General features: G+C 34.4%; 8 protein-coding genes, 2 long non-coding RNA genes and 1 other non-coding gene across 17 annotated transcripts in view; 8 read left to right on the top strand and 3 right to left on the bottom strand.

Moving 5' to 3' along the window:
* The window catches only part of LOC108473338 (mediator of RNA polymerase II transcription subunit 12), a 12,607-nt gene extending 4,771 nt beyond the window's left edge, over window positions 1–7,836 (top strand). For both annotated transcript variants that reach the window (XM_053022082.1, XM_053022081.1), the window contains exons 11-14: window positions 1–2,038; window positions 2,512–5,112; window positions 5,935–6,226; window positions 7,020–7,836. The exon at window positions 1–2,038 is cut by the window's left edge and continues 337 nt beyond it. In XM_053022082.1, the coding sequence (XP_052878042.1) occupies window positions 1–2,038; window positions 2,512–5,112; window positions 5,935–6,226; window positions 7,020–7,469 (5,381 nt within the window). In that variant the 3' untranslated portion in view covers window positions 7,470–7,836. The remainder of the gene's footprint in view (window positions 2,039–2,511; window positions 5,113–5,934; window positions 6,227–7,019) is intronic.
* A 404-nt stretch (window positions 7,837–8,240) lies between these two features.
* On the bottom strand, window positions 8,241–11,497 carry LOC108473339 (rop guanine nucleotide exchange factor 3). Its single transcript, XM_017774832.2, has 8 exons — window positions 11,098–11,497; window positions 10,414–10,769; window positions 10,193–10,309; window positions 9,939–10,093; window positions 9,759–9,833; window positions 9,392–9,682; window positions 8,658–9,002; window positions 8,241–8,560 (listed from the first exon to the last, which is right to left on the bottom strand). Exons 2-8 carry the CDS (start codon window positions 10,742–10,744, stop codon window positions 8,441–8,443), a joined length of 1,434 nt encoding a protein of 477 aa, XP_017630321.1. The 5' UTR covers window positions 10,745–10,769; window positions 11,098–11,497; the 3' UTR covers window positions 8,241–8,440.
* A 1,328-nt stretch (window positions 11,498–12,825) lies between these two features.
* LOC108471035 (transcription factor MYC1) lies at window positions 12,826–16,343 on the bottom strand. The gene is made up of 7 exons (XM_053022079.1): window positions 15,759–16,343; window positions 15,302–15,553; window positions 15,115–15,211; window positions 14,825–14,881; window positions 13,897–14,721; window positions 13,310–13,765; window positions 12,826–13,219 (listed from the first exon to the last, which is right to left on the bottom strand). Exons 1-7 carry the CDS (start codon window positions 15,881–15,883, stop codon window positions 13,151–13,153), a joined length of 1,881 nt encoding a protein of 626 aa, XP_052878039.1. The 5' UTR covers window positions 15,884–16,343; the 3' UTR covers window positions 12,826–13,150.
* A 4,096-nt stretch (window positions 16,344–20,439) lies between these two features.
* Window positions 20,440–24,520, top strand: LOC108470533 (beta-amylase 2, chloroplastic). The gene is made up of 9 exons (XM_017771878.2): window positions 20,440–21,069; window positions 21,161–21,238; window positions 21,338–21,541; window positions 22,000–22,194; window positions 22,516–22,680; window positions 22,790–23,050; window positions 23,180–23,398; window positions 23,702–23,921; window positions 24,119–24,520. The coding sequence occupies exons 1-9, from the start codon at window positions 20,833–20,835 to the stop codon at window positions 24,148–24,150; spliced, it is 1,611 nt and encodes a 536-aa protein (XP_017627367.1). The 5' UTR covers window positions 20,440–20,832; the 3' UTR covers window positions 24,151–24,520.
* A 950-nt stretch (window positions 24,521–25,470) lies between these two features.
* Window positions 25,471–32,483, top strand: LOC108470435 (beta-amylase 7-like). Of its 3 annotated transcripts, none has more exons than XM_017771743.2 (11): window positions 25,471–26,035; window positions 26,551–27,110; window positions 27,361–27,648; window positions 27,872–27,949; window positions 28,181–28,384; window positions 29,217–29,411; window positions 29,689–29,853; window positions 30,465–30,725; window positions 31,387–31,605; window positions 31,732–31,951; window positions 32,102–32,483. In XM_017771743.2, exons 2-11 carry the CDS (start codon window positions 26,694–26,696, stop codon window positions 32,128–32,130), a joined length of 2,076 nt encoding a protein of 691 aa, XP_017627232.1. In that variant the 5' UTR covers window positions 25,471–26,035; window positions 26,551–26,693; the 3' UTR covers window positions 32,131–32,483. The 3 variants fall into 3 exon arrangements, with proteins under 3 accessions (XP_017627232.1, XP_017627234.1, XP_052877779.1); XM_053021819.1 differs by lacking the exon at window positions 25,471–26,035 and adding an exon at window positions 26,311–26,465; XM_017771745.2 differs by lacking the exon at window positions 27,872–27,949 and having other exon boundaries at window positions 25,472–26,035.
* A 4,330-nt stretch (window positions 32,484–36,813) lies between these two features.
* Window positions 36,814–43,714, top strand: LOC108474131 (acyl-CoA hydrolase 2). 3 transcript variants are annotated; one of them, XM_017776051.2, is made up of 18 exons: window positions 36,819–37,090; window positions 37,242–37,334; window positions 37,541–37,608; window positions 37,863–37,944; window positions 38,136–38,182; window positions 38,308–38,433; window positions 38,639–38,716; window positions 39,321–39,408; window positions 40,143–40,255; window positions 40,925–40,987; window positions 41,072–41,127; window positions 41,488–41,592; window positions 41,754–41,810; window positions 42,098–42,199; window positions 42,316–42,364; window positions 42,468–42,536; window positions 42,673–42,798; window positions 43,375–43,714. In XM_017776051.2, exons 1-17 carry the CDS (start codon window positions 37,075–37,077, stop codon window positions 42,748–42,750), a joined length of 1,290 nt encoding a protein of 429 aa, XP_017631540.1. In that variant the 5' UTR covers window positions 36,819–37,074; the 3' UTR covers window positions 42,751–42,798; window positions 43,375–43,714. The 3 variants fall into 3 exon arrangements, with proteins under 3 accessions (XP_052878258.1, XP_017631540.1, XP_017631539.1); XM_053022298.1 differs by lacking the exon at window positions 42,673–42,798 and having other exon boundaries at window positions 36,814–37,090; XM_017776050.2 differs by having other exon boundaries at window positions 36,821–37,090; window positions 42,673–43,714.
* A 1,415-nt stretch (window positions 43,715–45,129) lies between these two features.
* LOC108473694 (uncharacterized) lies at window positions 45,130–45,942 on the bottom strand. The gene is made up of 2 exons (XM_017775402.2): window positions 45,714–45,942; window positions 45,130–45,628 (listed from the first exon to the last, which is right to left on the bottom strand). The coding sequence occupies exons 1-2, from the start codon at window positions 45,940–45,942 to the stop codon at window positions 45,417–45,419; spliced, it is 441 nt and encodes a 146-aa protein (XP_017630891.1). The 3' UTR covers window positions 45,130–45,416.
* Window positions 45,943–46,265: 323 nt separating this feature from the next.
* On the top strand, window positions 46,266–49,328 carry LOC108473695 (uncharacterized). 2 transcript variants are annotated; one of them, XR_008274713.1, is made up of 4 exons: window positions 46,266–46,451; window positions 46,728–46,907; window positions 47,353–47,458; window positions 47,553–49,328. It is a non-coding gene; the product is annotated as an uncharacterized LOC108473695 (long non-coding RNA). The 2 variants fall into 2 exon arrangements; XR_008274712.1 differs by having other exon boundaries at window positions 46,728–47,226.
* Window positions 49,329–49,959: 631 nt separating this feature from the next.
* On the top strand, window positions 49,960–52,200 carry LOC108470877 (uncharacterized). Its single transcript, XM_017772380.2, has 3 exons — window positions 49,960–50,380; window positions 50,964–51,018; window positions 51,542–52,200. Exons 1-3 carry the CDS (start codon window positions 50,147–50,149, stop codon window positions 51,898–51,900), a joined length of 648 nt encoding a protein of 215 aa, XP_017627869.1. The 5' UTR covers window positions 49,960–50,146; the 3' UTR covers window positions 51,901–52,200.
* A 915-nt stretch (window positions 52,201–53,115) lies between these two features.
* On the top strand, window positions 53,116–53,187 carry TRNAC-GCA (transfer RNA cysteine (anticodon GCA)). The gene has a single exon. It is a non-coding gene; the product is annotated as a tRNA-Cys (tRNA).
* A 4,481-nt stretch (window positions 53,188–57,668) lies between these two features.
* LOC128283695 (uncharacterized) lies at window positions 57,669–58,424 on the top strand. Its single transcript, XR_008274100.1, has 2 exons — window positions 57,669–57,888; window positions 58,149–58,424. It is a non-coding gene; the product is annotated as an uncharacterized LOC128283695 (long non-coding RNA).
* The last annotated feature ends 10,146 nt before the right edge of the window (window positions 58,425–68,570 follow it).

The following is a 68,570-nucleotide window of genomic DNA, read 5'->3' as shown; positions in this document are numbered from 1 at the left end:
ATTCAGCAGATGCATATGCTGTCAGAGGTAAAGGGTTTGATTCCCAATACCACTCCTTGTCATTTAATCATGTTGTTTCCACCGTCGAGAAACGTGCTGACAATCTTGCTAAAGGTGCAACTGCTGGATATCCTAGCCAAAGTGTGGCAAAAGCAGTGCAGACCCTAGACAAGGCCCTTTTGCAAGGAGATGTGATAGATGCTTATAAACATATCTTCAATGATCTTTATGATGGAGCAGTTGGTGAGGGTTGGGTAGCAGAAGTCAGTCCATGCTTAAGATCATCACTAAAATGGCTTCAAACTGTGAATTTGTCTTTGATTTGCTCAGTTTTTTTCCTTTGTGAGTGGGCAACTTGTGATTACCGAGACTTCCGGACTGCTCCACCCTCTGACGTGAAGTTCACTGGCAGTAAAGATTTTTCACAAATATATCTTGCAATTCAGCTTTTGAAACTGAAGATGAAAGAGCTGCAGAAAAAACTGAAGAAGGAAAGGGCATCAAGAAAGAATACCAGTCAGCAGAATAGCTATTCCAGCAAGGATTTGTTGGGAGATACACATGAAGCTAAAAGCAATGGAAAATGTTTAAATGGAAGGAGGAGGAAATTTTCAGATATATTTGACAGCCCTGGTCCTCTGCATGATATTATTGTGTGCTGGATCGATCAGCATGAAGGACATAAAGGAGAAGGTAGCAAGCGTCTTCAGCTTTTTATGTTGGAACTCATACGTTCTGGAATTTTTTATCCTCAGGCATATGTGAGGCAGCTAATAGTTAGTGGAATCATTGATACAAATGGACCAATGGCTGACCTGAACAGAAGGAAGAGACATCAACGAATCTTGAAGCAGCTCCCAGGGCAGTTTATGGTTAATGCTTTGGAAGAAGCAAGAATTGCTGAGGGCTCAGAACTGCTTGAGGCTATAAATGTTTACTCAAATGAGCGCCGTCTTGTCCTTCAGGAACTTTTTTTTGATTCATATAATAATACAAACAATTCTCATGCACTAGCCAAGAAGCTAAATTGTCATTCTACCTCAGGAAGAGATGTTGATTCCCAGGTTTCATGTGATAAGAGGAGAACTGTTCAAGCTTCAAAGACTTTCAGGAGAGAAGTGGACCTTGAAGAACTGAAGGCTTCCATCTCAGTTTTGCTGCAATTCCCCAGTTCATCTTTTTGTACTGCAGATAGTGGAGTGGATGAGTCTCAAGGGAGTATCAAAAGATCTATTGGATCAACACACAGCAAGATGGATTCTGTAGAAGGTACTCCTGGGTGTGAAGATTGTAAAAGGGTTAAAAGACAGAAATTAAGTGAGGATAAGAGTTCATGTCTTCAAGTATCTTCACCCATTCCATCAGATGATGAAGATACTTGGTGGGTGAGGAAGGGGCCCAAAAACTTGGAGGGTTCCAAAGTTGATCCCTTGCTTAAGTCAACAAAGCAAGCATCTCGTGGTAGGCAAAAGCCTGTTCGTAAAACTCAGAGTCTTGCACAGTTAGCTGCTGCTAGAATTGAAGATAGCCAGGGAGCATCGACAAGTCATGTTTGTGATAACAAGATAAGTTGTCCACATCATAGAACTGAGGTGGAAAATTTGAAGCCAGTTGATGGGATCAGAACAACCCATCATGCAGATATTATTTCGATTGGGAGGGGTTTAAAGCAGCTTCGCTTTGTAGAGAAGAGGGTTGTCACTATTTGGTTGCTATCTGTAGTTAGGCAGCTTGTTGAAGAGTCAGAGAAATCTGTCCCCAAGGCTAGCCAGTATGGTCGACCCTTTGTTGCAGCTGATGAGAAGAGTCCCTTAAGATGGAAGCTTGGTGAGGATGAGCTATCAGCCATTTTGTATCTATTGGATGTTTCTTGTGATTCAGCTTCAGCTGTCAAATTTCTCCTTTGGTTGTTGCCAAAAGCTATTAGTAATCCCAGTCCTGCCATTCATAGTGGGAGAAACATTCTAATGGTACCCAGGAATGTGGAAAACTATGCTTGTGAAGTGGGGGAAGCATATCTTTTATCATCCCTCCGAAGGTAAAATATCATTTGTTTTGTCTCTTAATTTGATTAAATTGTTCATGACAGACATATCTGGCTGTCAAATTTGTTCTGTAGGTTGGTTCTTTGTTAGTGTCCATCGTGTTGCAGTATGAGTTGAACCCGTTGCCCTTTCTTGATCTTTAACAATGAATTTAGCCTATTTTTCTTCTTTTCTCACCCATTTCTCTAAATCAAACTATTCTGGATTTGTTTGTGAATGTGTATTATCGAGTGCATGAAATAGTTGAACGATGCATTATTTGGGTGTCTGGTTGGAATTGTATGATATCTAGTAAACTGTCCTGAAGATTGGGAAACATATTTTTCTTCCCTGAAAGTTATTCTTATTGCTCAAGATCGGACTATCAAGCCACTAATCCTGTTGTGGAAAAACCTATTGTCATTGTTGTCTATGTTTCATGACCTGCACATGTAGTCTTACATGCTTAACAATGAATTTTGTTCAGGTATGAGAACATACTTATTGCCGCAGATCTTGTGCCTGAAGCTCTGTCTGCTACAATGCGTCGTGTTGCTGCATTTATGGCCACTAACGGAAGAATTACAGGTTCTGGAGCCCTAGTTTTTGCTTGTTATTTGTTGAGGAGGTATGGCAGTATTGCCAGTGTGATTGAATGGGAGAAGAATTTCAAGGGGACCTGTGATAAAAGACTTTTGTCTGAACTTGAATCTGGACGAACAGAGGGAGAGTTTGGATTTCCACATGGAGTTCCTGCCGGGACTGAAGATCCTGATGATTACTGTCGTCAAAGGATAAATGTCGGACGGTTATCTAGAGTTGGTGCAAGCATGAGAGATATGGTTCAGCGTCATATTGATGATGTCTTGCACTATATCTTAGGCAAAGAGAGAAAACATTTTGCAGCCAATGCACCAAAAAGTCCTGCCACTGAAAAAGGGGACGATGATTATCAAGTTGCTCAACAAATTATAATGGGACTAATGGACTGTTTTAGGCAGACTGGTGGTGCTTTTCAAGAAGGGGACCCGGGTTTGGTGTCTTCTGCTGTTTCTGCCATTGTTAGCAATGTTGGACCAACCCTAGCAAAGATACCTGATTTTACTAGCGGCAGCACTTATTCAAATTATCAGCCGCCTATGAATTCCTTGAAGTTTGCTAAGCGCATATTGCACATCCATTTAATATGTCTATGCCTGTTAAAGGAAGCTCTTGGAGAGCGCAAAAGCCAAGCATTTGAGATAGCTCTTGCAACTGAGGCTTTTTCTGCTTTAGCTGTAGCATTTGCTCCTGCAAAGTCCTCTCGGGGTCAGTTGTTGTCTCCTGATTCTCTTGATTCTCATACAAATATATCTAATGACAATTCGCACAGTTCTGCTAAAGCGACTCTTGGGAGAACTACCAAAATGGCAGCTGTTTCTGCCCTTGTCATTGGTGCCATTATTCATGGGGTTATTAGCTTAGAGAGAATGGTGTCTGTCTTAAGATTAAAGGAAGGATTGGATGTTGTTCAATTTGTAAGGAGCACAAAAACCAGCTCTAATGGTAATGCCCGATCTGTTGGGGCTTTTAAGGTGGACAACTCAGTTGAAGTATATGTGCACTTGTTTCGGCTATTTGTTGGGAACTGTAGAACTGTTTGTGATGGACTAGTATTGGAGCTCTTGGGTGAACAATCAGTTTTAGCTCTTTCAAGGATGCAGAGATTGCTCCCAATTAATTTGGTCTTTCCACCAGCTTATGCCATATTTGCATTTATGATATGGAAGCCATTCATCTTGAACAGTAACACTGCAAGAAGTGAAGATATTCATCAATTGTATCAGTCTTTAACAATGGCCATTGGTGATGCCATAAAACACAGACCTTTTCGAGATGTTTGTATGAGGGATACTCGTGGTTTTTATGATATTGTAGCTGCAGATACAACTGATGCTGAGTTTGCTGCCATGCTAGAGTTGAATGGTTTGGACATGCATTTGAAATCCATGGCCTTTGTCCCTCTTCGTGCAAGGCTCTTTCTAAATGCTATAATTGATTGTAAAATGCCTAATTCTGCTTTTACACAGGATGATGGGAATAGGGTTTCTGGACATAGTGAGCCTAAAGCTCTTCGTGCAGAGACATCTAAGCTTTTGGATAAGCTTGTTTGTGCACTGGACACTCTTCAACCTGCTAAGTTTCATTGGCAGTGGGTTGAGTTAAGGCTCCTTTTAAATGAACAAGCACTTATTGATAAGATTGAGAATCATGACATGTCCTTAGTGGATGCTATTCGCTCTTCCTCACCTAGTTCTGAAAGAGCTTCTCCTTCTGAGAGTGAGAAAGTTTTCATCGAAATTATTCTTACCAGATTGTTGGTCAGACCTGATGCTGCTCCCCTTTTCTCAGAGGTGGTTCATCTTTTTGGGAGATCATTAGAGGATTCGATGTTGATGCAGGCTAAATGGTTCTTAGGTGGCCTGGATGTTCTTTTGGGACGGAAAACTGTTAGGCAACGGCTCAGTAATATTGCTGAAAATAAAAACCTTTCTACCAAGTCACAGTTCTGGAAGCCTTGGGGTTGGTCCTATTCTGGTGCTGATCCTGTAACAAACAGTGGAGAGAAGAGAAAGTCTGAAGTCACATCTCTTGAGGAAGGCGAAGTCATTGAGGAGGGCATGGAGTCAAAGGGGTGTGTGAAAGGGTCCACTCAAGTCGATATTGAGGGTTCTGGTATCAATCAGCAGCATGTAACTGAGAAGGCTTTCATTGAATTAGTTATTCCTTGCATAGACCAAAGCTCTGCTGACTCACACAATACCTTTGCAAGTGATTTGATAAAGCAGTTTAACACCATTGAGCAACAGATAAACTCAGTTACTCGTGGTGTAAGCAAGCAGACTGGCACTGCTTCTTCTGGAATTGAAGGTCCTACTAATAAAATTAACAATCGCAAAGGCATAAGAGGTGGTAGCCCTGGATTGGCTAAACGAACACCAGCTCCTGTGGAGTCTGCTCCGCCTCCTTCCCCTGCAGCTTTGCGAGCTTCTATGTCATTGAGGTTGCAGTTTATTGTGAGATTGCTGCCAATCATATGTGCAGATGGGTAAATATATGATATGTTTTTCTGCGTGTTCCATTTTATTCAACTTTAAATAAGGATGATCAGTATCTGTGCCTTACTGCTTTGTGAGACCTTTTCTGATAGACTCAGCAGATTTCTTGTTGCTATGAACTCGTCATAGGTTCTGTCAATTTGTTTTGTTTGTCTAGTAGTACATGCGTCTTTCTTCTGGAAATGAATAGGTACTAGTTTACTTGTTGAATTTTCTTTATGAAATCCCTATGGTTAAATTTGTTGATCTCGTCTCAGTCTCAGCTCAAGCCTTTCTAGTTTCATTTATCTGTTGAAAGTGATCCTGGAAAATTAGCTTTAATTCTCTCTGTGTTGTTGATCCACGATGCTGACTCATTTTTATAGTTTTTGTAATTGCAAGCCTTAGTTTTTCAGGGTATTAAGTTTTTATTTCAATGATTTGTCACTCTTCAAAGGCTGATGTTATTATTCGAATTACTAATTCATAGAATTCTTAGATTGAAAACTTCACTTCTTGGATATGCTTTTTATGTGATTTGAACATCTTTTGCATCATCTTAGTGTGAGCAATTTTTTTATTTATTTTTCTCTTCCCTGTTGGTGTAAATTGAATGTGAGGATTACATTGGTTCTTTTTATGGGAGAGTAGTGGTAGCAATTTTTTTCTGCATTTTTTCTTCTATTTTTTGGGAATTCATTGAATGTTGACTATCCAATGGAAAGAAGTTTGACATTCTAATTGATACAGATGCAACAATGTTATGGAAGCGGTAGTATCTTATTTTGGTAGTTAATAAATTAGTTACGAAGGTTCATTGTTGGATTATTCAGGGAACCATCAGCGCGAAGCATGAGGAATATGCTTGCCTCTGTAATACTTCGATTACTCGGAAGCAGGGTTGTGCATGAGGATGTTGACCTATCTTCTAATCTTGCACAGTTGAAGAGGGACATGGAGCTGATGCCAATTGTTGCATCCACGGAAATGTCTGGAGATAGTCTTTTTGATCGCTTATCGTTAGTTTTGCATGGGTTGTTAAGCAGTTGCAAGCCAAGTTGGCTGAAGTCAAAGGATGCCAAGGATTTTTCTGGATTTGACCGTGAAGCAGTGGAGGGTCTGCAGGTTTGATATTTTTTGTCTTGTTGATGATTGAATTTACTGCTGCTTGTTTTGGTAAAAAAACCATAAATTTATTTGAAAGCGAGCTTTGAATTTTTTTTCTCAAATTGAATATTTTATGATTTGCTATCTCATAATGGTAGGTTTTTTTAACAGGAGATGTTTAAGAATATAGAAAGAAAAGTGTAACTGAGAAATCACTTCTTGAATTCAGTAAAAGTAAATGATTAAAAGCAAATGATTTCTGAAAGTAGTACTTTTAAAGGCACTAGTTAAGTAGATCCTTTGTCAATTTACTTGGATATGGAGTTTTCCAGTATGCATTGGCTTTGGGGCCCATTCATTTTCTGATGTAATCATGAGTAGTATGTAATGCCTTGATGATTTCGTAAGAGTTTAAGTTTGGGGGAAATTTTTGGGCGTTGAGAGTTCTAGAGGTAAAGAAATTTGCCTAAATAGCATGTGGAAATGAGGTCATGAGGTGTTAATTGTTGCACGTGTAATGCAATTTAGTAATGGGTGCTTTTAATTCGACTGAATGTCAATATTTTGGTTTATAGACTTTGCAATTGATTTTCTGTCCAGAAGTGGGTATTTTTAGTTGTTTTTATCTTGACAAATAGTCACCACCTCTCACGTAGTTTCATTGCAGGTAAAAGAAAATAATCAGTTTTCTTCCGAGTTACAAGCTTTGAGATGTCATTCCTGTAAAGATAGAAAATTATTTAGAAGTTAGCATTGAAATAAAATTACAGATGATTCTTTACTTACTTCACTGTTTATTCTGTGGGTGCAGAATGAATTAGATTCTATGCAATTGCCTGAGATGATTAGATGGCGAATCCAAGCCGCAATGCCTATATTATTTCCTTCTTTTCACAATACAGTCTCCTGCCAACCACCTTCTGTCCCTATTGGTGCTCTTAGTTTGCTTCAACCCAGCATCTGTGTCCCTGGATCTTACACTGGAACTATTAATCCACCTCAGAGACAGGTTGCGTCAGCACGAAATGCAAATAATATGCCAGGAAAATCCAAGTTAGTGCTATCACAAGAGAATGATATGGAAATTGACCCATGGACACTTTTGGAAGACGGAGCAGGATCAGGTCCATCTTCAAGTAGCACTGCAGCCATTGGAGGCAGTGACAATGCTAATCTTCGAGCTTCAAGTTGGCTCAAGGGGGCTGTAAGAGTGAGACGGACAGACCCGTCGTATATTGGTGCTGTGGATGATGATAGCTGATTTTAGGTTCAACTATGTTTTTAGATTTGGTCTTAAGGAATAGCAAGGCCCCTCACAACAGGTAAATTAAAGCGTTATTTGTTGTGCACATTGGTCTTGCCTGTCCCATGTTTTACAGTGGGGGGGGGGGGGGATTTTGTTTTTCACATTTTGGTTGGGCATACTGGAATCCTTGTGAAAGAATGTGATGATGTAGTGATGTAGGCCATCTTCTATTCAGCATTGCAGATTGACTGTCATTTTATGCCCCTGCCGTCTGGGCCGTATGTACTCACAGGTGCGGTTCAGAGGCTTTGTTGTATATATAGAGGATAATTGTTTCAGTTTACCAATTGATCAGGTATAATATCCCAAGAAATTACATGTAGCTCTTCCTTATCTTATCAATCTTTTACTTCTCTCTCTCTCTCTCTCTCTCTCTCTCTCTCTCTCTCTCTCTCTCTAACACACGCTCAGAGAGAGCCATGGATGCGTAACACATCGACACCCCATGTATATGAATGCTTATGTTGCTCTCTTGCATGCATTACTGCGTGCTTAAACTGGATTGTGTTTTTACATTTATGTACGAGGATTAACCGCATATGCTTTAATTATGTGTGAAGATGGATGGCTGGATTTTGTAGATGAACAAATACATAAGGCAGGCAGGTGAAATCCTGATGTTCTGCAATTAGTTGTGGGTTTAGATAATCAAATGAATAGATTTGTAGGTTTTGCCCCCCCGTTTAGTGATTTTCTATTTCGAATTATTGATTTGTAGTTGTCAAATTATTATATTGGAGCGTTTCTCTCTTTTTGTTATTATTTTTTCGTGAAACCCTACAAAAGTTGATACCAATGTAATTTAGGAGTACTAATACAAAAATTATGATAGATTTATCAACCGGTTGGTACAAAATCGAAAAAGCAGAAATTGTTGAATGGATGACAATGGGGTTGATTTAGCGCCATCTGTTTCGAGGTTTGCTTTATTCTTGCCTTGTAACTGCTCTGTCTACAAAAAACACATCTTCAATCCAAGCAACGATGTTGAAAGCTAGACCTTCTAGCACTCTTGAATAACTCTCTAGGATTGCTTGCCCCACATCCTGCAACACATGTATTCCATTAAGAACTTTACATTTTATGGAAGAATACCTCCCAATTTTTAAATTTACATGTCTTTTGACCGATAAGATGACTTACCCGATTGTGTTGAATCTTGCATGTATCCAAGGACGTCTGTGAAAGTTCGGGGTACCTTTGCTTCAAGGCAAACAACAAGCTCTCGGCCCTTTCAGCCAATATGTGATTTTTGTCACTAATATCAACATCAGACATCAGCTCTTTTACCATGCCCCATGATGGTTTTGAATGCTTTATGCATGCTTTACGTCTCCATGTATACATTGAGGCTTCCACGCTGTCTGCAAGCTCTAGTGCTTCATGTTCTGATGCTACACTTAGACAATCCAGCAGATAATCCGGGCAGAACTTTTCTGTCCCCAACATGAACCTGTAGATCGACTCTCCTATGCTGGCCCTTCCGCTCTGTACAACTTCCCTCATACAAATAAGTATTTTTTCCTAACTTTACTACTATCAGCACAGCAGATCCCCACCGTACTATTTAAGCAACCATATTTTTCATTTCCTTTTTCACAGAGATATCTCAATTTGGGATAGAATTGTAAATGCTAGAATCTGAACTTGAATAAGTGATTTCATGAACTAATTAAGCTAAATCCGGGATCATTATGCAACCGTGAATGTTTTGAGCACTTTCTTATCATGAAAATTCTCTTTTATTCAATTGAATTGGCTTCAGATATTTATAAAGTTTCAAATGCTTGTTCTAAACAAAAAGTTGGAATTGGAACATGCTTCAAGTTGAGAACAATCTAAGTTTGATGAGGAAATTAATGAACAGAAGGACTAACCTTGGGAAGAGACGCGACATAGGAGTCAGGAATTTCCATCTCTGCTAGAACACCACTATTGATAGCCATAGCTGCCTTATGAATTTGATTAGCACAGTCTCGTTTGTGCCGCAAGTGCTTCCTTGCTTTCTCAGATAGGCCACATGGAGGAACGCATGGCACTGGTACCCACCATTTCTCATCATTTCTCTTAACAACCCTTCGGAATGAGCCTGTTCGGCTTGAATTCGATGACACACTTCCATCTTCTGCATACCAGAATTCTCTGTCCTCGAAACTGTCCAATATTTCCTGTCAAAGGATGTCTTATGAGCTATGAAATGAGCCTTTTTGTAATGACAAGAATATTATGATTTTTCCTTCTTACAATGAGCATTGCATCCAACTTTCTCAGTGCAGGAAGATTGACATAAATATCTGATCTTGGTCTGCTTTTCATTACCTAAAGAGGTCCAAAAAATAAAAAAAGTGATCATGTTAAAGCAGACAAAGATGATAAACCAACCCCAATTTAGACAAAATTCGGGTATGGATTATGAAATCTTACTTCAAGAGCTGTTCCATTGCTTAAATTCTGTGACTTGGAAGTAAATTCAACAATGTAATCACAAACAGATAAAAGACAGTCCATTTCTCTTTTCCAAAGTGCCTTCTTTTCAGGGTTCAAAGGTTCCAACCTCAAATTTTGTCCAAATACGGTAGCTGCAGAAATTAATATAAGTAAGCAAATTTCATAGAAAATCCAAAAACAAGTAAAAAGAAACACAAAGTCATAGGTTTGTCTGAAACATGTTATTTTACCATAGAGATTGGTTATGGCATTTGAGATAGTAACTGCTGTACAGACCCCTTTGCCACTCCCTGACATGTCTTCTCCCAGTAAAAGCTTTGCAAATCTATCCTTCATCATTTCAAGTTCTGTTAAACATAATTTTATACAAATTAGCATTCAAAAAAAGAAAAAAGAAAATAAAACAGCATGGTTTAGAATAAAAGGTATATAATTCTCCCAGATATTTGACCTAATTCCAATGATTCTAGATAATCAAGTTGCTTTTCATCTTCATTTCCTTGTTGCTTTGTTCCGAGCCTGCTAAGAACAGCTTGATTCTGAGCCATGGATCTTGTTGGTGGCCAGTGAGAAGTTGAAGCTTCACTACAACAGCTATGATCGTCGATAGGGTCTGAAAATGCTGAGGTTTCAGAGCAAGTTCGGCCATACACGAATGATTCACCACTCAACGTTGAGTAACCAGGAGTTTCTGGAATTGACTGATCATTTTGATCAACAAAAGAAGGTGAAGGTTGATAACCCAGATCATAATTTCCATCAGAGTTGGATAAATCCTCCATTTTACCCAAATTACAGCTCTCAACTCTGCAAATAGCCATGAAAATCTGGTTACTGGGGCTCAAGAAAATGAAGATTTTTAAATCATAATGAAAAAACAAAACAAACAGAAGTGATGGGACTCTTAAGCCATGGTTCAAATATGTAGGCAGCAAAAATTCGGCTAAACTGAAAAGAAAAGAAAAAGAGTGGCCATCAAAGTAAAAAAAGAGCAAAAGATGTTTTGTTTACAGCCACAGGTCGTTGTTGCTATCAGAGTCTAAGCATAACTCACTGAAAAAATATGCAAATAAAGTAACGTTTGTGAGCAACGGTCTTTGTTAAACATTCTTTTTTGTTTTTCAAATAAGTTTACCTTTAAAGGGTATAATACAGATTTGAATTCGAAACCATTGAAGCTATGTAGCAGTTTGAGGACCATTTGAAATCGTTCCCTCCTAAGCATCATATCTTTCCAAAAGAAACACTAACCCACTTTCTTTTTCTGTATCTATGCCACCATGCTACGGATGGACCAGGAATCTTGACTGTCCCATTGCTGGATTGTGTTTCAGCTTCCTTATCCAACAAGATAAAACCCAGATACAAATTTGGCAGGAAAGTATTGAATCCGAGAAAATAAAGAATGGGTTTTGAATATTTAGGAAAATTTTGCAAAAAGTTTGTAGCTTCTTTGGTTTGATTATAGGACATGCGTTCTATGTCTTGGTTGTAGTTGAATATTTATTTATTATTTATGAAGGTGATTGGGAGGCGTTTTATATTGTTATATTATGATCGCAGATAAGCTTATATTTTAGAGCAAATGATCTCAATATTTTAATTTTTGTTTAATTCAATGAAAATTTTCAACTTTCTAGAGATTGGATATTGCAAGAATCAAATTAATTGAAAGATGGAAAAGGATAAATTTATTTAGATGAGGAATTAGACGTGCATTCCATTTTATTTATTTATTTATTTTTGCATATGCGGCTTAATTGTGTGTTAGATTGGATAAGTCAAATAATTGTTTTTAGGGGTTTTCTCCCCTTAATTAAAGTGATGAACACTGAATAGATTCCAAGCCACAATGGCTGTAATCCTCTTAAATTTCGTTTTTTTGGTGAAAATATAGATATAATAACTTTTTCTTTTAAAATAAAATTTTATTTTAACTCTTTATTTAATTTATATTTTTGTCAATTCATCTAAAAATAGATAAAAAATTAACTTTATTGACATGGCATTTACACAATCAGTTCACACTTATTTCATGTTAGCAATTAATTAAATTTTAAAAATATATACTTATAATTTTTATACTTCTTAAAAATTTTAAAATTATAACTTTTAAAATTTTTAAAATTAAAATTTAATTAATTGGGCAATCCAAGAGTATGCCATCAACAATATAAGTTTAATAGTTAAAAAAAGGCAAAAACTTAGATGGAAAACTAAAATAATTTTTTTATAAAATTAGAAGGTTAAATAAGTCATTATGTTGAAAATTTATTTATTTATTTATTTTCATATTGTATATGTATACAATGTAAATTTAGCCTTCAGATTTACATTTTTAATCAATTTGGCCCTTGTTCTTTTTTTAGCTAAATTTGGCACTTAATATTTTTAAAAAGTTGAATTTAAACATCATCATTTCAAGTAGAGTTAAATTGTTGTTTTAAACTAAAACATTAAATTTTTAAACATGACGGTTTGAATTGCAATTCACATGTGCTTCATGTTATTTTTATGAATTTTATAATTTTTTTAATTTTAAATATTTTTATTTTAAATATTTTTAAAATTATTTGTTCACATTATATATAAGCCAAATAATACTATGTCAACATGAAAATACATATGTACAGTCATGTAGTTATCACACCAATATCCTCAAAAAAAAAAATAGTGGTTTAGTCAACATTCCCGTCAAAAAAAGTAAATTGACTCTTTTTTAAAAATTTGAGGGTTAAATTTAGCTCAAAAATAGAATAAGGATCAAATTGAAAAGATGTAAATGTTAAGGGTTAAATTTGATATTATGCTAATTATCAATAATTAAATTTAAACTGCTGCTTTAGAGAGGAAAATCCCCAAATATTAAGTAGATGAAGTATGGTTAATAAATTAAGGAAAGAAAAGTGATGAACTGGACATTGCATGATCATAAAATAAAGTAATTTCATAACTGAGGTTCAACCTAAAGCCTTACAAGAAACAGGTACTAGGTAGCTAAAGGGAAGGCTACAATGGCTGAAAACAAATGCTTGTTAAGAGAAAAAACTAAGTTTCTTTTTCTTCCTTTTAACAGTGCATTTGCTTGGTTACCAAGTAACCCAAAAACAAGAGATGAGCATACTGAACCTAGAAACCCAACAAATTGAATACCGGTTGATGATTAGTTTATGATCTGGTTCTCATCATCACTTAGCTGCAACTCTTTCTAGTGTTTGTTTGATCATCCCTGCAGGTGCAATGGCTGCTCCACGAAACTGGGAAAATAAAAAAGGACAGGATTCTTTGTTAAGAATGGAACAATAAAGAACTGAGGATTCTGTTAAAACAAGCCTGATCGTACGAACCTTAGATTTCAGGGTTAATGTGACAAGACCATCGAGAGTGCACGATTGGACCGTGTGAGCATCCAAATGTAAGTTGTTTATAGCCTCCATGATATCCAGCAACAAGAATTCCCTGCAAGGACATTTTATTTCAATTATAACTTCTAGTTCTTTTATGCTTACTTTCACGGCTGGTGCAAGGCCATCTTTCGGAATAGTCCTATTTAATTCCGAACCAGATTCATGGAGGCTTTCATCGATGGCACAGGCCTTCCTCTTGTTTATCCAAGGCTTCTTGACACTGTCAACTTTTCTGTTTTCGTAATTATCTGAAGTCTGCTCCACCACATCCAGGCAATTCCTTCTAGGCCTTGCCTCAAACTCCATTGAATTCTTGCAAGATTCCAACTCTTCTATCCTTGCTTCTAGCTCTTTCAGGTACTTAATTGTGTCCTTGAGAATTGATTCTTTGTCAATCTGCAAAAACAAACACTGCAGATCAGAATAAAATTTTATAATAAGACACCGTATGTAAAAAAGATGTATGAATTTTATGTCATAGTGGATTTCTAGATAACATAAAATAGCATCTATGAAAGTCGAATAACCTCATCGATAGAAGGAACAATTGATTTGAGGACCCGGAATTTCTCTTCCTCCCTTCTTTTCTCAGGTAAAACGTGTCCTGTGGCATCAATATTGTTTTCCAATTTCCCAAGGCTACATTTGCCTCTATGCATTAGAGGCACTGCAAATAGAATCTTTTTGAATATGTTTTGATGTAGCCTTGGTCTATGAAAATTTTCCATTCCTTCTTTCTTCCAACCGATAAAACTAGATTTGTAGCCACAGGTAGTGAAACTGGGGCTTTCGATCAACCAGTTTGAAGTACTTAGAATAGCAGAAACAGTTCTTTTGTAGTGCAAGTCATCATCAACTTCAAGATCCAAGGAGCTCAGTATTGTGTGATTTCCTTGTTGGAATTCTTTAAGATGAGAATGGCTTACACTTCCCCGCTTGGGAGAAGAGATTGCTGCTTTTTCTTGAATGCTGAAGTCATCATCCATGAAATGCCAACTTTGTACTTGAGAAGCAACACCATTCACATCTTCAAGCATGAATGAGTCATCCATCTGATGATTTTGTTCGAAGCCATTTGAACACTCATCAGGGGAGCTGATATTGAAATCTTCCTTGATACTTTCATGTAACTCGTTGAATCTCTTGTGATCGAATTTGATTTCTTTAGCAGGGGAATAGAGGTTCTCCAAGTCCAACAAATCCACTATCTCATGGTCAACCTTGGCACATATAGGATCTTTGTCATCATCTGCATTATGAGGGGCAGAGGTAGATTTCTCAGAGCAAACAGGCTTTGAGAAGTCCAGCAAGGAAGCTTTAATATGCTGGAGCAGATTCGGATCCTCCGGAACCTTAAGAATTAAGAATTTTCAGAGAAAATAAAAAGTACCATAATTGCTTGATCCCTTAATAAGTTCTATCGCTACATTTACCAAGATCCAAAATGGAACTTACTAGTTGAGTTACACCTAGCTCAATAACACCTCCTAGGTAGGGAAAACATACCACAGTCTGCACAGCAAAATTAATAGCCAAGATGAGACAGGTTAATTTTACGACAAGATTTACTTCATACAAGGAGGTATCATCTTACCTGAATAGATGCACTCTATGGGGAAATGATGGACATCAAGTCATGTAAAAGCAAGTTGACAGGTCAGTCAATTGGCAATCTTGTAATGCATTAAAATTAACAACACTCAAGCCAAGTGAAAACAAACAAACAAACATACAAACAAACCAACCTTAGCAAGCAAAGAGCGGGAGAAAATTTTACTATCTGCATATTGAGCATTACATAACCATATGGTTTCACCATTTGCAAATGCTTTTCCTGGCAAACTATGCAACACAATGTAAAACCAAGAATTAACAATTATGCAAACCAACAAACAGATATAAGGCAATAAAGTTTGATTGATAATTTATTACCCTTGTCCAGGAGTGAATACAAAGGACATGCAAACCAAGTAATACCACTCTGTATCAGACAAATCCTCTGGAGATAATGCAGCAGAAGGTCTCTTATTTTGATCAGTTTCACCTTCCAGCAAAGATTCATAAAGCTCTCTCAGTTGTTCACTCCTTTGTAGCCCTATTTTATCTGCTTTAAGCTCCAATGCTTGAACAGTCTTCCTAGTCTTGATATCTCCATTGTAGTATCCATCTCCCCATTGGATTTCCCTGGTGATTATCAATCAAAGCCATATCATTTTGTGGTAAATTTAACCAAAAATGATTCTCTCCCATTACCATACCCAGAGTTCTATTTGTGGTAAATTTAGTTTACATCGGCTATCAAAACATATTTTAACCAAAAATGAGGATTGAGATACATGAACAAGATTAAAGTTGATGAAAGCAAATGATCCAAGTATGAAAAAAATACCCTTGTTGTGTAGCTGATAAAGACCAAAAGATTGCATAGCTCCATTGTATACTCCTAACAGCCACAGCAAGCTGTTTCGTTAAGTTTTCTGGCACCCCAACCTGGTTTTTAACAACATTAGCCATTTGACATAACAAAAATATGACTGGAAATTCAACTTGCTATTTCTGGAAAACCTATTAACAACAAAATCCACCCTTGTTTTGACAGGTTTTTCTCAGCTAACCCAAAACCGATAAATTTGCTTTCAGCAAAGTGGAATATGTCCAAACTCAAAAAGGCAGGACATGACCAAAGACAGACAAACTTTGGAGCTTATAGTACTTGGTTTTTTCCTTCCCCCTTCTTTAAGATTGCAACAAGCTAGGTCAAGAATATTTCTGAATTTAATAAAAAGAAAATGCAGAGCAATATGGCAACTTGGTTTTCAGAAAAATGCAAACAGAATCTGTCTGGCATTTATCCATTGTATCGTTTTCCTGAACCTTTCTTCTTTAAATTCACTGTGGATAAGTTTTATGAACTCTTTTGAGAGAAAACGAAGAATTAGAATCATGCGTCAGAAATTATTATTATTATTATCATTATTATAAGGCTCATTATCGTTGATAATTAAGTGAATATGGAACGGTTTGAGTGTTTCTTTTTTTTGTGAGTTTCTGGGTTAAATATTTTATTTATATAATACAATTATTATTTTTAAATGTAATGTCAATATGTATTCTATTTTAGGATTAATATATGTTTTCTATATATAAATTCGTATGCATTATGATAAAAATTTATATCGTGTAAATTCATGAAAATATACGAACCACTTACATATGAACGTAAGATCCAAGAAATACAAATTATGAATTAAGATCCAATCGAAAAATTGAATAATGAATTGGTGATGATAAAAACCGTAACACAAAAAAATTACAACTTGGACCAATTTTTTAATACTATACAACTATCAAACAACAATTATATGGATGTTTATATTTGATTGTTTTAAAGTTTTTGTTTTGTTTTTTCAACACTAGGCTCGAACTTTTTTAAAGCAGTAATTATGATTTATGAAAATTTATATGTCATGCCTTCTTTTTTTTCCCACCATGATAACATTAACTTGTCATTGTCAATTCTAAATGTTTTATTATCTATCATTTGACAGTTTGGGATGACACTTTTCTTTAATTTAATACAAAATTATGCATTATATAATTATTTATTATTTTTTTAGACTAATTAATATTTATAAGTAATGTTGAAATTGAATTCAATAATACAAGTACTATGGGCTATAGACCAGCAGAAGGCACAGCTTTATCCATGCAACTTTTCTTCTTTCTTGTTTTGTCTTCATAAAGGCAAAATCTTCACTTTATTTTTCTTAGATTTTTTTTTATAATTAATAATTATAAACATGGCTTAAAAACATCAAATTTCTTACTACTAAAGTAATAAACCCCGCACCTATCGGTGGCAAAACCTTTACTTCAAAAACCCCACACATCTCTTTTCTGAATATAGAAACCCCACACATTTGATTTTATATGTTCTAGATATGACATTTTAAATTTTTTTCATTTCTTTTATCTTTTAAAATACTTTTCGTAGATTTGGTGTTATAAAAAAAAATTAAAAAAAAATCAGAATTTCGGGGAAATAATAATGTTAGATTCCTTCCATCATGATATAAGCACAGGTATTATTTTGGTTTCAAACTACTTCTCAGGTAAAATCAAATTAAGTTAAAAGCCGATCTATTTAGTTATACAAAACTTTTTATTTGAATCTAATTGATGTCATTCCAAGCCAACCAATGACACTTCTAAGCTGCTCATTATAGAGTGATTTTGTCTGTAGGAAAACAAAATGCAGAGCAAGAATGGTAGGTGAGGTTTGTAAAAGGCAGGGACCGTAGAAAGCGCGATGGCAGGCTTTAGTGGCGTTGAACCCATAAATACCAAGGTGAAATATAATATAATATCGTATACATTATTGAAGTGGCCCAGGCCTCTCCCTCCTCGCCTTAAGAAGAAGAAAGATGAGCTTCCACCGAGTTACATTACATTTTTGTTAAAATTTGATCCTCTTAATATAATATCTTTTTGGCATCATATATGTGAGTGCTTTATTGTCCACATTATACCTCCCATCATCATTTAACCTATTATGTATAATTTATACATTCAGTACCTGTGAGTTTAAATTATTGGATTTATTTACGTAATACTTGTCATTCACACATTATAGATATATTACTTAACTCTCCAATCCTCTCTCGAATATCACATCACGGCTCATCACAATCTCCTCTTTATATCAAAAAATATATATTATACACATATTCAGAGTCAAATATATATTTCTGACATTTGGAGTGGAAGATTATAATAAATGAGACTATGTTTGCAATTGCATGCATCAGGCAAATGTCCGAGTTGTCTGGAAACAACTCAAAACAAGTTCCCTTTGGAAAATTGGAATCTTGCGTTTGACTGGTTTTCATTTTGCCCTGGTTATCGTGCCTTTAGGAAATTTGCTTTGCCTATCTGCACTACAAAACAAACCAATGCTAGAATCCATAAATGATAAATGAGATGAAACCTTGTTAATGTCTTTCAGTGGGAATTGTTAGGTAAAGACCCAAAAATATGAAAAACTATAAATAACTCTCAGGTGGGATGGTTTATAGTTTTATACCAATACATATTCTAATGTGAAACTCTGAAGTTGAAAAAAATTGACCTTGTTTGAAGCTATAAATGTGGGGAGCTGGTTTTCTTTGTACGTCCTCGATGGCAGTACAAAAAGAAAAAAAAAAAAAGAAAAAAAAAACTTGCCAGCACCTATCATTAAAGCAAAGATTCTGGGCAAAGAAAATCACGTCGCTCTTATTGATAATAATGGTAAGTGCATGTGTTTTGGGTGAGTGGTTGTTCCAGTTCTCAGTTATGACTTACTTTTACTTGTATAAAGATGAAATAAAGAGAAATAAAAGGTTACAAACACGTCCTTTGATTGACGACATGGCCCGCTCTTATCTTCCCATTTAACCTTCATGCCTAAAACTGGCACATCACATCACATCCCAACCAGCATCAAATTACTTAAATTTTTATCATAATTGGTATCCTAACTTCTTTTTTTTATATAAGATGCTGAGTATCTGAGTTAATAAAGAAATTTTGTGTATATTTTTTAAATTTATTTAGTATTCTGAAATTTTCACGTGGGAGTACTTTTTCTTTTTATTTGAATGTATAATATAATAATTTGTTAATAATATATTATATTTAATTTATGTTCGTATAGAGCGAGAATGCAGAGTTTTTGATGGGACGGAGCAGAGCTATGATGGTCGAGGTTCAGATGAAACATGTGATTGATTGAGGGTTCTTTAATTATAACATCAGAAACCAAGCAAACATAAAATACCAAATCAACGTTAAGCATGTGCCCATGAATGATGATCCATGACCTATGACTAATTATTATAAGTGTAATAATAAAATTATTAGAAAAACAACATTTTGCTTTTTAAGTTTTCATTTAAGTTAAAATTTGGTTTGAAAATGCTTCCATTTCATATTATTCATTTGATTATTATGTAGTAAAATTGAGGGAAAAACATAAATTGACGAGATATTATTTAGTATTGTTATACCTTTGGTAGTTTGGACATGTGTTAGCATCAAAAGTAGCATTTGATCCTTTTATTGACTTTCTTTAAAATTATGTCTTGATACACCTTCTATTTTAATTAAAGGAGTATTAATATTTCATGCCCTTAAATCTTGAATCTTTAACCACTTACTCTCAGACTTTTGGGTAAGGCTAAATTTACTCATTTTAAAAAAGTTAATCCCTGCATTTTAAGTGTGAATATGCTTTCAATGTGATGTAAGATTCACTTGAGCATAACAATCTCGTACTAATTGAAGGAATAACAAGATGGGTCAGATGGTGCACATTTTTCACGCTTTAGATGAGGATAACTATCCTTATAGCAGTCTATCAAGTCACACTATTGAACAAGGGGACCTCTCCTATAAATATCTTGATCAGTGATGAAGAAAGGATCTTGTTTTTCAACATTCAAAGTTACGCCGAGTAATTATCCTCTTAATCAATTTGTCATCTTATTTTTGTTCCGACTCTCGAACTCTTTAAGTAAACCAATCTCCACAATGTCACCTTTCTCTCCTCCTTGTTTCTTGTTATCTTCCTCCCTCGTTATGCATTGATCTAACAGGTATACTACAATGGTTTTATCATCAATTGAATTTTAAATCAATTAATATTATCACTATGGTAACATCTTTAAAGATGTGGACTTGAACACATTTAAGTGTATAATATCTTTCATTTAATTTTAAGAATGCTATAACTTTGTATGTATATATTTATAGTGTAATTTTATTTTATTAAATTTTGAGTAAATTAAAACTACATAATTATTTATTTCTAATAATTCATTTGAATTGAGAGTGAGAAAACTTGGATAAATACTTCAAAACAGAAAAAGAAAGAGATAGACTCATATATGCTTTGATATTGGGCTAAAGTTGACAAAAGAAATATAATTGAAATGGGCTTGTTGCTGTATCATAAAGCCATTGGATATTTGGGCCTTTGTATATCGTTTTATCAAATAAAAAGACCAAAGGGAAGAAGCCTGTCAAAATATCAGCCACGCGCGAAGAAAAGAGTGGTCTGTCACGTTCCTCCTTTCAGCTAAAGCCTCATTAGTTTTCTTCTTTTTCTTTTTCAAGCTGGCTTACTTTAGTGGCAACCGGCACTTAAAAAAACTCTTCTTTGCTGTTGGATCCATAAAACGTCACTGTGAAGCATTTCAGTCTTTCCTTTATTTCCCCGCCACACGAAATTCACTCTTCCCTCCCTCTTTTCCGTTGAGTTGCCCCGAAATATTTTCCGATAGAAAATGAAAAAAAGCCCAAAGAATTACGGTCAGATTCTTCTAAATAAAGGAAATGTTTCCATTTTATTTCCAAGTTGATCTCTGCAAAGTGTTCAATTACATTCCAATTCAGGCAGTTACTGGAAAAAAGAATAAATCAAAATGGCGGTTTCATCAGTTCGGTTGTTCAATAATTTATACCCGTCACGTGCTTCTCTTATAGCTTACTCAACATTACATTCTGGGTTTCCCAACTCATTGGGTTACAACTCGTTTCGGGTCAAGGGAGGTCTAGTTTATTCTATTTCCGGATCGTCCCGGGTTCGAGCCTCAGTTAAAGGTAAAGGAGAAAGAACGGAGGATTATCCACTAGCCGGTGATTCCACAGATAACAAGAAGGTTTCCAATCCGTAATTTGTATTTTATTATTGTTTTCACTAGAAATAGAATCCGTTGAGAATCTAAAACTAAATGTCTCTTGTTTTGGTAGGTTGCAGAATCGTGGCCGAGATCATTACAGCGGGATTTTGCTGGCACACCTTATGTTCCTGTATACGTTATGCTACCGGTAAGCTTTTTAAACTCGATCGCATGATTTTTTGAAATGTTTCCTAGTGAAAACTAGATTGTTTATTTTGTTTGTGTTATATAATGTTGGGGTTGGCAGCTGGGTGTTATTGATAGGAACTGTGAGTTGGTTGACCCAAAGGGTTTGACGAATCAGTTAAGGATTTTGAAGTCAGTTAATGTGGATGGTGTAATGATTGATTGCTGGTGGGGGATAGTTGAGGCGCATACCCCTCAAACTTATAATTGGAGTGGCTACAGGAGGCTTTTTCAAATTGTGCGTGATCTTGGGCTTAAGTTGCAGGTGAGTAATAGTGCAGTAATTCTTGTCTGCCATTGTTTGTTTTAACAATAACTAATTAACTATGCGTTCTATTAAAGATGCTACTTGTATTCCCTTTACTTCATATGTATTGTAGGTGGAAAAGGACTAGTTAGTAGTTACTAGTTATTCCGCATTTTATCTTTACACACTGTGAGCTTGTGATGACTCGACTTGATCTTTAAGAATGATCCGAGTTATTAGCTTTTGGAGTTTATGTAAGCTGAAAGTGGGATGAGGTTGTTTACTGCTTGTTTTTTATCTATGAATGCCATGCTTTAGTTTGATATAGGCATAGGGTGATCTTATATCATTTATATGAAATATTTCATATATTCAAGTCTTGAGACCAACATGGTAATCAATATATCATTCAACTGACATTATTTGGCACTTGATCTTTTGAAAATCCTTTTCTTCTTGATATAAAATTGGCACAGGTTGTAATGTCATTTCATGAATGTGGAGGGAATGTTGGAGATGATGTAAATATTCCACTTCCTCAGTGGGTAAGAGAAATTGGAGACAGCAACCCTAACATATATTTCACAGATAGAGAAGGAAGGAGCAATACTGAATGCCTTACATGGGGAATTGATAAGGAGCGGGTTCTAAGGGGCCGAACTGCTGTTGAGGTATTACAGTTGACTATGGTTATTAAGCTACACTGGATATTTATGCTTCTATCTATTACTAATAACTTTGAGAAAATCTTTCTTACTCTCTCTATCTTGCTTGGTTCTGTTCTGTTCCTGTGACTCTAGACATTAACAAGTTCCAACCTATTCATAAAAATTTTTGCACAGCCTTACAGATTTGGATTCTATAGGATTGAAAATATTTAGAACAGATGTCTCTTGTTGTTTGCTTTTTTCCTCAATCATTAGTCAAATAATTTTTTTTCTTGTGATGCATGGCTAACCTTTGAGACATATTGGCTTGATTTGTGAGTGCAGGTTTACTTTGACTACATGAGGAACTTTCGTGTAGAGTTTGATGATTTCTTTGTGAGTGGAGTCATAGCTGAAATTGAAGTAGGGATGGGTCCATGTGGGGAGCTACGTTATCCGTCGTATCCTGTAAAGCATGGTTGGAAATATCCTGGTATTGGTGAATTTCAGGTACATTTTAAACCTTTGTTAATTACTACCAGTTTTGATGATTCAACATTAATTGATACGTTTGCAGTTGTTATCTTCCAAGCCTTAATGGAACTCTTTTTTAGTTCAGTGTTATGATAAATATTTGATGAAAAGACTAAAGAAAGCAGCAGAGATTAGAGGACACACTTTCTGGGGTAGAGCACCAGATAATTCTGGTTCTTATAACTCTGCACCTCATGAGACTGGATTCTTTCGTGATGGAGGTGATTATGACAGCTACTACGGCAGGTTCTTTCTTAATTGGTATTCTCAAATTTTGGTTGATCATGGTGATCGTGTGCTTGCTCTGGCCAACTTGGCTTTTGAAGGCACTTGCATTGCTGCAAAGGTCAGTGCTGCAGCCTGTTCGATTCTCTCGAGCTGATTTAAATTATATGCTTTAAAATAAAGCTACAAGAAAACTCTTATCTGCCTTTTGTCGTAAACAATTGTGGCTTTGCTTTGATTTCTTTCCCAGCTATCTGGTATACATTGGTGGTATAAAACAGCCAGCCATGCTGCAGAGCTGACTTCTGGGTTTTACAATCCTGCACATCGTGATGGCTATGCTCCGATTGCAGCAATGTTGAAGAAGCATGGGGTTGCATTAAACTTCACATGTGTTGAATTGCGCACCTTAAATCAGCACGAGGGCTTCCCAGAGGCAATGGCAGACCCAGAGGGCTTAGTTTGGCAGGTAACAGCATTTTTTTTTTTTTTTAATTCTGGGAATTTGATTTTACTAAAGTAGAAAACATTGTAATAGAAATGGATTATTACTATGTTAGCATGTGTTCTAGGATAAAAACTGATTTATCTGTTGGTTATAAGAGTGGTGTTGATTTCTGACCAGACTCCTATCTTCAGTCAAGTATAAGAATCTTTGCATCAGGCCCATTCAGTTGGTTATCATGTGTGCAATGGTGATGTTGGATGAGTCTATGGCTTGGTTGTCCTGGCAAACTACATCTAATTTTGCTACCATCTTTCAAATTTCCAGGTGCTGAATGCCGCGTGGGATGTTTCCATACCGGTTGCTAGTGAGAATGCTCTTCCATGCTACGACAGAGAAGGCTACAATAAGATACTAGAAAATGCCAAGCCCCGGAACGACCCAGATGGCCGCCATTTATCTGCTTTTACCTACCTCAGGCTCAACCCAGCACTGATAGAGAGACGCAACTTTGTAGAGTTTGAAAGATTTGTCAAGGGGATGCATGGTACTATATTAGTATCCCTTCTCTCATTTATTCTTTCATTTTGATAAACAGGTGATCTTCCTAAGTAGTAGATTTGACCTGATAAACGGAACCTTAGTAACTGTATTGGGAGCTTGTACTGCTTCTACAAGTATATAAACTTTATACCTTTTATCAATTACTTGAAGCTTAACAAGTTATGCCATCATCATTTATAGGGGAAGCAATATCAGATCTCCCATTGAACTGAAAGACCTGCTACCACCCAAGGGGAAGGATGGACGGTTGCTGCTTAGGAGAAAGAAAGATACGTATAACTTTGTAGATGTTCTTTTTACATAATTTAGGATACGGATGTAAAAGTATATACTTATGAACATGATTCCCTCAAGTGAGCAAGAGCCGATGGATATGAGAAAAGTCTGAAACTTTGGGAATGCCTCTTCACCCCAGGCAAGCTTATTTTTATCTGCTGCAATTAGGTCTGTTTCAGTAACTGTATTTTTTTATCCACTTTGGTACCCGAACTTACAATTAAATTTATTTTGGTACTTAGGGTTCTATCAAGATTTGATGATATGACCAGTGTTACTGGAATAGAACTAAATCATTCGGTTGAACTGACTGGATGTGAACTGATCGGTATAATGATCCGAACAAAAAGGTTGAATAAAAATTACTTGAAATTAGTGAAAACTGAAAACTGGAAGAAATCCAAAAATTGAACAGGTTGAATTAATTTAATAAAAAATATATTTTAGATTTTTTACTAATTTTTAATTATTTGTTTAATTATTGTTAGCTTGGCATCATAATCAATTGAGTTAAGAACCAGTGGTCTAATTACTTCAACCATCAGTTTGGTTATTAAAATATTTGAGTGTGACATTTTGATATTTTATTATGTCATTATCTGAAAGTTTATATAATTATTTTAATTTTTAAGTGACGATGTGGTATAATATGATACTATCAATTTTTTTTATTATATATTTTAAGTTAAAAGATTAAAATGAACTTTAATTGTTATATTCAAATACTAAAGTGGAAAAAAGGTATTAAAGTGAATTTAATTATTAAATTTAGAGTTAAAATTATATTATTTCATCTTAAAAATGTGTATGGACTGCCTCCATATTCTGTAAATAGATAATGTTGATGTTGAATGATACTCTAATTGGGGCTGAGCTGTTATATGTTTTCTATATTGCTATTTAGTAAGTGCAGTGTCCGTTCCTCTTGAGCCTTGACTATTTGGCCTCTCAAATAAAAGCAGCGATAAATTATCATTAATATTTTAAAATTAAATTTTAATCCTTATTATTTTGTTCAAAGTTAGTGACTGATTGATGTGATGTTATTGCGTTAACAATAATTGTCACATGGCATTGTAATATAATTATTGGATGGGAGTTGTCTTATGATTTGATTTTTAGCATAGGTCTAAGGTAAGTAATAATTATTCTTATGTAGGATTTTGCATTTTATGAAAATATTATTTATAATACATTAAACTTTGTTTAAGATAAATGTTTTTTTTTTCACTGGCCACTAGCAGTTACTTGCCATTCTTTTAAAAAAATTGCTTAAATGTGTCGAAGTGGTTTCGCAAATAACTGACTTTAGCACGAATCACGGGTCACAGACACGCCCAAATCTCGTGACCGGTCGGGTCCCTCAGCTATGAAGAAAATGCCCACGGCACGTTTCACACGAGTCTCCTCACCCGTCCATGGATTTTACTCTGCTTAATACACTATCTCACACACGCCCCATTCGTGCCAAACCCTAATTCACACATATGCACGCTCGTCCATCCCTCACACGCGTGAAACCTTTTCTCTCACGCGCTCGCCTCTCCCTTATTCACGCGCCACCTCACCCTCGCTGGAAATAGCCATTTTCTCCGCCCCACTCCCTCGCTTCTTCCATCTTCGCATCACTGGGGAACACTCATCTTTCCACGTCGGAGATGCCTCCAGTTGCCGGGAACTTTGATATGTTCACATAAATTGCTCGGCTGGAGGCAAGAACGTGAGAGACGACGAAGGATTGGGGATATTTCGAAGCTTCATTTCTGGAGAATTGAAGATTCCCGTGAGAATTACTTGAGAAACTGAGATGCTACTTTCAAGGTAATTTTATCAGGAGAAAACTTTCAAGCTGGACTTGTCCATCTTCTCTTTAGTTGATAAGTACTCCAATTTTCTTGGAAAACTTTGTTTGTTGTACGAAGTTCTAGAGTGAATCTCTCTCTCTCTCGCCTGTGTAGGTTTTATGGTTAATTTGCCTAGGAGAATTCTGTTAAGTACTTAATTTTCTTCATGTGATTGCTGAGAAAGCGTTGTATAAGAGATGGAAACTGATGAAATTTGACTTTTGTTTTTTGTTGTAATAATTTTCATAAACAGAAATTTAAATCCAAATAAGACAAAATAGTTTCTTTCCTGACAATTTAGTGGGATATTTGATATTTCTGAGGCCTAAGAAACTTAATAGGTGCCTTATATTAGTTATTGTTATTATTTTGGTCATTGTATTAAGGGAAACATGTAGTATTGGAAGGTTGAACTGTCCCCTTCTGAGTAATAATATGAATTGTTTTTTTTTCTTTTTCTTGAAAGATGAATTAATTTTTTATTGTTAACAGGAAAAGCTGAAATTGAGCTGGGACAGAGTGATCAGCAGATCTGGTTGTTGCATTGTAAGAGAAATACATGCAGATAAGTTTTAATCCTAAGGTATTTTGGGGTTAAGGGTCCTGGATTAGAGTGGGAAGTTAAGTCCGCTGATATGCAGAAGCTGATAGGAGCTAATGAGGAAGATGATGAAGAAGAAATTGAAATGGATGTAAAAGAAGAGGATAATGAGAATGGACAGAAGCATATTTCTGCTCAGATGATGTTGGGGGCTGATGGAGTGATGCCAAGTACCAGTCATCAGTTTCAAATTCAGCAGCAACTACAAGAGCAAGTGAGCACCCCAGGTGGAGGAGCTCGGAGGTCAAGACCATTAGAAGAAAAGGAGCGAACAAAGCTAAGAGAGCGGCATCGAAGAGCATTAACAGCAAGGATTTTGGCAGGGTTGCGGAAGCATGGGAACTATAACCTGAGGGTTAGAGCTGATATAAATGATGTGATTGCAGCTTTGGCCAGGGAAGCTGGCTGGGTTGTTCTTCCCGATGGAACCACTTTTCCATCAAGATCTCAGGTGCTAACCTTTTGAATGCATCAATTTTCTTAAATTTAGCATTTAGTTCATTCAATATCTATCGAGATGTTCTTAATTCAATTGGTTCACACATTGTTTAGTCTTGGATTGTATATGCATGTTAATCATTTTTCTGCACAATATTAATGGTGCATTACGCATTTAACTACACCTCTCTTTAATGCTTCTTTGATCTTCGGTTCCTGATGAATCTATGGAAAATCCAATTGGGAATATTCTCTCTTTACAGGGTTCAAGGCCTGCTGGTGACTCTTCCGCAGGCTTGACTTCATCATCCTCTGAGATGCTATCACAACAGGCCCCACCTACCTCCTTGCAGGGAGTCTCCTCTGGATATTGCGCCTTGGTAGAGTACAATGCTTGTCATATGAAGGGTGTTTTCATGCCTACTCCTGCACCTTATGATCTATCCTCAAGTGGCCATTCTCAGAGTTCAGGCATGGTTGGAAATGGTGGTGAACAAACGGAAAGTCTTCCTCTTATTGCTGGCTCGATGGAAGTGATTAATGATAAACAGGTATGAGAGGGCTATATGAGGTCACATGTGAATAACTACGTGTGCCTTTCCGGCTGCTGACTTGCCAATACCAAATGATGTTTGGAAGTTGGATCCAGTATGCCCTGCTAGTACTTGAGTGTCAAAAAATATGATTGATCCATATTTATATTTAAATGATACAGTGTGACATTTTTGATAATTTTATTTGCTCATTTTGTCACCTAATCTACAACCTTTATAGATTATTGGACTACCTCTTAAGCTACCAGAACGTGATTTTGCTGGCACTCCTTATGTTCCAGTTTATGTAATGCTACCAGTGAGTTTGCTAATTTGAACCTTTTTTCACTATATTTACTTCGGTTCATAATCGCTCTTCAACCCTTCATAGCCATTTTGTCAAATTGGGATGTGTAACTCTTTCAGTTTTCCACGTTTGAGTTTGGATTTTCTGATGCTGAAATGTTTCTCAACACGACTAAATGCCAAATTTCGCATTTTAAAGATGCTTTCTTAGTTTCAGTCAAATGATTTGCTTCAATTGTGGCAGTTGGGGGTTGTCAACATGAAGTGCGAGCTAGTTGATCCAGACGGTCTTCTAAAGCAGCTAAGAGTATTGAAATCAATCAATGTAGATGGGGTCATGATTGACTGCTGGTGGGGAATAGTGGAAGCTCATGCTCCTCAAGAATATAACTGGAATGGTTACCGAAAACTCTTTCAGATGGTTCATGAGCTTAAGCTTAAGTTGCAGGTGAGTTTTCAATCAGGAACATGTATCTGGTTGAATGCTTTCTCATTGCATGAGGTGGTATTCAGTATCCATATTCAACATCTGTTATGGTAAAGACCTTTATTATATTTTATTCCTTGTATTTATTTGAGTTATTTGTTCATTTGAGTATAACAATGGGTAGTCCCCCTTGTTTAGGCTCATCTCTTCCTCCAAGAGTGCTACAATTCAATTCAAGCCGAAATTTAGTCAAAAGCCTCTTTACTTACCTTGGTATCTGGCAGAGTTTGTCTAAATGTCAGCTTTTGTTGATCCTTGTGCATGATGATTTGGGTTACTTAGCAAAACGAGGGTTGGGGGGTTTGATATGCCTTTTGAATCCCCATGTGTGTCTCCAGATGTCAGACTTTGCCTATGGCTGCATGGCGGAGTAATATGCTTTTGGAGAAGGCTGTTGCCATGCAATTTGTGAAAGAAAACACCAATGTAATTGCTGGCCATGTTATGCAGTGGTATGCCTTAGGAGGGTAGGTTGCATTTAGGTTTACTTCATCCTAAAACTTAGCCCAACCTTTTGAATGTTAGAAGGAAATTTGAAATTTTGACCAGTTTACTATTAACAGAATAAAACAATCCAAACACTTATAACTTAATTCAGGTTAGTAACCCTAAAAATTTAGGACTGGCATTCTTATTGATAAGGTGTCTGAGATAAGTAATTTTGCCATTTGTGATTGTAGAGTTTCTTTCTCTTCAAAATGAAGCTTGGGTTTAGATATAAGATAGGTATGATGCATCATTTTTTCCTCTTTTATCTGTCCCAAGTGTAACAGTTATCTTATTGATGGATCAGGTTGTGATGTCATTTCATGAATGTGGTGGCAATGTTGGTGATGATGTTTGTATTCCACTTCCCCATTGGGTTGCAGAAATTGGTAGAAGCAATCCTGACATATTTTTTACTGATAGGGAAGGAAGAAGAAACACTGAATGCCTCTCCTGGGGAATTGATAAGGAACGAGTTTTAAGGGGCCGAACTGCTGTTGAGGTATTAGTCCTCAGTATAACTGTCAATATCATTGTGTACATCATGCAGACTGCCTTTGTTTTGAATCATTGAATTCATTTGAGACCAATTGAAGCTAGTTCCAATCATATGTTCTGATTATATAATTGGTAATGGATCTGAGTTTACCACTTTACCTTGTTATGTTCAAATCAACATGGCTACATAAATCAAGTGACTTCAATTTGCTATTTTCTGAAATTTACTTTTGAGGGATATTGTAAACAGTTATGTTTTAAGTTTTTGTTGGAAAACATAGGTGTACTTTGACTTTATGAGAAGTTTCCGAGTGGAATTTAATGAATTTTTTGAGGATGGCATCATATCCATGGTTGAAGTTGGACTAGGTCCCTGTGGGGAGCTACGGTACCCATCTTGCCCAGTAAAGCATGGATGGAGATATCCTGGGATTGGGGAGTTCCAGGTAATTGTTATTACAATTTGAATATTAACTTTTGCATTATTTAAATCTAGCATATTCTCACCTCATTTGATTGGCTGCTTATTTAGCTTATTATACTAGCTGTTTATAGTGGGAAATTCGACAGAAAACTTGCTTGTAGCATCAGATTCACCAATTTGATTTTTTGACCCTAACTCTGATAACTGTTATATTTTTGCTCAAAATGTGTTAACTGATTTTAAATCACTGTTATACAGATTAATATATTACTTTGCTGCTATATGTATGTTGTGCCACTCCTAGATGCTTCAATCGCATACATTTTCAACTTTCATGCACCTGGAAACATAGCCTACATCTTTGCTCCCTCTCTGGTTCTCTTACCCCATTTATGTCCCAGTGTTCTTATCTAACCCACTTCTGTTAAGAGGTGGTTTCCTTGCAGGTGATTCTTTTAAACTTTAGTGCAAGTAATCTCATGACTTAGTATTGATCCATTGCAAGCATGGCAACTTTTGGTTCTCTTTGTTTTTGCTCATGTGTTTCTGTACAGTATGTTGCTTGTTTGTGGTCTTGCCAACATTAGTTTTTTGGTTCTCCACTGGGCATCATTTAACACTTTGCTTTTCCAGTGTTATGATCAGTACATGTTAAAAAGCCTGAGGAAGGCAGCAGAAATGAGGGGACACAGCTTTTGGGCTAGAGGGCCAGATAATGCCGGATCGTATAGTTCCCACCCACATGAAACTGGTTTCTTTTGTGACGAAGGAGACTATGATGGTTACTATGGACGGTTTTTCCTTAATTGGTACTCTGAGTTATTAATCAATCATGGAGACCTGGTACTCTCATTGGCAAAGTTAGCTTTTGAAGGCAGTTGCATTGCAGCAAAGGTGAGTCTGCCTGCACTGGTATCTTATACCCAAGTGAATATTTTGTTATTACTCTCTAAATTTGATTTTAAGATTCATTATTTGGCTCGATAGCAATCTTCTTTCTCTTGAACCCCCTCTATCCCTGATGCTTCTTTTGAAGTGTTGCACTTTTCAAACTGTAAACCCCATCAAGCCTGCTGAGCTTGAAGTATTCTAAGGTCCAAGTCTTGTTTCATGTCTTAATGTTACACACTTTGAACATTTTATTGTTTTAAGAATATATTATTTAACACGAATGCTTTGAGTAACTATAAGCAATTGAATGAGTGTAACTGATATGATATCTTATTCAAGTTCAATTCTTATATCGAGCATTTGGTTCAAATTCCACAAGGAAAAGTTGTTGTATAACATGCTTTTACAATTTCTATTTTTACTTCCTTTCGAAATGCTATGTATCCGTTTCGAATCTGCAAATGAAGAGTACTTCTTCCTTCCCCCCCCCTTTCTTTTTCTTCCTATGCTTTTTTTTGTTCCTTCCCTCTAAAATTTTATAGAAGTCCCCTCCTGCTGTTAAGTTCACTTAAACGTAAAATTTATGATCTGAAAGCTAATTTTAAAAGTTGTTTCTTCAAACTATGTAGTGTTATTTTCTTTCCATGTTTTAATTGCTGAGCAGCTGCCAGGTATCCACTGGTGGTACAAAACATCCAGTCATGCTGCTGAATTAACTGCTGGATTCTACAATCCTTGCAATCGAGATGGCTATATTGCAATAGCAGCAATGCTACATAAGCATCGAGCTGCTTTAAACTTTGCATGTGCTGAACTGCAATTTTTGGAGCAGCTTGAAGACCTGCAGGAAGCACTGGCAAATCCTCAGGGTTTAGTCTGGCAGGTGAAGTTTTGAGAGCTCCTGATAAACCTTAATATTTACTTGCTGTACCTTTTCTTTGGGGGATAACAATTCAATAGTGCAAATTCTTTATTCAAATTCAGAAGCTTAGTAATTCGTCTGTTTCAGGTGCTGAATGCAGCATGGGAGGCTTGCATTACAGTTGTAAGCGAGAATGCTTTTGTTTGCCATGATAGGGTAGGCTATAACAAGATCTTGGAGAATGTGAAACCAGTAAATGATCCAGATGGGAGACATTTCTCATCATTTACTTACCTAAGGCTCACCCCACTTCTCATGGAGAGACAGAATTTCATGGAATTTGAACGGTTTGTGAAGCGAATGCATGGTAAGTTACAATATCCATTTTTCAATTATAAATGAATGTCAGTTTTGTAGTCGGAGAGGCAGGTGTGATATTTCATTATATATAGATCAGATTGAACAACACAATGGTGATGGCATCGAGTAAATTGATTGACTCCCATCTTTGCTGCAGGGGAAGCAGTTCTATATCTGCAGGTATAATAAAAGAGTAGGAAAGGTGTTAGAAGTATTTTGTGTCATTCCGCTTGCCCCTCCCTCAACAAATGTTGCATAATATTAGAGCAAATAGGATTCTGATTTTAATTTATTTGACAAACACGTGTGAATGAAATTAGGGATCGCAATGGTGAATTATTTTGGACCACTGCTGCTCTTTTACTCTTTTTAACTCAGTTATCTCCAGCAAGAGGCTCTTGATGCTCCATGTTTCTCCAGCATCACCGAATGAGACCTTTTTATTTTGGGATTTGAATTTCATGTCACTTTTTGTAGGTAATTTATGAGTGGGGATCCATATAATTTTGAGTAATAGCAAAACTGCTGTCCTGTTTCAACCACATCCTTTCAAGTCTTCTGGCCTTAACCCATTTTCTACCATCTTTTGTAAATGGAGCTTACGACTTACAAGTAAATGTGAGTTCTCTTGTAATAGGACCACCAAATCCAATAGATTTCAGATTTTTCCCATTCTAATTATCTTTTTGATAAACCATATAACCCTGTGTCTATATATAGGCTTTTCCGTTTTACCTCACAAGATGGGTATCTCCCAAGATTTCGACATCAAAGCTTTAATTACCAATAATTTCGGATATATTAACCAAAAATAATTATAATAAAATAAATAAATAAAGGTTAATCACAAAAGAAAACGAGGAAGGCGATCAACCCTACAATTTCGGACCACTTTGTTTTGCTTTTTTTGTGTCTACTTTGTTTAATGTTTTGTGTTGGAGAAATTATGTATCTGCGTTACCAGAAATAAATTTTAATTAATCATTTTATAATGAAACATTTCCTTATCATATTATGGGTTAAAATATGCTTTAAGGTTTTGTACTTTTCCTACATTTAAAATTTAATCCCTTATTTTTATTTTAAGAAATGTAATTTCTATATTTTTTAATTTAAAATATAAGTTTAATTATTAACCTCGTCAATTTATTTTTAAATTCATGTTTATTATATTCTTTTTACATGCTTTTTTTTTAAATGTCAAATTAATAAATTTAATAAAAAAATTTAACTGATTAATAATTAGATTTAAATTTTAAAATCAAAAGAATAAAAAGTATATTATAAAAATATAAATAAAAGTCTAAATTCTAAATATAATAAAATACAGAGATTTAGAGTATATTTAACCTATATTATGCGGGTTACGTAATCCATAAACGACAAGGAAAAAACACACTGTTACTTTGGAACATATTATATGCAATTATATGCCATACAAGATCCGAAATTTTGGCTTTGGCAGCATCGGATGTGTTGCTTTTGTTGTTCATACCAAAAATAATTCAATTAGCTTAAGATTCTTTATCTCTCTGGTTCTCATCTCTTAACGTAATATGTTTACCTTATTTAACTTATATTTTATTTTGTAAAAAACAAAATTTAATACAACGGTGTTTTATCTTTTCATGCTTTCTAATAAAATAATGATTTGATTTTGGCGAAAATTTATTTTAAACTATTAACTTCCAATTTGGTTTTAATATACACTTTTATAAATATATTATTTATATGGTTTTTTCACCCGCAATATAAGTGTGTCATAAAACCAGTTAATGTTGAGAAATTGATTAAATTAGTGTCACTCATTAATTAAATCTCAACTTAGTTAAGAAATTATTAAATGTCTCTTAATTTTATAAAATAATAAAGATTATTTTGAAAGTATTTATATGATTTTATATTTTGATAATTCAAAAAGATACATAAAATATTAAAATATTGAACAACTCATTTTTCTTTCTTTTTATACCATTTTTTAATAAATTTGTCATACAAATGATTTCACCCATCTCGGGGGTATATCATAACTTAATTATATAAAATAATTTTCTTCTCAAGTTAAATGACTAGTAATGCGATATAATTTTTTGGTTTCACAATGTATCAACTGAAACAAATCTGGTTGTTAATCTTCCAGGTTTCATAAACCCAATTATTGAGAAAGAGGTTAAATGTTAGTTAGTTAGTTTAGTCGTTAATTAGTTAGCAAGGACTCTATAAAGTGTGAATTAGTCTATGTGATTTGTAATGTAAGTGCATACCTTACATCAATACATTTTTGATTGTTTCTCGACATGGTATCAGAGCTCTGGCAATCGTCGTTATTCCGGCAGTCCAAGGTCATCGTCTTCTCGGTCGTTCACAGTTGCTCAAGAACGGTTTCCAGGCACCTCAGTTTATTCAAGTTTGAAAGATTGACCTTGTTTTTTTGGGGCTGGAAAGTTGTTTTAGCTATTCTTGGTTGGGATTTATAGGCCCAAATACAGTATTAGGGTAGAGTTTTGTTGCTTCTCTTGGGTTCTTTTCATTTTTTTGGTTTCCCGACTTCCTGCTCATCGGGGTTTTCTTCCCAAAGCCAGAAATTCTAAAAAATGGTGACTCTCTCTGAATCGATCATTGATTTTAACCATCTTCTTTACCTGCTGGTGTAGTTCCCATTGGATGCAAATGGGTCTATAAGGTGAAGTATAATTTGGATGGCACAGTTGAACATTTTAAAGCACGTCTGGTCGATAAAGGCTATAATCAACAGGCTGGAATTGACTTTCAAGAAACCTTTTCCCCCATTGTCAAACACATGTCACTGTCCGGACCGTTGTTGCTCTCACTGCCATCCACGGTTGGCCCCTCTTCCAAATGGACGTCTATAATGCTTTCTTATAAGGGGATTTATGTGAAACAATTTATATGGATATTCCGGATGGTTTTCGCACACAGGGGGAGCGTAAGGTATGTCGTCTGCTCAAATCTTTATATGGTTTGAAGCAAGCTTCGTGACAATGGAATTTAAAACTCACTGAGGCGCTTTTGCGAGAGGGTTATATACAAAGCAAATATGATTACTCCTTATTTTCAAAACGACAAAAGGGTAGTATAGTTGTCTTACTTGTGTATGTCGATGATCTACTCATTACTGGAAGCAATATTGGCATGATAAATGAGCTAAAATAGATCCTACATCAGAATTTTAAGATGAAGGATTTAGGCCCATTAAAATATTTTCTTGGCATAGAAGTGTTGAGGTCAAATGAAAGGATTGTTTTGAATCAACGAGCGTATGCGTTAGAGTTAATAGCTGATATGGGATTGGGAGAAGCAAAACCAGTAAACACGCCTCTTGAACAAAATCAGAAGCTCACATCAATAGAGTATGATGAATCTATACAAATGAAGATTGATGGAGATGACTTAATTAGTGATGTTACATTATATCAACAACTTCTGGGCAGATTGCTATATCTGACCAATACACGACCTGACATTGTTTTTGCAGTTCAACATTTAAGCTAGTTCACGCATAAACCAAAGAAATTCCAATTGGAGGAGGCTTTTGGGTGGTTCGATACATAAAAAAAAATCCTAGTCAAGGCATTTTGTTATCTGCTAGCAGTAAACTGCAGCTTGTTGTTTTTTGTGATTCAGATTGAGCTTCATGTCCCATGTCTAGACGGTCTGTCACTAGGTTTTGTGTTAAATTCAAAGATTCCCTTATTTCATAGAAATCGAAGAAACAAACTATTGTTTCTCGGTCATCAGCAGAGGCTGAATATAGAAGCATGGCAGCGGCAGTAGCAAAGACTATGTGGATAAATGGTTTGCTAAAAGAGATTTGTCCTACTCAGGTTGACAAGTCTCTTCTTCTTTCGGATAGTCGGGTAGCATTGCAGCAAACCCTGTTTTTCATGAACACACCAAGCATATAGAGATTGATTGTCATTTTATATAGGAAAAAATTGGAGAAGGCTAGATACAAATGCAACATGTTGGAACAACTAAACAGCTAGTCGATTTGATGACTAAAGCCATTGGAATCAAGCAACATGAGTATTTAGTATCCAAGTTGGGGGTTAAAGATTTGTATCACCCCTCAACTTGAGGGGGAATGTTGAGAAAGAGGTTAAATATTAATTAATTAGTTTAGTCTGTTAATTAGTTAACAGAGACTCTATAAAGTGTGAATTAGTCTGTGTGATTTGTAATGTAACTGCATACCTTACATCAATACATTTTTAACGTTTCTCGACACCATTAATATAATATAATATCATTATTATTGCATATAATTTTTGAAATGTTGAAGAATTGCCTAAAAGACATGAAAAATCTTAAAATTATTAATCTATTATAATTATAATAAAAACTAATAAACTATCACTATTATCTATATTATTAAATTATTTATAAATTTAAAAAAAAACTTATGGGGCTTAAATTTAAGAGGTAAACGACACCAAAAAAAAATAAGCTTAGAGTTTTTATTATTTCAACCAAAAGGTTATTAAAATTATACACAATACTTTTTATAAATATAAATTTTTATGATTTTTAACCCATTTTGTAATTTGTTATTTATGAGTGTGCGCTATCCTTTTAATCTTGTTCTGTTTTAGCTGCCGAAAGATGAATTAATATTTTAATTACAGTGTTTATTGGTTGGGGGGTGGGTTCTACTAACTGTTTGTTATTAATTTGACCATTGCTGTTTATCTAATGCGACACTTATATCCAAAGACCATTAATTATTAACCACAAATCATGTACGACTGATAAGCTATGCGTAGCTAATACATTAATTACTATAATACAAAAGTACTTTTTGTTTTACGTAAAATATGAAAACAGTATTAGCATAATGAATTCAACAGTTTTTTGGTAGTATTTTTTCGTATAATTTCTCATGTGTTGCCCAAATTGGCAAATTAGTCATTGAAAAAAATAAGAAAAGCCACCTGAATTTTCTAAATAAATAATCAATGTTGTATACAGTACACTCACAAATAATTTTGTCTACTCTGTATTTGCAGAGTGACTTTCCTATCCCTCTCAATCATTCCACTCATCTTCTTCAATTTCCGTTTTCGGCCTTATGCGCTTAAGCTCTTACCATTATTCCATTTAAGCTTTAGTATGAGTAGCGAAACAGGTAAATCTTTCTTACTTTTGGCTCTGTCAGATGATTTTCGCTATTCCTCCGATTGGTAGACGAGAAACTGCAAGAAAGGTTTTTTTCCCAAGGTTTTGTCTCCAATCTGTGTGGGATTTTTTTTATTTTTTATTTTTGCTTTCTTTTGCAGTGATTGAGTTTTTAGGCAACGTTCCCTTGCTGCAGAGATTACCGAGTTCTGTGTTCAAGAGAATCGCTGATGTTGTAAAATTTAAGCACTTTGGTAATTTATGAAGTTCTGATCCGAATTCAGTTAAATGAATTTTTTTCGATCTGAATTTTCATTTGATCTACGTGACTGCATATATTTTTCTTTGATTTGCTTTATACGCTACCAAACAGAATCTTTCATCAGGTTAAATCGAACTGCAATGAAATATATTAAAACTGATTACTTACTGGATTTGCTTAAAATAATTTGCGTTGCAGAGAAAGGAGATTATGTCGTGCGGGAAGGAGAAGTTGGAGACGGTATCTATTTCGTATGGGAAGGAGAGGTCTGGTTTTTCTATTTTCATTTCCCCCCTATTTTAAGTACATTTTTATTCCTTCCGTTAGCTTGTTACTTTCAGTTATTTATTTGCTTTTCAAAAATTATTCAAAGATGGATGCAATATAAATATATATTGACGATGAGGAAATAGTTAAAATTGATAATTTTATATACAAATAAAATACTATTTGTTTCTAGAAGCAAAAATATGAACCAAATAGAGTCCTTTTTGCTGAGTTTCAATTTTGTGGTTTATAGGCTGAAGTATCTGGATCAGTCCATGCTGAAGAAGAAAACCGACTTGAGTATCAATTGAAACGATATGATTACTTTGGCCATGGTTAAAGCTTCTCTACCTTTCCTTAGTGTTATATTTTTGCAACTTTTGAATATTGACCTGTTCTAGTTTGAAGAGTTTTTGTGTGTGCGTTCTTGTCTGTGATCGATCTTATATGAACAAGAATCGCCTAAAATCAACTAATGATGGAGGAATTAGTCCAAAATTGAATATAATTGAGCTTGCTTTTGCAGTTAATCCTGAATCAGTTCATGTGGCAGATATAATTGCCTTAACTAAGGTAGAGCTACATGTTTCTTTCTTCTTTTGCATAACTTTTCTTGATTAATTAGAACATTCCAATTTCCAACCACTCAAGCTTATAAAAATATATTTGGTGATAACTTGGACTACTTGTTACTACAGCTGACCTGCCTGTTTCTACCTCACGAGCATTGCACTTTGCTTCAGTCAAAATCTATCTGGAGCACAGATAAGACAATGGAGACCTGTTCGCTCGTGGAAAGTATATTGCATTTGGAGCCAATAGAGGTATGCTTCTTCTTTCTCTTTTATTTATTCTATTGCCGTTAGGAAGAGTGAAGTTTGAGAGTTCGTGTTTTCTTTGTATACTTTTAACTGTGGCAGTTTTCTTTCCTTGTAGAAACATGTTAATAGAGTTGGAAAACAATTGATCTAATTAGGTTCTTCTCATAACCTCTTTACTTAGACCTTTTTTTCCCCCTTTTGGTTGTAGTTAAACATATTCCAGGGGATTACTTTGCCAGATGCACCAAAATTTGGGAAGGTCTTTGGAGGACAGTTTGTTGGACAGGCAAGTTTAATCTTCTTCTCTCCTTTATTCACATTGTCGACCTGAAGTTCCTCACATTTACCTCGTATGATAGATCATTCAATATGCTGCTTTTGTATTTACTTGTGTGCTTGACGCTTGTGATAGTCAATCATATTTCAGAACTGTTGTTTTAGGCGGAGATTGTAAGTTTCTATTGGCAGTTTGTGAGGTTAAACGGTGACCTAATATGTTTTCTGGATTGGTATTGATTTAGACATGAAATTGCTGGCACTCGAACACTGACTGTCTCAGAGTTTTGAGCAAATGGTAAATGTATTACGCTGTGCCGTCAGTGAATTTATATGGATATATATCTACTTAAATATGGTTGTTTGTATTTAGTTCATGGTGAAGTAGTATGTTTTCTGCTCAGAATCTTTGAGAGAGAAAAAAAGAATAAAAAGATACTCGGTTTGACTTGTGTCGTGAAATGTAAACATAGTGCTTGCTTCTGATTTATCTGCATTAAGTGGTATAATTGACTTGATGGACTTGGTAATTGTTGTCTTATTTGCTTCCTGTTGATTGTCATGCTGTTTAAACTGAGGTAATTGTTATCCTTTTTTTTGTCATCACTATTCAGGCACTGGCTGCAGCATCAAAAACTGTTGATTCTCTTAAAATTGTCCATAGTTTGCACTCTTATTTTCTTATGGTTGGGGATTTTAATAGTAAGTGCCTTAACTGTGAGCATTATTCAATAAATAGATTCATCATATTTTTCTGGTTTTCAGAAATTTCCTGTGGTTGATATTTTTACTGTTTAACTAAATTTGTGCATAAGTCCTTATAAATGGGTCATTATCCCACATCTTCAATCTTCATAACTTTAACAATTTGAACTATGTCCAATCGAACAAATTTCATTCTTCATTTTCTATCTTCCTGTCATTTGGAAGGAAAGTTAGATAATGCAAGTGAAGAAAGCAGAAGATATGCCATGACTCATGACCTCAGAGAAATGAATATTAGGTGTCAAAATTGTACAAGTAGATAGAAAAATTATAAACTCATTACCCTCTTTCATTTCTTAAAATGAAAAAAGAATTGCAGTAAGCTGGATAGGGAATTTTGTTTCACTTTTAGCCTCCAAAAACTTATTGATTCTGCCCTGTTTCTTAAGAATTTGTCTTAGAAATTATGGTTGGATGAAAGTCTTTGAGTATGCTTTTCTAGCTAGTGTCTGAATTTAATGTATATGTAATTTTGTGAGTAAATTATTTGAACATCTTTCATATAAAAAAAACAAGTACCATGAATAAATCATAGCTTTTACATTGTTTTTGCTTATTGAACTTTTCATGTTAAATCACCGGTTCATCTTGATATTGAAATTAGCAGTTCAAGTGAAAGTTTTCTTAATAGCAAATATTTATATCTGTATTATCTCTGTTCTGTTTTACAGTACCAATAATATATCAAGTTAATCGTCTACGTGATGGTAGAAACTTTGCTACCCGTAGAGTAGATGCAATACAAAAAGGAAACATCGTATTCACACTATTAGCTTCTTTTCAGGTGTGATTTGTCTTCTCATTTTATTTTTGAAGGTTCCAATCTAGCTTTTTAATTCTTCAATTATTGTCTCATTCAGTTTTTCGCGTGAGCTTGAGTGTTAAACAAATTTTGACAGGTTTGTAGAACCGTTATGTTAAAGCATGTATCTGCGAAGAACTATTATGATCCACTTTTCACCTTCATGGGATAGTCAGTTTCTGTTATACTATTACTATCTGTAGATTGATATCGATGGGATAAAATATTTTGACTGATGCTTTCATAGAACATTAAATATAAGTAGATCTGTTTAATATCCCTTATTCTGTTCTTTTATGGGAGGTTCTAAGAATGGTAGAATTTTTGGATTCTGGGATAGTTTACTAAAAAATGCTACATATTACTATCAAAGCATAAGACAGCAAGTTGAATTTTCCCTTTTTAACTTGTTAAATATACATTTTTAGTTGTGGAGTTGGTGTTTGATAATGGTGATATATGCTATAGTATTTTATCCAGCAGCCATTTTCTCTATTTACTTCTTTTTGTACTGGTTTGTTGGTGTAATAGCATGTCAGGCTCCCATTAGTTTATTGAAGTTCCTGATTTGTTTTAATATGTGATTACTGCTGAATGGATACTTGTAGCATCTCAGACTACTTGCACTTTTTGCCTGTGTTGATTTTCCAGAAAGAAGAAGAAGGGTTTGATCATCAAGAAGCAATGATGCCATCTGTGCCAGCTCCAGACGGGGTAACTAATACATGCTTAAGTTAACATTTCCAGTTATTTGCTGTGGTGGACAAGATAACATTATTGCTCTTTGACATATTGCAGCTTCTGTCATTGGATGAGCTACGAGAATTACGTCTCACTGATCCCCGTCTTCCTATGTAAGAGTTTTGGTACCCAATTTTATTTATATATATGTAACTTTTTAATGGTTTAAAGCATCAATATGATTTCAAAACATTTGTCTTATCTCATTTTATTCTATGTTTACCTGGTTACTTGTTTGTTTTTGTGGTAAAGAAAATTATATTTTCTCATTCTCTGCTGATATATTTTATATAGTATATTTGTATCATTAGGAACTCATTCAAGTTCAACAATTTTTTGTTTAATTATTTAACCCCTCCCCAAGAAAAGAATGGCAAAAACTTATCTTGTGGGCTAATATTTATATCTTTGTATAGTGTGCTTTTTTTGAGTTTCGCTGTATTATGTGCCGTGATTTATATCTTTTATTTCAGGAGTTACCGGAAAAAGGTGGCCACAACGAAATTTGTTCCTTGGCCCATAGAGATAAGGTTTTGTGCACCTAATACTAACACAAACCAGACAAAATCTGATCCAAGGTTAGGCAATTTTTCTGGTGTTTCAAAATCTCATCTTTTCCAGTTCTTTTGGAAATACAAATGTTATATGTTAAAATGCATCAACCCATTTAGCTGCCACCTTATCATGTTTTCACTCTTAAGTGCTATATCTTATTTGAAAATTATATTTTGCTTTACAGTTTGAGGTATTGGTTTAGAGCCAAAGGAAAACTTTCAGATGATCAAGCTCTGCATAGGTCAGTGATTCTTTTAAATGCCAAATACTTTTCTTTTTGTCTGTATGTATTCCTTACTAGTTTTGGCTGCTCATGACTTAGCAAAATACTTGAAACCTTTTCTGCATATAGTGTAGCTTACTTGAGTCTGTTCTGTCCATGCCCATGTGCACACACACATCCTTTCCAGTTTCCCATCTTGGCAGAGAATTTTAAGCATATGGCAACAATCGTGTATGTATATAGATTGGGGGTGTAGCTCAGACTTTATTATCTTTTATTCAGTTTATGTGGTTTTCTTTTTACAGATGTGTAGTGGCCTTTGCTTCAGATCTGATATTTAGTGGTGTCAGTTTGAATCCACACCGCAGAAAGGGTTTTAAGTCAGCTTCCCTTAGCCTGGACCACTCGTAAGCATCTGCTATAATCTGCATCATATCAACATTATTCTTATAGTCTGTGGGTCACAGTCCCAAAACCCAAAGTTCGTTTTGACATTATTTACTCTTTCCTTCGTGTTTTCCAGGATGTGGTTCCACCGGCGTCTTAGGGCTGATGACTGGTTATTGTTTGTGGTAGGTTTAAGATGATGTCTATTTTCACGTATGAATTAGCATTGAAATTTGTCTTTCACTTTCTTAATGAAATAAAATCGTTAATGGAATCAATGTCATGCAGATTGTTAGTCCTACAGCCAGTGTCACCCGAGGCTTTGTTTCGGGCCAAATGTTCAACAGAAAGGGAGAGGTATTTAGTTTACCCTTCTTTTTCTTTATCTTGTTGTTCCTTCCCTTTTTTACCTTGAGTTGCTTTTCCTTTTTCCGCCAAATCCCATTTTAGTGTTACGAACCCAATCATCATACTTGTATATGTTGATTTGCAGCTTGTTGTATCATTGACTCAAGAAGCACTACTTAGGATGGCTAGGCCCCCAAACCCAGCAACTGTCTCAAAGCTTTGAACTACTCTATAGTGTTAATATTTGATGTGTTCAGCTTTATGGTCAAATGTAAGACCTTTTTGTACTAAGGACTAGGTTCCGAGTTTTCTAGCATTTTATAAGTTCTTAATCCAGATAGTTGCTTTATAGCATTTTGGTGGAAAAAAACACACTAAACCCTAGCGTGGACTCTTCCATATAAAAAAAAGCCGCCCCTGTATTAAGATAAAACTCTCTTTCATCCTGCAGTAACAAGCTTGTACGATGTTCTAAGTATGGGGAAAGCCTCCCACACCTGAATATCCTTCTGTCACATATTAACCTTTCAGTCAACAACTGCTGACTCTGCCACCCCAAACCCTCTTTGACGGGTCTTGCAGTTGTAGATGGGACACTTTATGTTGTTTATGAGATTTTTGGAAAGTTAATGGTGTGTCAGAAGGATATTAGGGCATGGGTGGCCATTTGGATAGGGCATGGGTGGCCATTTGGAGGCTTTCCCCATACTTAGAACACCACCACCCTACAAGCTTGTTGCTGTTGGAAAGAAAAATTTATCTCATAAGGATTTCTTTCTTCTTTTTTTTTTTTTGTTGGGGGGGGGGGAAGGGTGTAGCAGAGTAATAGTTGATGTTAGCACTGCAGGCAATATGAAAGGGATGATGGCGAGTGCTTATGTACCAGTACTCACTGCAAATGATGAGGTTATTATAAGCTGTAAACGTTTCACTGCAAATGGTAGATTATTGTAAGTTGTAAATGTTTGGCCATCTGAAAACATTGATTGGGCTTGGATATCTTCTAATGCTGTACAACACCTTTCAGTTTTTAGCATTCATGCATTATTTTGGGGATTGATATTAGTTATGATAATTGCTATGGTAGTAGTGGCTGTTTAATTAGCAGATTTGAAATTCAGAAAGACTCATTCCAATTTGATGAATACCATTTGATAGCTGAAAACTGTCATGAATCTGCAAAAGAATTACGACTTATTTTGTCCACATTTTGGGAATGATTATGGAATATCCATGAGTCTGCGCAATCCTTTTTTATATGTTTGGATGATCGTGCTTAGTACTTTTTTTTCTTTAAGCAGTTGTATATTCTCTTACATCCTTTGCTCTTTATAAAATTGAAATCTTAAGTCAATTACGGGGAGAGATTTGTCAATCCCGATTAGACAAACCGTGGAAAGTTTACGGACTAATGTGTGAAAGAATTATGGGAATCTGTTGGAGAGTTGAAGGAAGAAGGCACAGGATATGAGTTGTTAGACTTAACGAGGAAGGTTGTTAAATAGTTGGTAAAAAATGGTGGTAAAGGCTATTAAGTCAGTTACTGAATTGACACATTATCAATAATTCATTTCATGTAATTGTTCTAGTATATAACTTGTAATGACTGAATTAAAGGTTAATTACTTAAAAAACTTTTTTCTCTTCCTATTTCTTTCCCATCTATCCAATTGGTATTAGAGTTAAGTTCATGGAATTAAGGTTGAAGTCACAGGAATACGTGACATATAAAGTTTAGAAGAAATTATCTGCAAACTATCCAACAATAAACAAGGTCAAGATACCAAGAAAAGGTTCTTACAAACCTTAGAAGTGACACCACTTCTTTGAATGTGTAGCAAAGCTCAGATCATGATTCAGTTGCAACATCCCAAAGCCCCAACCGCTCAAAGAGATCATTATTTCTCAACTAGACAGTTAAAGATAGGCTTCCATAAGTTTAATGGTAATAACCTTAAAGGTTAGTTCAAGATCCATCAATTCTTTAATGTTGACCAAACACCAGAGGAGAACAAGGTTATATTGATGGTCATTAATTTGGAAAGGAAGACCCTCGACTGGCACGGTAGTTAAGTCACGTACAAGAGTGGATGAGTAACTACATGGGAGAGGCCTACGTGCAAGCCTTGGAGGAAAGATTTGATGACAAGATTTTTGGAGATCCAATGCTTGAGTTACTGAATCTGAAACAAACGGGTATGATCTCTGAACACCGAGATCAATTTAAATCTTAGCTTGAAAGAGCCTCAAGACTATTATTCAACAATCTGTGAGGATGTTTATGCCTAAAACATAGCATAGTTTAATTTAGAAATTCATTTCTACCCTTTAAATTTGCACCATTTATATACTCTCAAATCTCTGTTCGTTTTCCCACTCTCTCTCTCTGACATTTATCTCTTCCATTTTTTCCTCGATCCTTTTTTTTCGTTTAAACGTTTAATTGCTGTGTTATCTTACTCTCTTTTGCAGTTCCCAATTCTTCAAGGAAGCAATTGCCATAACTAATCTTACATCACTGCAACATTTGGACTGAAACTAGTCCTTTGTCAATTCAGTTTTCTCTATCTTTTTAAATATTTTAAGAAAAATGGAAACCATAGACATACAATACTCCTTTATTAAAAAAAAAATAGCATATCAATACAGTGATGGCCCCACTTGTAGATTTATCAACCGAGACATTGTAGTACAGACTACAGACAAGGAAATCAATGCTTTTCAAGTAATTTACAGTACATCTCCAAGGGTTAGAAAAAAAAAATACTACCTAATTCAATAACCCTCTTTTCTTCCAAAACCTGTAGATGCATTAATGAATCCACCGTTTCCATCTTCTGTCAATTATATGAATCATCAGCCTCCACTGATGGACCAGGATATTACAAATCAACCTTCATTTGATGAACCACTTATTCTCTTTTTGAAAGCAGGATGTATAACGCTATCGCCAGAATCTAGCTCCTCTATCCTGGAAATACACTCTTTCATTCGATTCACGAGGACTGGCATTGCCGAAATGTTACTTGAAATTTTTTCTTTAAGCAGCTGTATCTTCTCTTTCGTCCTTTTCTCAGTATCTAATTCTTTATCTTCTGAATCTATAAAAATCAAAATCTTAGTCAATTATCAAGAGAGATTATTCAATCCCGATTTCACAAACCCCTAAAAAGTTTACGGACCTACCTGGATTACGCTCTCCGGATGATCCAGCTTCATCAATGCCGGAGAAGTCGGGTGCTTGAGAAGAAAGAACTGAAGCTAGAGTGGTCTTAAGTTGATCTGGAATAGCGGATCTGTAGTCTAGAATCTTCTCCGCCATTTTCTTCACATCTGATTCCAGCTCCTCCAAGTCCTCTTCGGAGTCAGGCTCCGATTCAGCTCGTCGACTGTCGATGCGGGTCTCAAGGGACATGGATCAAAGGCGACGGTTTGAAATTGCTTGTTTTGTTTTTCTTCTGGAAGGACGTTAGGGTTTTGAAATTTGAGAACTCGAATCGAGCTTAGACGGAAGACTTGTCAGTTTTAGAGGTATTCTTTTTTCCTCTCTGTTCTGATTTCTCTTCTCGAAAATTAAAATGTGACAATTTTATGAAAAGTGACGTCGTATTAGTCTTGGTTCACTTACGAAAGTTAAAGCCCATATTACGCCGTTTTTCTATCATTCCTACCCGCCAGAATAAAATTTTAGATGCAAAATTGCCTGAAGAACCAAAATCAAGACAGGAGAAAAGGAAAGGAAGTCAAAGTCATCATCCTTTTTTTTTTTTTTCTTAGTAACCATACAGAAAAATTCATAGAGTGGAAACCACTACTTCTCAAGCTCAAGTTCTTTTACTCTTTCGATCCTTTCAAGTTTCGACAACTCGGGCTATCACTTCTGCTATCACGACGCAAAGTTTCAGGCCATCTGCTCCTCGAACGGTAAATTCAATCTTTTTGAAAGACTATATAACCCTAGGTGCTACTTTTATTTATTTATTTATCAAATTATAAGGATTTTCTTTTGGAACAGACACATGACATGTTCAGGGATAAGGAGGGTGGTCCATATTAGTAGATCATTGATAAATTTCCACTCCAAAATATTTTTTTCTCGTAATTCAGCATACACTAGTCTGCATTTGGATTATGTTTACTTAGTGTTGGGATCATTGCCATTGGATCCTGCAATGAGCTAAATATTTTAAACTTTTGCAGAGGCATGAACAATATCTCCACAAGCTGTAGAAAACTACATCTTCCAGCTTGAAATACTTCTAAAATAACGCCATTATATATAGGCAGGAAACAGCTGAAAAAGTTGCAGACAAATAGGCACATGAGGATGTATTCAATGCCAGCTCTCTCTTCATACATATACCCTGAACCAGGCAAAATGTGACTTCTCTTGGTTTACTTTCCTGATTTGCCACTTCGTGTTTTTGTAAAAATCAAAATGAAAATGTCATTGCACATGATAAAAAGTATATTTGAGAATCCAAGAAAATTTTCATCAAGCATTTCCATAGAATTCAACCATGGGGAAAGAGAAAGAGAAGAAACCCACAACTTGGGGATAGTTAATGCATATCATTAGGCATCAATTAGTTGGTTACATGTTTAGAAACTAGCACTTGGAAGCTGGCATGTGATATCTTGGTCCATAAGAAATTGCCGGAATTCTAGAACCATTCTCTACAAGTTGCAGAAGAAAACAGTATGTCAATATGAAGCTAATTTATTTTCTATTTATCAGAAAATTGTGTACAATATACATAGATATTCTATGATTATCATTTCTTTATGAATCATTTAACTGTACTTTTGTACATCTAAATTCCAGATAGCAAAAGGCAAAGACCAATGTGAAAAACATTTCACAATAAGCACAGCCTTCGGCAATTACCCTGTTTACACTATGTGTTGGGGCAACCATTAGGTGAACGTTTGTAAGAATGCCTCTTTCTTTTCCCCTTTAACATCGCTTGAATATCCTTCTCTGTTGCTATCGCTTCTCTTATATTGTTCTGTGTTACGATGCAGAGCTCATCAAGGGCTAACATTGGAAATGGCTCCTCAATAAGAACACCAACCTGCGACATGAAAGAAACTTTTAAAGATCAAAGACGCGCACAAAAAAAAAAAAAAAAAAAAACATAGTCTGATATTATGGGGTTAACTCTGGAAAAAAGATGCATACTTCTTCTATGCAGAACAAGGAAGCAGCACTGATGAAAGTAGCAGGAACAACAATCCAATGGCAATCATCCCAGAGTATGATAGGAAGAGTGAGATGCCATAGGACCAAAAACCTTGATGTCAACCGAGTGTATGATAGAGGGATAGGAATCCCCATGAGTTGTTCACATACACCAATTCCTTCATGGAAACATGAGATCTTTGACTCCTGGAATGAAATGAGATCATAAGACTACTGCAATCTAATGAAGAAAGAGATGGATATTTTTTTTTTCAAATTTTTATCGGTGAAATCAAAAGATCAAATGGTCCAAGAGGGGAGATACCAACGTAGTTCTCTTTGATTCTTCCAAGTTCAGCAGATGAAGGCTTTGAGAAATGAACTCGATTATGCAGCGTGGCCGATGCTTTGAGTTCAGTATCACCGCTAAATCATCTACTTCAAGCAAATTTTGAAGATCTCTGCCAATATCCGAGCCATACATGACATGACACTGCAAAAAAGCCATTAACCATTGATCACTACCTACCTTCATACAATACGTTCAATTTTCTAAATCACACTCACCTTAAGTGCAACAGGAAAAGCCATAATATATTGCAAGAGAGCAGCTTTTATGGACTGATCATCAGCCGAATTGTCGACCCCAGCAATTACCTGCCTAGCGAAATCATTTGTACCAGCAATTACCTTAGTCCATGCCTTCCTTCCCTCTTCATACCTTGAATAGGAGGCCTCGGTTCTAAAAACCAACAGCAAAGCCAATGCAGGCGCTGTCAACTGATAAGGCAACGAAGAAGCTCTCAGAACTGGGAAAAAGCCAGGGAACCAATGCAAATCCACGGCAGTGTTGTACAAGGCAACGACAGTAGCTACTGAAGTGAAGGCTAAAACAGGTGGAACCAGTGATAAGATGACACGCGACTGTAAACTGGAAAGTAGATGTCGAAGGTGACGTAGTGAACTTCTATGATGAACCCATTTCTCGTGGTTGTAAAGAGCGCGATTTTGTTGCATTCCACGCTCTTGAATACGATCAGCCCAGTCTGGGATAGCACGGAGGAGGGTGATAAGATTAAAGGTTTTAGGGGCGGTGGTGGGCTTGGAGCTTGGCGGCGGCGGTTGGGAAGCAGAGAAAAGGATTTTGAAAGAAGGTGGTCGCTTGAATTTGGCAGGAAGTGAGGAGTTGAAGTGAAAGTGGAGGAAGGGTTTGGAGGTAAAGCTGGGAGAGAGGGAGAGCTTTGGAGAGTTGGGGGATTGAGCCATTATGAGTCAGGGTTCGGACATGTTATTATGTTGTTAGGGCTTCCAAAGGAGAAAAAAGTGTGAAAAAAATGAAGAGAGGTGCCAACTGCCAACCAAGGAGTAGGTAAGTTTAAGACAGAAGTGGGTGTTGTTTCAATGTTTGTGAAGGACATCGATACACATGTTCAGGATTTTATTTGGATAAATCCTTAACAGTAAACACTTCTTTAAGAATTTGTGTCGTGTCACGGCTCTTGTGGATATTCGCCTAAACAACGTAAGTAACTCAGAATTTTTACTTACCTGCTATGAAAGATAATACATGTTTCAATTGCTAAAATTATTATAAATATTAGCAGTGAACATTAAGAAAATTAATCAGGGACTGTCATTGAACGTTTTTTTTTAATTAATTTTTTCTGTCTTCAAAAGATCTATATTCACACTGAAATTTATATAATGCCCTAAATATTTGATTTTAAGAGGTAGATAAAAATTAAAAATTTTCTGAGTCACCAAACAAAACACGTCCGAGATCTGATTAGGTAAGGTAAGGTAAGGTAAATGAGAAGAGAAGAGATGTTGGAATTTGGAAAGGTAAGTGAGACGGAGATTATTTTTTTGGTGAATTTTTTTTTGAATAAATATTGAAATTATACATAAATTACGGTAATTGTATATATGAATTTTAATTTTATATAATTTTATATACTGAAATTTTCATATGATCTAATTATTGTAAATTATTAACACAATTATTGATATAAATTATTTTATATTTATATATTACATATATAAATAATTATATTTGTTTAATATAAAATAAATTGATGTATTTATTTTTTAAATATATATGATTAAATTAAAATTAAAATTTCAAGTATATATTTAAATCATAATTAGTGTTTCACATGTATAATTGTATTAAATTAAAATACTAAATTAAAATTCATGTAAATAATTCTATATTAAATTAAAATTAATGTGTAATTTTGAGGTTTATCTCAAATTTGATTTTATTATGCCATTTATCTTTATTCCGGGTAATTGCGATAAGATTAGGTAGTAGACATAGATACTCCCACAACCAAACACGCCCCCTCTTTTACTTCCCCAAACCCAAAGTCTCCAATTTGGGAAAAACACACACGCAGCCTTTGACTTGTCCTTTTTGGCTATTTTGAACTGAGAGATGGAAGAGCCGAAAGCAGCGCAGAACCCACCACCGTCCCAAGATCCAAACGCATCAACAACAACCGTAAACGCAGCTCAAACAACCGCTCCTCCTCCACAGCCACCACCAACAGCACCAGAACAACCAGCTAGCAGGAAAAGACCTCTAGAAAACAGCAATGACCAATACCAAAACTCCCCGTATTTCAAGATGCGCCTTGTCCTCAAAGATCTTCGTCCTCATTTCATCGAGGTACATCTTACTTACATATATTTCCAAATTTTTCTACTTTTTCTGTTTATTTATTGTTTTTTTCCCCTTATTTCCTGCTTGTTGATATAAGATAAAGAGAAAAAGTAACCCCTTGTTTTTGTGATTAGTTTCAGTTTTATACTTTCAAAAAGAAGTCTCAGTTTTATGGACTAGCCTCCCCTTGACTTCCCCCAATTAATATATGGCAGTATAATTGGATTAAAAAGAATTCAAATCTTGTTTTTGGATTCTTTGGTCAATTGACCTTATCATTTTTGGTTATCTCGAGATTTATGTTTTTTAATTAAGGGAAAAGGGATAGTTGTTCAAGTTTAAACAATGGTTGTTGATTCCATCACGCATGATGTTTGATTATAGCATGAACAATGTAAAGGGAATATCTTCTTGGTATGTCCTTATGATGTGTGTGATTGGTTGATTAGAATTAGCCAGTTCCTTGGTTACTCTCACTGAAGATTTTATATATGCCTGAAATAGCTTCATCAATCTGGATGCATGTTTGAATTATTTTCGTTTTCCTTCTGTCGATGTTATATAATATGGATTTTTATGTTCCTTGAAGGTTCTTAGAACGCCTGATTTTCGAAATTGCAAGGGCGCCCATGAAATTAAAGAAAGTAAGCTCACAATATGCTTTGTTAAGTTTTGCAACTTTTGGCATAGCCATAGTCTATTGCTCGGTGTAATAGTATTGTCTCTGGCTTAGTTAACTGTTGCAAATTACGGTCTTCATGGATTTGATCTGTTACTGCTATCTATTGGCTTAGTCTGTACTCTGTAGGCAAAAAAAAGGACTAGCATCTCATTAGTTTGTTTTACATCTATTAGCTATGATTTAATTTTGGTTCTTTTAAGTCAAAATGGAAATTTTCCATTAGTGAAGAAACTTGTATTATACTGAGTTATAATATCCCTGTTTCTTAATATCACTTGCATTATAAGGATCCACTGTCTCAATTTGGCTTCATGCATTTGTTTCAGAACATAATATTGCACCCGAAATTTTGCTTTTTAAGTGTCAACTTTGTAGAACATTAACTTGCACTTGGTAGAGTGATCTTTGCTAATCGCATGGGACATAGTTTATTTATCTCCGGTTTTGTGATTTAAGGTTATGTGTTCCAAATTTGTGATTTGCAGAGATGAAGCATTTAGTGGATTTGTACAAGCAGATGATAGTTTCTATAGAGAAAAGTAATAATGGAGCAGGAAACCAGACAATGCAAGGTGAAAGTGGAACGAAGCAGAAGCCCCAGGAGCAGGCACAATTCGTTAAGCCAGCACCAGCAGTTTCCTCCAAAAACAAGACATTCCAGTCAAGTAGTGTCACTGGGAAACCACAATCTGATGACGGTGAAGCTTCAGGGACATATATTGTTGGGGGTTCTGCTTTTGGGTGGAACTTTATCACCTTTGCAGGGAACAAACCGGTGTATTATGGAGTAACAAAGGAAGCATTTCGAAGTGCTCAAGCAAATTTAGGTTTAGGAGGAGAGTGAAGCCTTTCTGACATGTATTCTGGGCTAAATACCTTTTATATTTAACATCGGGGGATTATCATCTATACAACTATTGCATTTTAACCTACTTTTTGCGGATTCAGTTCTGGGATCTGTAAGTTGGTTTCTAACATGGTTGATTAGCTTGTTATATTTTTGTTGATTGAAGTGATGTTTGTAACCCTGGGAACTTGGAGGTAAGTTTTTGTATTTGAAATTAGGTTACATTTTGTCTTTGCTTAAAAAATAGGTAAATTAGTTGTACATTAAATCAAAAAGTAAATTAATAGTTTGTTAAAATTTTCTTCTATTTCTACCATTAGATGATGTTTTGATCGACGGAGTAATCAAATAATGACATATGACATGTTACATGTACAAATAATATGTAAATAAATATTTAAAAATCCTAAGAGTAAATAAAAGATTTTAATAATTATTATTGTTTAGGTTCATTACGTGATTTTTAAAATAACAAAATCTGTAATCTTTTGTTTTTCAGTGAGTAGTATTTATATTTCACAGCATTTACTTTTACCATATTCCCTTAAATGTTCTTTTTTTTTTTTTTTGGTCTAATTTTATAAGATATTTTCTCATATTGGTCGACTAAGCATAGAACAAAATGCGAGGCAAACAACTGCTTAAAACAAAAGTTTTCACTACAATCAAATTTTACATTATGTTTATAGTTATTTTTCATTTCAATTTTTTATATTTATAGAAATTCATCATAATAATTATTAAATATTTAAATAAATTGTAAATAGATGATGATAATTGATTTGCAATTTAGATATTTATTGTAATTTAAAATAATTTTAATAATCTCTTATAATTCTTAATAATTTTTAAATATTTATCTATTACTTTAGGATTTTTTTTAATATTTATCGACATGGCATTTTGCCACGCCAGAATAAAGTATACGTGGCACACCACGTCACTGCCTACTTGCTACGTTTATCACATCATCAATTTAACAATAGAGATTGATGAAAATTTTAACGAAATGATTAATTTATTCTTTAATCTAATATATAAGAATTAATTTACCTATTTTTTTAAATAAATATGACAAAATACAATCCAGCTAGACGTACATACTACTTTTACCAAACTTTGATGTGTTTTGTAAGTTGAGTATAGTTTGTACAATATTCCATACTAATTTTATTTTTTAAATATCATCTATTATTGAAAATTTCATATCAAGGGTCTATAGCTCAGTGGTAGAGCATTTGACTGCAGATCAAGAGGTCGCCGGTTCGAACCCGGTTGGGCCCTGTTATTTTTTTTTAAGTTTTATTTTTATTATCGTGTATTAATTTCAATTTGCACAGAATAAAAGGGTCCGTAGCTTGAACGGGTTGGGCCCTTTATAAGTTTTATTTGGGTTAGTTAATGTTTTTAACTGCATTCATTCCACAGATTCATTGAAGATGCCGAAATGGTATCATTTTTTGGGTACGGTTTGGAATTAACTTTTTTATTTGTTATGATTCTAAAAGAAATAAATATTGAAAAAGGAAAAACTATTAATTTGATGGTAAAAATATTATGGAGACCCATATAATAAGAAACAGATTGTATTTTATCCCCTCTACTTAAAAAATAGATAAATTAATTCTTAACGTTACATAAAAAGTAAAATAGTCCTTTTGTTAAAAATTCTGCCCATTTTTACACTAAAAACTGATCTCTGTGCATCGACATGGCGTACACATGGCACAGGATGTGTCACGGTCTGGTTATTCAATCAGACTGGTCAATTTTTAACCGTACAAATTGATAGAAAATTTAACATAAATAATCAATTTACTCTTTGATCAAATATAAACGGAGTTTACCCTTTTCTTAATAGAGTGGACAAAATACAATTTATCTTTTCCTATAGGACCTCTAATTTTTCACCCTTCAATTTTCCATTTTTTCAATTTTCTTTCCTTCATACGAAGTAGAACCTTTAATGTAGATGAGAGTCCTGAAACAAGGCTAATGATGTGGCTGAAGGATACGAGGGAGTGGGTGGCCACAGGGAGTCTTTCCCACCCACTTAGGCACTTACAAAACCACCCTGTAAGCTTGTGGCTATTGGAAACAGCATTTATCTAATGGGAAAGGGGCGTAGCGTGGTAGTTGTTGATGTTAGCACTGTGGGAAGAATGGGAGGGATTATGGTAAACTATTCTCTACCAAATATCATTACCAATCATGAGATTATAAGTTGTAATTATGTTTGGCCATTTGAAACATTGGGTTTTTTTATTCATGAGGATTGGAGTAGAGAGATATATTTAAATTTACTGCATTGTTTGGTTGGTTAGAATTATACTATAGAATGGATAAAGAATAGAGTAAATGATAATTTTATCCTAGATGCCCCATGAGTCCACAGAGATGCACACGGTGATTACAGTCCAGGTCTCCACCGAGTTTAGCACACAAATACGTTTGTGCATTGTAATATATAATTTGGGTTAGTCATGTTTAAAACTTTATGCAATGACATGCATCTAAAATTTTGGAAGTTAGTTTCTATGGTGAATGAGGAGACCACTTATTGAACATATGGTAGCAGTCAAATTATTAGTGCCTGCATGCTGCTCTGCATTGTCATCTTTCTCTGCTGTATGGTGTTGCCGGGCGGTGGGATCGCAATAGACCTTGAAATTTGTACATTCCAATCATCCTCATTCACGCCAGAAGGTCATTCAACCAACAACGGCGTCTTACTTTTATCAGTACTTTTCACGGGTCACCCACCCTGCTTAAATCTGATTGTAGTGGAAACTAGTTGATAAGTGTTTAGAGTAAAATTTGGAGCTTAATTAACCATTAAAACTGAAGGAAGTAGGCAGAGAACCTGGCGGGCTGTCGGCGAAATTTTAGTACTCTGTTTGACGGTAAATAAAAAAAATTGTAAAAATTGTCACGTGTCATTACATTACACTGGCTTAAGCTTCTGTACTTGGCTACTTGCCTACTTTATGTTCATTTGAATTCCACTAAAATTTCAGCGTTAAGATAATTCTCATTTGGATAACACAACACTCGTGAATTTGTTAACCAAGCTTCAGCCATCACAGCTTCACCATGTGATCACCTTCACCTTGCTAAGAGTGGTAATTCATCATAGTTAAAAAGAATTTATTAACTTGTAAGGAAGACATGAAATTCTTTTAGAATTATCTGGTGGCAGATGTCGATCTTTCTTAATATAATTTATACGTGAGTTTTGTCTAATTTATAGATATTCTATTTTTGTTTATTTAAGTTTTATTGTGTCTTCCAAATGGTCGATGATGATATGATCAATGTTGTACACGTGATTGTTTCTCGAGTTAAAAGAAGATAGCCCATATCTATAAATATCTCATTTTGACTTAAAAGAATTCTTCCTTTGCGACCTCTCCTCAACTTACGGCTCTCCACATATTATTAAGATTTCATTAGATTAAGTAATATAGTATAGTTTAGCACAAAATTAAGGTCAAACTAGCGAGAGAAACTTCGACAATGAAAATAGTTTAGAGAATTTTAGGAATAATAGGATTAATGTATGATAAGTAATTAGGTTTTTTTTTAAAATAATAAAATAATTTACTATATTTTAAAAAATCGAATTTAAAATATATGAAGCATATATTTATCTATTTCAACTCAAGTTGGAGATTTTCAATCAATATGTGATATGACTTATGTGTGAGTAGAGTTCGTAGTACAATTGAGGATGTAACCATATAGAAATGAGTCAACCTTAGAGATTTATAGAGGAAGGCCAAGTAACAGGTCCTATTGTCATTGTGTATGGGAATCGTTTGATGTTTTGTCAACATCTTCTTCTAACATATTGTAGGACACCCATGTGAAAATTTTATACATCAAATCACATTTGTTTATTTGTAAAATTAAATTTTTTAGTAATTTAATAATTGTGTTAAAATTGAATTGATTTGTGATATTAATTTAATTAAAAATTTATATTTAATATAAATATAAAATATACAAATAATAAGATTTAAAATAAAGACTTAGTAGCCCAAAAATACTTAAGTTATCATATTTTTAACATTTTAATATTATCATTTTAATCAATGTCGTGTTTATTTTTCATGGATAAAAAAAAAGTATAATAACTTATTTGCCTCTTGAACTTTATAAAAAAATTATTGTCGAAACCCTTTTTTGAAAACGTGAATCGACTTTTGAAAACGAAAGTTGGGAGTCGCCACCAATCCCTTTTTTGAGGTGCAATTGGGCCACCTTATAAAATATTTTGGTCCACAAATTTTAAGAAAACGGGTTCGGGAGTCGTTTACGTACGAGGAAGGATTAGCACCCTCGACACACTCAAAATTAGTACTTAATCGATTAATTAGTGTCTTAAATGTCGAAAATTAAAAATTTGGACAGAGTTCAAAACGCGATCCTCCTTTTATTGGCTTTTAACATATTTAGGTAAGTCAAATGTGTATTAAAGACCATCTCACCTTGAGGTAAAACATTACATCTAGTACGTTAGAACACAACATTTTTGACCCTCAAATGTGATCTTGCCTTTAAAACGTGTGTTTTAGCTTTAAGAGGATATTCAAATATTCAAAACAAACAAAGAAAGCGAAACCCAGCACGTTAGGGCACGATCCTTTGAATTCTTTAAATACCGAACATTGCCTTTATTTTGAAAAATAATTGAGAATAAATCTGTGAATAAATGAATTTGGGCAATTAAAATTAAAAAACGAAAATAATGATATGTCGATGCAAATAACATTACCGTAATAAACTAAACGATGCATATTAACAATAAAACATAGTAGCAAAAGAAAGAGGTTTAATGACAAATAATAAAATGGTAGTGGTAACATATTAATAATGGTACAAACGAAAGAAATAAAAACAATTATATAAATATATAAAACAAAAGATAATAGGAAAAAGGATTCCTAATAATATACATATTAATAATAAGAAAATAGTCGAAACAAACAAAGTATAATTTTAAAACGGGATCTTCAAAAATAATAGTTGTATACGTATAATTAAGAAAATAATTTTAAAAATAAATAAATAATAAATACACAATATACAAGTAGAAATAATTTTAAAAATAAATAAATAATAAATACACAATATACAAGTAGAATAATATGGAATCAATAATAAAATATATATATATGAAACAATTAATAACGTTAGCGTATATATATAAAATAATTTTAGAAGTATTTGAATTTAATATTGTAGTAATTTTAAAACAAAGAAATATAAGTATATGATAAAACTCTAGGAAATTATATACATAAGAAAAATATTTATTTAATATATTAATAAAAACAAATAGTACGAACTATTATAATAATAAAATATAATGAATAATATTAGTAATAAAATAATATTAACTATTAACGGTAAAGTATAATAAAATAGTAATAATAAAATAATAATACTAAAAACAATTAATTTTATGGTAAAAAGTCCAAAATAATCGAAATAGGGCTTAATTGAATTAAAAAAATGAAATTCTGGGGTGAAAACATAATAAAAGGAGATAAGGGGACCAAAATGCACACGCGAGTAAGGAGGGAGGGGTCTGAGCATAAATTTCAGGGGTAATTTGAAAGCATTTAAAGAAAACAAAAACAAAACTTGATTGAACGTAGGCGCAGATGAAAGGGACTGGTCACAAAAATTGCCCATTTAAAATAAATATGCGCAGTTCCAGCCTATATTCAATGCACGACTTGCTTTTCCCCTTCCCCGGGCTCTGCTTTTGAGAATAAAAAAATGAAAACAAATGAAGCTTTCCTTTTAATTTTTTTAAAACATTAAAGAACCTTTTAGAAAACCCAAAAAAATTTATCCATCATTTCTCTTATTTTTCCTAAAAACAGAGAGAAAGCTCTCAAAACTTTTCCTTTTCGACCGGTGCCGCCTTCATCGGAGATTCGGAGCGTCGAGGCTGCCGACTTCGCGAGTTTACCGGTAAGTCCCCTCTCTCCCTCTCTTGTTTTTTAAAACCGTTTGAAAAATAATGGAAAAGAAAAAGAACAAACGAAATCCGAATCAAGAGAAAATTCCAAAAAAAGAATGAAAAATCACCTTTCGAACCTTAGTCCCGATTCTCGATTTACTCTTGACTTTTGTACATTCTCTATTATATTCGAAAAAAGATCCCTTTTACAGTGTTTTTCGAGGGCTTTTATAGCCCTTTTTACAAATATTTTGCTGTTGTACGTTTGTAGGTATGGCGAGGATCACGGAGGCCGTGGGTTGCGCGAGCAACGACGTACGATGCGGAGGTGGGTAGCAGCGTGTGGGAGGGGGGCTACTTCGGGTGTGCAGCGCTGGAGAGAGGTTTAGGTGGGTTTTGGGGTATTGGGTTATTGGGTGTATTGGGCTTAGAGATTGGGTTAGGTTTACTTAGTTAATTGTTTTGGGTTTTAAATGTATTGGGCCCTGGGCATAAATTGGGCTTAACAATTATTTTAACCCTCCATTTAATTTTTCACCTTTTTTAACTCTTGAGTTTATATCATTTATCAAATCAACCCAAAGTAAATGAAAAAGTTAACAAATGTTAATTTTGTTGACGTGACATCCACGTAGTTAATGTGTATTGTAATATCCCGAATTAGGGCCTAATCGGAATAGTGGTTTTGTGACCACAAATCCGAGATAGAAATAATTATTTTATGATTATTTTGAGGTCTATGATATGATTGCATGACTGTGTGAAAATTTCGTGAATAAATTCTATGCATAAAGTGTTTAATTTGAAGTTAGGGACTAAATTGAATAAGTTGCAAAACTTGCATTCTAGAAGTTTCTGGTATGAAATTGCTTTGAAATATTAATTAGGAGGTCTTAAATAGCAATTTGACCAATTTCAAAGTTTTTGGACAAATATTGGACATGAATGAAATTTTTGGAAAGTTTAGTAGTAAGGGCATTTTGATCATTTAAGGGTAAAATGAATTAAAATACAAAATTAAAAGCCAATTTTGCTCATCTTCTTCACCATGGACGTGTATACCAAGGGAGACTCCATGGATAGGGTTTCCAAGCTTCCAAGCTCGATTGTAAGTCCGTTCTAGCCTCATTTTTAATGATTTTTACGTTTTTGGAGTCCCATTAACTTGATTTAGCTTATGCTAGCAATAATTCAACCTAGGGTTCATATTTGGAAAAATACCCATAGGTGAAATTTGTGTATTTTGGTGTTTTATGATAGAATATGAGGTTTTAAATTATGTTAGACAACTTGTGCTACTCGGTTTTAAGTGAAAACGAGCAAAAGGGCTTAATCGGTAAAAATACCTAATAGTCATAAGTACATGTTAGAGTGAGAATTTGATGTTGCCATAGAAGGGAAAAATGATCAGCATGTCATAAAACATAAGAAAATAGGATGAAGTTTAATTTCTGAACCTTGGGGAAAAAGTGCAAATATGCAAAAGTTTAGGGGTCAAAATTAAAATTTTTAAAAATATGATTTTTGGACCCGTATGAATAGTGTGACTAATTATTAGGCTAAATGTGATATTATAGATGAAGGAAATCGAGATTCAGGCTTAAATCGGGAAAATATAAGGTTATAGACTAAAATGGTAAATTGCTGTTTTTGGATCGAGGTAAGTTCGTATGATAATAATAATGCAATGTTATGTTTGAATTATATTTCTTACTATTATTGCATAAATTTTATGATTTAATATATTGGAAAAGTTGATGGAATGGTGTTTATGATGTGGAAATATGACATGAAAAAATGTTACATGAAATGCAAGAAAATGAAGATACATGACAAGTGATATATGAAATATGTGATATATGTTATGTAAATTCTTAAAAGCTGATTTGATATTTGAGTTGTGTCTTATTATACTATGAATGGACAATTGGTACTATGGATAGTGAGATCGACACTTCGAGTAAATTCGTACATAAATAATCTATCGATTCTTTTTATTTTGACATCATATGAAATGTGGCTGCCTATCAAATGGTTATTTGATGTAAATTATGAATTTAAATTGATTACAGACAATTTAGTAAAATGTTGAAAAGTGAGGGATTTCCCGATTGAACCTTCGGAATAAAAACGATGCGAATGATCTATTTTGAGGTCGCATGTGTAGTACTAAGTGCAGGTTACTATGTTTACTTGAAAACTGTGATCACATGTATAGCACTAAGTGCAGGCTACTACGTGTATCAGATGGTTAGGTCACGTCTGTAGTACTAAGTGCAGGCTACTACGTGTACCGGATAATTGGTCACGTGTGTAGTACTAAGTGCAGGCTACTACGTGTACCAGATAATTGGTCGCATGTGTAATACTATGTGCATGTTACTATGCGTACCAGATAGCTATGGCTACAAGTGTGAAAATATGTGCTGGCAACTGAGTATCAGTTATTATTCCGAATAGTTCAATGGAAAAATCGATTAAGTAAAAATACAATTGAACATGATTATATGATGAATAAGTGTAGGTATATGTTTATGAAAAATTATGAGCAATGTGCTCGATAATTGGGTGAATTTCGATAAGACAAAATGGATTAAGTGGAATTATGTAAGAATGAATTTTAGTGGTAAAAGAGTGTTGGACAGCAGCAGTTGCATGACTTTGAAAATTCACTAAAAATTGTGGAAGTTGAATAAAAATGCAAATGATATATGAAAATAAATCTTAATGAGTCTATTTTTACATGAAAGAAACAGAGGAAGCAAAAGAATTCTATATTGTGTGATATTTGAATTCTTGTGAAACAGGGTCTGAATGAATTCGAGATTCCCTGTTCTGACTTTAGAAATTCACCATAAATTGTACAAAAATTATTAAGAGTCATACCTTACATGCATGGATTCCTTATTGGGTCTATTTTTAAGGGAAACAAACGGTATGGTTGTTGAAATTCTTTACAGGGAGAAATTTGGTTCGTAGTGTACAGGGGTCAGAGTAGTCGTACCCTGAAACAAGGGAAATTTTAATGAATAAACTGTACTAATTGGATAAACCAAAAATTCTGTAAATTTTATGGGAGAAAGATATATGAATCTAGTTTCAAGGAAAATTAACGAAACTAAATTTGGAGTTTTGTAGCTTCAGATATGAATGATTTAGTAACTGTAACTCGATAACACAGCTTAACCTGAACATGTGTAATTATACAATTATAGTGTTTTATCTTGAAAAGCATGGTAGTAATTGCTTATTATTTTCATATGAGCTTACTAAGCGTAAAGCTTACCCATCCTCTCCATTTCTTTAGTATTGGCAGGTCGGCTCGGGGTTGGAGATCGTCGGAGGCAAAATCACACTATCAAACTATCATTTTTGGGAAAATTAATTCAAATATTAGAAATATCAAGTGAGTGGCATGTATAGGAAGTTGGTTTGTGATATGTATTTTATTATGATTTTAACCTTACGTATCACCGCATTGAGTTATCGTATATGATCATGAGATGTGGTCCTTATCCATTATGGTTTATAAGTTTAATTAATCGTGCCATGTCCTACGTTTTGATGTGATGATATAGTTAGCTTTGTTTGTTATGCATGTGTTCGAAAAGTTTTGAATTAAATGAAATTTTATGGCCCGTTTTGCCTATGTGTATTGTTAAGTCTGGTAATGCCTCGTACTCTGTTCCGGCCTTGGATACGGGTAAGGGGTGCTACATGTATGCCACGTTAGCAATTAATTAACATTTAAAAAGAACTCTAAAAATATTTTTTATTAATTTTACTAAATCTTAAAATAAATTTTATAATTTTTTTTTAATTTTTAAAAAAATTTAAAAATTAATTAATTACTGACATGATATCCATGTTGATTGCCACATGGATGTACGTCAGTAAAGTTAACAAATGTTAATTTTTTAATCCATTTTAAAGTATTTTTTTTTTAGAAAAGAGACAATATCAAGATATTACATTAGACAAATCATAAATTAAAAGGACCTAAACCCATTACGATCTTCATCCAACAAACTTTTAACCAAATCTAGCGAAACTATATACATACAGAGCAAAGAATATCCTGTGTCAGCAAATTAAGAGATGAAAAATTAAATAAATGATTAAAATATTTTTTTATAAATTTAGAAATCCAAATAAATAATTATGCCAAAAATATAATTTACATACCTTTATTGTCGTTCTGTTTCTACTATTAAATTTTGTGTTTTGAAGACTCTGATTAAATATGGAGTTAAATCGAATTCGTTTCTTTTTAGGAAAATTAAATTAAAATTCTTACTTAAGTAATATTGAAACTTTATTTATTTATTTATTTATTGAATTATAAGAAGAAGGTAAAATTCTAACACTATAATTCGAATTCAAGCCGCACCTGACAGATGAACACCTTATCTATCAAATCAACCCATAAGTTCAAACTTTTATCCTTTTAATTAAAAAGATTTTGATAATATTTTGAAATGTGTTGCATATTTTTTAAACTCGAAAGAAGATTTTAAAATCTAATACATCGATGGACATGCAAAGTTAGATCATAATAAGAAATATTCAAAGGTGGGCCCCTAAGAAGTTCCAACCTCTTGACTTGAAGTCATCTCATCCATCCTCAGATATTTTTGCAAATTCAATATGATTTATTTATGAAGCTCATTTTATGTATAGTTTAGTTGATAATTATATTTCGTCTTTAAATTAAAGCCAAAAGATAATATGTCTACTTTGCACAAGTTTGTGACTTCAGTGCCACTGACCCTTTATCTGAATTCATGATGATAATTTCAGATTTCACAAAGTTATAATTACATTTGTTTCAATGTCTTCCTATCATTTGAAATTCCATTTTAAATCAAATATTTTAAATTTAATTTGAATAGATTGAAATTCGGCTCTATTTAATTTTTAATATTCAAAATTTATATTTTTATTTTAACTATTTAATTTCATCTAAATCATAAACAATTTTGCTTATAATTTTTTTTATAATTGGGGTGGAAAATATTTTTATAATTGAGAGTAAAAATAAATTGTTAAATCGAACCTAAACTTTGTCTATAACATAATATTTTTATCACTAAATTAAAATATTATTAAATTATGCAATAACGTATTAAAAGTATATATAAACAAAGGTAATAGGCTTATTTTCAAAAATAAAATTTAAATTTTCCTAAATTAAATCCCAAAATAAGTATAAGAAAATGCAACTTCTTTTAATAAAAATAATAATAAAACCCAGCACCATAGTTTACGAATTGCGTCAACCTCTTTTCTATTCTTTATTCATTATTATTTTTAATAATTATTCATAAGTACAATTGATATGATTCATTCAACTCTAAAATGTAAATGTTAATGCTTAATATATTAAAAGTAATAGACAAAAATAATAAGGTTTAATTTATTATTTGGACTCGAAATTTTCAATTTTTTTTATCTATTATAATTTTTAGTCTGTTATTTTAACAGACATTATTTCTCCATTTGAACGGAAATAGTGAGTTAAAAAATAAATTATATTAATATCATATAGTTTATAGGTACCAATAAAATAGTATCACCATTAAAATTTAAAGATAACAAAAGAATATTATTATACACTCATCTATATTTAATATCTTCTCCAACTTAATTTAACTTTAATTAAATTATTAATTAAAATAATTAATTTTTAGATTATGAACAAACATCTTTTCTTCTTTTACAAATTTTAATTATTTTTTCATAAGTTAATATTTTTTATTTTTGTGCAACTAATTTTTAAAATTTTGTGCAATTTTTTTCATGTCATCGACACATAATTTTAGTAATTATATTACTCTAAACCTCAAACCCTGAGGTTCAAGGTTTGGGTTTGTGATTTAAGATTTAGGGTTTGAGTTTAGATTCAAGGTTTAAGATTTGAGTTCAGAATTGGGATTGGGGGTTCAAAGGTTTGGGATTACGAATTTAAGGTTTGGGTTTGAAGATCTAAGTTTTTTGTTCAAGATTGAGGATTCTATATTCAGGGTTTAAAGTTTTAGATTTGGGGTTCAACCTTAAAAAATTTACCAAAATTATGTGTCAATAATATGAAAAATTTGTCAAAATGTTATTAAATAATTGAAATGAACCATGAATAATGTGATGTGAACCTTCCATGAAATAATTTCTCTATAGATGAGTGTATAGTAATAATTTCATGTGTTTAAAATTTAATAATGTGAAAATTTTATTGATGTTTAGAAAGCTTAAAAATAACCATATCTAGCAACTACATGGTCATATAATATGTATCATAAGGGAAGCCATGAAAGCTCTCATGATCATTGTCTTCCCCTAAATAACCATCACCTATATATATATATATATATATATGTAAGGAAGCAATATGTATCGAAATAAAACAACCTTATTTGGTTAATTTACAGCCTCTCAAACCCTGAAAGGTCACATAATAGAATTTATAACTAAGGATTATTGATCTTTATTACATATTAAAGCAGTAAAAGAGTATGACCTACGCATGCCTACTGAAAGTGGATGCCTCGATCAAAAAACTTAAAGGATCATTATGTACATATAATATAAATGATATATGATATTATAGGATGTCCTCTTTTGTCATCATCCACTGCCACACAGAGGATGAAAGTATCATAATAATCTTAATATCATAGGAAGGTGCGTTGAAACATTATTGATTATATCTCTTTTATATGTATAATTATAAACTTAGCTTCATTAGAATTAAGTGACCCAAAATTCTTATTTAAATAAAATACGATGGAAAATAAAATAAAAGTAAAATCCATATAGAACTAGACTTCTTTTATTTTATTTTAGAATAAGGTTTTAAACCTTATTAAACTCCATCTATTTTATATTGATTAGATAAGGTGTTTCAATCCTACTAGAATATGGCTTTGCAAGCCTATAAATAGACATAGTCTATTCCTCTTGTATTTGAGTAAAAATTTTTCGACATAGTGAATTTTCTTCTCCTCTCGCCTGTGGTTTTTTTTCCGAAAGGGTTTCCACGTAAAATTTATGTGTTCTTTATTTTTATTTATTTTATTCTATTTTATTTTTCACAAATTGGTATCTGAGCTTTGGGTTATTCATCTCGATCACGGTAATGGCGTCTTTGAAGTATGAAATTCACTGTTGGATCGCAACACCGATTTGCGTTGTGGCAAATTAAGATGCAAGCGCTTCTTGCAGATGGATCTAGAGGATGCCCTGCTAGGATAGATAAGATGCCTTCGACATTAACAAATGAAGAGAAGAAGCGTAAGGATCGAAAGGCATTAACACAATTACATCGCATTTGTCCAACGAAATTTTGCAGGATGTGATGAAAGAGAAAACCGCCACTGCATTATGGAAGAGGCTAGAACAAATATGTATGTCGAAAACTCTAACAAGCAAGTTGCATATGAAGCGGCGTCTTTATGCTCATCGTTTGGAGGAAGGTGCGTCAGACACGAACACTTAATGTTGTTTAAAGAAATTCTCTCAAACTTGGAGGCCATGGAGGTTCAAGATGATAAGGAAGATCTAGGGTTGATTCTACTTTGTTCGTTGCCCGCCTTATTCAACCTTTAGAGACACGATTTTATATAGCCGCGAGTCTCTCACAGTTGATGAGGTTTATGATTCTTTAACCTCGTATGATAAGATGAAGCATCTTGTGGTTAAACCCAACTCTCGTGGAGAGGGTCTCATTGTTCGTGGGAGACAAGACCGAATGTTGATGATGATCGTGGTAGAACACAGAACGGAATCCTCGTGGTAAATCTAAGGGTAGATCGAAATCTTCAAACAGAGGTAAAACTTGCAACTTCGCAAGAAGAAAGGGCACATTAAATCTGAGTGCTATAAGCTACAAAATAAGATTAAAAGGAGGTGCGAATCAAAAGGAAAACAAATGAAAATTCGGTGAAGCCGATGTTGTAGAAGACTACAACGATGGTGAACTTCTAGTTGCTTCACAATGATTCTAAAGTAAGCGAGAGTGGATACTTGATTCAGCTGCACCTTCCACATGAGTCCCAATCGGGATTGGTTTACAACTTATGAAACAAGATCTCAAGGTGTTGTTTTGATGGGAAATAATGCTTCATGTAAAATCGCAGTGTTGGAACAATTAAAGTTAAGATGTTTGATAGAGTTGTCGAACACTTAGTGACGTGCGGCATGTTCCGAATTGAAAAGAAATTTAATTTCGTTGAGTACTCTTGATTCAAAAGGGCACAGATACACAATGAAAGTGGGGTTTTAAAGATTTCAAAGGGTCCCTTGTTGTGATGAAAGGGCAAAGAAAGATTGCCAAGTTATATGTTTTATGTGGTTCTCATCATATCGGTGATGCAATTGCCGCTTCCTCTTCCTTGTCGATGATGATATTACTAAACTTTGGCATATGCGCCTAGGGCATATGAGTGAGAATGGCATGGCGAAATTAAGCAAAGAGGACTTCTTAATGGGCAAGGAATTTGCAAACCGAATTTCGTGAGCACCGTGTTTTGGGAAGCAAAAGAGAGTTCGATTCACTAGAGGAATCCATAACACGAAGGAAACGTTGGAGTATATCCATTCGATCTGTGGGGCCGTCAGAGTGCCTTCGAGAGGTGGAGCTAATTATATGCTAACCTTTATTGATGATTTTTCCGAAAAGTTTGGGCGTTCTTCCCAAGCGTAAAAGCGATGTGTTTTCCACATTTAAGTCTTGGAAAATTATGATTGAAAAACAGACGGAAAACAGATAAAATACCTCCGCATGCACAATGGCTTAGAGTTCGCTCGATGAGTTTAATAGATTGTGCAAGTCGGAGGGATCATGAGACACTTGACGTTCATCATACTCCACAAAGAAACGGCGTTGCGAACGAATGAACGAACGATCATGGAGAAGGTTCGATGTATGTTGTCAAATGCCAACTTACAAGTCATTTTGGGCGTATGCCTTTCATCGCATGTTTTTGATCAACCGATCTCCATCCGCTGCCATTGAGAAAAAGACTCCACAAGAGGTATGGTCCGTAATCCCGCTAATTATTCGATTTAAAGATTTTTGGGTGTCCTGCGATGCTCATGTTGATAATGGAAAATTGGAACCGAGATCCATTAAATGCGTTTTCTTGGTTATAAAGCTGGTGTAAAAGGCTATAAGTTATGGTGTCCTGAAAATAGAAAAGTTGTGATTAGCAGAGATGTTGTTTTTGATGAAACCGCTATGCTACCTAACTTATCTCTTAAAGACTCTTCCAATAAAGAAAACCAAAAGCGGTGGAGCATCGATTAATACGTAATCAACTCCTCAAGCCAAGACAAAATTGATAATAGAGTTGCTTCTTCACCGCAATACTCTATCGCCAAAAACAGGACAAGAAGAGAAATTAAACCTCCAAAGAAGTATGCCGAGGTTGATCTAGTTGCTTATGCTTTAAATGTGGTGAAGATATAGATGCGAATCAAGAGCCATTTAATTATTCCGAGGCGATTAGTGTGAAGACTCGTAAAAGTGGATGTTTGCTATGCAAGAGGAGATGGAATCACTCCACAAAAACAGAACATGGGATCTTGTAAAACTTCCTAAAGGTAAAAAGGTCATTCGTTGTAAATGGGTGTTTAAAAGAAAGAAGGGACTCAGGAGTTGAAGAACCCAGATATAAAGCAAGGCTTGTTGCAAAGGGTGACAATCAGTGCCATCTTTCTTACAAAAGATCAAATGTTTCATGAGAGAACAAAACACATTGATATTCGGTATCATTTTGTTCGTGATATTATTGCTCGTGGTGATATTGTTGTGAGCAAAATTAGCACTCATGAAAATCCTGCAGATATGATGACTAAGTCACTTCCTATAACCAAGTTTGAGCATTGCTTAGACTTGGTTGGTGTTCATTGTTGAAGTTAAACCCTTAAGGGTTTTTGGAAGAGGTGAAGAACTTGTTTATTGAAAGTTCAGCGATGAAGAACTTGTTCATTGAGAATTTGTGTCAAGGTGGAGATTGTTAGAATTAAGTGACCCAAAATTCTTATTTAAATAAAATACGATGGAAAATAAAATAAAAGTAAAATCCATATAGAACTAGACTTCTTTTATTTTATTTTAGAATAAGGTTTTTAAACCTTATTAAACTCCATCTATTTTATATTGATTAGGATAAGGTGTTTCAATCCTACTAGAATATGGCTTTGCAAGCCTATAAATAGACATAGTCTATTCCTCTTGTATTTGAGTAAAAAATTTTTCGACATAGTGAATTTTCTTCTCCTCTGCCCGTGGTTTTTTTTCCCGAAAAGGTTTCCACGTAAAATTTATGTGTTCTTTATTTTTATTTATTTTATTCTATTTTATTTTTCACAGCTTCCGAATACCCATTTTTGCAAATCCAACTTAGCATTGGACTCCTAATAGAGTTGATGGAAGGAGACGGGAAAGAAGAAAAGATGAAGGATTTGAGAGAAGCTTTTGGGGTGTATGATGGAGATGAAAGTGGGGTTTATTACATCCAAAAAAGGGATGAACAAAATGCTCATGGAATTTGGGGAGTCGAAGTCGGTTGATGGACGTATGGTGATGATCAAGCAATTTGATCTCAATGGCGATGGAGTTACCAGCTTTGAGGAATTCAGAGTGATTCAGTAATCCATGGTCATGGTTGTCTCTTTTTTCTCTTTTTATTTCTTA

The sequence above is a fragment of the Gossypium arboreum genome, chromosome 11 (assembly GCF_025698485.1).
Source record: "Gossypium arboreum isolate Shixiya-1 chromosome 11, ASM2569848v2, whole genome shotgun sequence".
In the NCBI taxonomy this organism is placed as follows: Eukaryota; Viridiplantae; Streptophyta; class Magnoliopsida; order Malvales; family Malvaceae; genus Gossypium; species Gossypium arboreum.
The sequence above is the reverse complement of the archived record's forward strand: the minus strand, read 5'-3'. Positions and strand labels throughout refer to the sequence as shown.

Bases quoted from the DNA above. Each gene is read 5' to 3' on its own strand.
- LOC108473339 (XM_017774832.2), bottom strand. From the start codon at position 10,744: ATGGAGGATTTATCCAACTCTGATGGAAATTATGATCTGGGTTATCAA. The intron at 9,834-9,938 runs GTAAGATTTCAT...GGACCTCTTTAG, and splicing joins GCAATGGAACAGCTCTTGAA to GTAATGAAAAGCAGACCAAG. The intron at 8,561-8,657 runs GTAAGTCATCTT...CATGTGTTGCAG, and splicing joins GCAAGATTCAACACAATCGG to GATGTGGGGCAAGCAATCCT.
- LOC108471035 (XM_053022079.1), bottom strand. From the start codon at position 15,883: ATGGCTAATGTTGTTAAAAACCAGGTTGGGGTGCCAGAAAACTTAACG. The intron at 14,722-14,824 runs GTAAGTTCCATT...TTAATTCTTAAG, and splicing joins AGCTAGGTGTAACTCAACTA to GTTCCGGAGGATCCGAATCT. The intron at 13,766-13,896 runs GTTATTCGACTT...TTGTTTTTGCAG, and splicing joins TTGTTCCTTCTATCGATGAG to ATTGACAAAGAATCAATTCT.
- LOC108470533 (XM_017771878.2), top strand. From the start codon at position 20,833: ATGGCGGTTTCATCAGTTCGGTTGTTCAATAATTTATACCCGTCACGT. The intron at 22,195-22,515 runs GTATTACAGTTG...TTGTGAGTGCAG, and splicing joins GGGGCCGAACTGCTGTTGAG to GTTTACTTTGACTACATGAG. The intron at 23,922-24,118 runs GTACTATATTAG...CATCATTTATAG, and splicing joins ATTTGTCAAGGGGATGCATG to GGGAAGCAATATCAGATCTC.
- LOC108470435 (XM_017771743.2), top strand. From the start codon at position 26,694: ATGCAGAAGCTGATAGGAGCTAATGAGGAAGATGATGAAGAAGAAATT. The intron at 28,385-29,216 runs GTGAGTTTTCAA...TTGATGGATCAG, and splicing joins AGCTTAAGCTTAAGTTGCAG to GTTGTGATGTCATTTCATGA. The intron at 30,726-31,386 runs GTGAGTCTGCCT...ATTGCTGAGCAG, and splicing joins GCAGTTGCATTGCAGCAAAG to CTGCCAGGTATCCACTGGTG.
- LOC108474131 (XM_017776051.2), top strand. The intron at 38,183-38,307 runs GTAGAGCTACAT...TTGTTACTACAG, and splicing joins ATATAATTGCCTTAACTAAG to CTGACCTGCCTGTTTCTACC. The intron at 41,811-42,097 runs GTCAGTGATTCT...TTCTTTTTACAG, and splicing joins GATGATCAAGCTCTGCATAG to ATGTGTAGTGGCCTTTGCTT.
- LOC108473694 (XM_017775402.2), bottom strand. From the start codon at position 45,942: ATGTCCCTTGAGACCCGCATCGACAGTCGACGAGCTGAATCGGAGCCT. The intron at 45,629-45,713 runs GTAGGTCCGTAA...TGATTTTTATAG, and splicing joins ATCCGGAGAGCGTAATCCAG to ATTCAGAAGATAAAGAATTA.
- LOC108470877 (XM_017772380.2), top strand. From the start codon at position 50,147: ATGGAAGAGCCGAAAGCAGCGCAGAACCCACCACCGTCCCAAGATCCA. The intron at 50,381-50,963 runs GTACATCTTACT...TGTTCCTTGAAG, and splicing joins TTCGTCCTCATTTCATCGAG to GTTCTTAGAACGCCTGATTT. The intron at 51,019-51,541 runs GTAAGCTCACAA...TGTGATTTGCAG, and splicing joins CGCCCATGAAATTAAAGAAA to AGATGAAGCATTTAGTGGAT.